A 71,599-nucleotide genomic window follows, 5' to 3' on the forward strand; every position below is an offset into this window, starting at 1 on the left:
TTGGGAAAAATATCTGTTCAGTTCCTCTATCCATTTTTTAATTGGGTTCTTTTTGTTGTTGTTGTGGAGTTGTTGTTTACATATTTTGAATATTAACCTTATCAGATACACGAGTTGCAGATATTTTCTCCCATTCTATACGTTGCTTTTTCCTTTTGTTGATAGTTTCCATGGCTGTGCAGAAGCTTTTTAATTTGATGTAGTCTCAACTGTTTACTTTTAATTTTGTTGCCTTCGCTTTTGATATCATATTCAAAAATCACTGCCAAGACCAATATCAAGGAGTTTACCCCCTATGTTTTCTTCTAGAAATTTTATGGTTTCAGATCTTTGAGCTTTGTTGTCTTGCTTTTTGATGAATGTAAAACCTAAAGGAATAAATACTGTGTACCTTCACTAAAACTGGCATAGACACAAAATTAGAGTTAGGGAGCTCTGTAATTCCCATCTCTCCAACAAGTTGTCTTTTAAGACGATTCAATCCCTGGGTAGGAGCCTAAAATAAAAGACAATTCCTGAGTAGGAGTCTAAAATAAAATTTTTATAGTAGACAACCTTCTGTGTTATGGTCATAGAAACATGAATTTATTTTTGTTTCCCTCATGTTGGAAAGAATAAAGAAGTTACTTAGCAATCCCTGTTTCCCCAATACCCTATTGCTATTTATGTGACATTGAAGATCAAAGTTACTTAAATGTTTCAGAGGAACTATTCCCCCCCTCCCATTTCCCCATTGGTAACTATAAGTATGTTTTCTGTGTCTGTGAGTCTGTTTCTGTTTTGTAAATAAGTTCATTTGTATCACTTTTTTAAGATTCCACATATAAGTGATATCATATGATATTTGTCTTTCTCTGACTTACTTCACTTAGTATGATAATTTCTAGGTCCGTCCATGTTGCTGCAAATGGCATTGTTTCATTCTTTTTTATGGCTGAGTAATATTCCATTGTATATATGTACCACATCTTTATCCATTCATCTGTTGGTGGACATTTAGGCTGCTTCCATGTCTTGGCTATTGTAAATAGTGCTGCAATGAACATTGGAGTGCATATGTATCTTTCCAAATTATGGTTTTTTGTGGTTATATGCCCAGGAGTGGGATTGCTGGACAAAGGAACTTTTAAAAGTAGAGTGCCCACTATGCTCAAAGCATTTATTTAGTATATATATATATATATATACGTGTATACATTTTATATATGTATATATAATGCGGGGGTAACAAAAATGTGTCAAATATTATTCTTACCTTCAAGAATTTATTGTGGGAGGGGTAAATAAACATAGTACATGGAAGTAAGTGGTCCCTTGATACCCTTTACAGTGTTATGAAAGTTCAAGGAGAGGAAAGATCTTATTTGTTTAGGTGGATCATAAAAGGTTTCATGATACAGTGCCATCAAAATTGATCTTAAATTTTGGGTAGAATTTTGACTGATGAGGATAAAAAGAAAAGGATATATAAGCTGGGAGAATCACATCAAAGATAGAAAAGAAGGGAATAGCAGATGGTCTGATTTGTCTGGAAATTAGAGATAATAATGGGAAGGTAGTGTGGGTTCTTCTTTTTGGGAGATTAAATGCCAGTTTGTTGGGGGGTAGGCCACCTGGAACCAAAGAGGCTACTGTTGATCAAAGGAGCACCGTGACTGGAGCTCAGAAATATTCATCTAGCTATGAGAGGATGTCAGGACCTCAGGACCAATGCTGGTCCACCGAAGAGTTTCTAACTACCTGAGTAGAAAATCTTGGAGAATGTCATGATTTGCATAAAATTTAATTTATTTAAGTTAAAAGGCTTTCCTATATTCTGAAATGAGCCCTCTCTATCTTACTATTTTAAAAATAGTCTATAGATAATATATGATAAATGCATATGTTCATTGCAGCATTATTTACATAGACATGGAAACAAACTAATTGTCAATGGATGAATGGATAAATAAAATGTGATATATATTTTTATATGAATGTTATTCAGCCATAAAAAATTTTTTTAAAATAATGTTATTTGGCCAAATTAAAAGTTTGCAATCATATGTTGGTCCCTAAAACACTTTTTTTTTTTTTTTTTTGCAATGTTATTGGCCAGAAAACTAGAAGCCTGGGAGCTACTGTTACATAGGGACAATTAGAGCTGGTTGAGTACTCTTGGATAGAGTGGAGAAAGTGTGCTGAAGGAGGAAAGATATTTGGGAAATAAAACTTAGAAGATGAAGCAACCATTTGACTACGTGAGTCAACAGAGGACAATTCGAAGGGTGCCCTTGATAAAAACAGGAGAGTGGGGAGCATGATGGTATTTTGGTAGAGGCAGAGTAGGCAGAGGTTGACAGGGAAGATCATTTTAGTTGTGGAAATGTTCTGTGGATGTTCCTGTAGGAAACTGTTGAAAAATGTCCCTTGCGCAACTGAAATCAGTCTGGAGCTTGGGAGGGAGGTTCATTTATTGTTGAGAAAAGATATTTATTTTATACCTACTATGACAAGCACTAAATTTGGGGGGAAAAGATATATTTGCATGTCATTTATATAGACTCCCTTACAACGATCTTTTCATTAGGTACTTGTTACTTAATACAGTCATCCCTCGGTATCAATGGGGGATTGGTTCCAAGACCCACTGTGGATACAAAAATCTGTGGATGCTCAAGGCCCATAGTCAGCCCTCTGTAACTTTCAGTCTGCATCCATTGATTCAACCAACGTGGTATTGTATTCTACTGTATTTATTTTTTTGAATCCACATATTAGTGGACCCGCACAGTCCAAACCCATGTTGTTCAAGAGTCAACAGTATAACTCTTTTATTTCTGTTTAATGGTGCTTTAGAACCTCTAATTCAAAGATATATTGCAAATACAATGATAAATATTTAAAATTTACAATTGATCTACAAAATCATAAATGAATCAAAAACTAAGACTGAAAAAAGTTTTATTAGTGTATTGGTTAGCCTAGGCTGCAGTAACAAATAAACAAACATGTAACGGTACAGTATCTAAAAGTTTCTATCTTGGTCACACTGTCTCCTGATGAGCAAGTGAATAGGTTGGTAGAACAGCTCTCCATAGAGGCCCAGGCAGATGGGGGTTCCACCTTCGTGAACAACACATGGCATCTAAGGTCACTCTGTCACTTCCATCTCAGTCAGCATGCATTCAAGATTTCAGCCCTCCAAGTGGCAAACATTACTTCTACTCACACTCCCCTGGCTAGAACTCAGTCATATGGCCCAACTTAATGACAAGGGCAGCTGGAAAGCATAGTCAAGCTTTGTGTCTGGGAAGAAGAGGAAATGGATTTTGTCGACTAATCAGCTGTCTGCCACGGTTTGTATTAAATCGTCTGAGAAAGAGTTAAATTCTAATAAGTAAAACACTTGATCGTGAAGAGCATTTTGTATGTCAATGAACAGAATCTTGAGCACTGCATCTCTGGAGAGAAGTTACTGCCATTTATAAGGAACTTCTATTCATGTAACCGTTAAACCATGCTTTAATAGTTGTAAAAATAAAACAGCTGAATTCCTATAATGTTGTGCAGAGTCCTTGCAAGGGTATCATTTGCTTTTTTCAGCTGAAAAGCAGTCTAAGCTAAGTGACCTGAAATGATGGGGGGCAAGACGCAAAAGGACAGCGTCCCAAGATTAATATGTTTTCTATAAGCAGATCCTTTCCGACCTTCCATTTTGTTCCCAGGAATATGAACCTCTTTGATGTGTTTGTGGTTTTTGCATTTCTTTCACCATCAGCATTTTTTCTTCAAAATTGTCCTTAAAGTGACTGCATCCTATTGTGAACCCTTAGTCTATGACCACTTGCCTACTTCCAATAATTTTTTACTGCAAATCTCATACCCCTCAGCTTAGTTCTGCACCTGAGCCTGAAAATACGCTCACAGCAGCAGATAGAAACCCATCAGCAGTAATATATCACTACTCAAGATCTTATACCACAAGATATCCAGAGATCTTTGCATTTATTCATGACAAATGACTTGTAGGTTATTCTCATCTTTAGCATAACCCTTAGGACTAAATTCCTTGTAATGTAAAATCAATTATCTCTACTGGGCATCCTTCTTCTCAAAGTCTTAGAGTTATTACCAGCTCGGATTTGTTAAGTATTTCATTGACATCAACAATAGTACATTGTTTCTTCTGGCCTGGGGTCTGGAGAGGGAAGCATTTGAAAGGAAATCAAAGAGTTCAGATATTAGCTCTGTTTTAGGTTGATCCTAGATAGGTGATGCAGTCTTGTCTTAGTATGTTTGGGTTCCTACAACAAAATACCACAGGTTGGGTGGCTTACAAATTAAAAGAAACATTTATTTCTCACAGTTCTGGAGGCTGGGAGTCCGAGGTCAGGTGCCAGCATGGTTGGGTGAAGGCTGTCTTCCAGGTTGTAGATTTCTCACTGTGTCCTCACATGGCAGAAAGGCTAGGGAGCTCTGTGGGGCCTCTTTAATAAGGGCACAAATCTCAATCATGAGGGATAAAGATTTAGTCAACTCCTGAAGGAGAAGGCCCCGCCTCCTAAACCCAACACTTTGGGGATTAGGATTTCAACAAATGAACTGTAGGGGGAGGTACACAAACATTCAGACTATAGCAAGTCTCTTCCTCGTAAACAGCAGTGAGCAGGGGAGGAGCTCAGACAAGGCTAATTTGGATCATTAGGAAACCTTCAGAGTATGGTTTAATCAGAACACTTTAGTGGATTTTGCTTTTGGTCACCTAGCATCTGAATACTCTTTGGGCAGAATCCTAAAATAGATGGGAGGCAGGGTCACACACCCCACTGTAGGAGCTAAAGGGGTCAGATAATCTTTTCCCCTGACAGCTGGGGCATCTGCAAATATTCCTGCCAAGGGCTCTGAAGCTTGAGGGAGTGACACAAAAATGAAGGCTCCTGAAAGATCATTCGCGGCAATGGAGGGGTGCAGAGTCCACAGCCTAGAGATGACTTCCAAGGTATGGGGGTCTTCTGTAGACTATACCTGGAGTACCATCTTGGCTGCTCCAGGCTGCCCAGCTTCCCACTTCCTGCTCTTTTCCTGTACCTTGTTCTTTGGTTTGTGACAGGATTATAAGAAATTGCCTACTGTTTGTATCGGTCAGGGAAAGTTTCCATTGTCTGCAACTAAGAAATCCTACTAGCACAAGCATCCCCCAAATCTGTTATACCTGTATTTTCCATTAAAATAACTTTTTCTTATTGCAAAAATTATTTATCACCTGAAAAACTTAGAAAATATAGACAAAAACAAAAAACAGTGTAACCTCATCACCCACAGAGAACCTTTGTAAAAAAAATTTTTTAACATTTTCTGGTGCATACTCTCCTAGACTTTTTTCCTGGGTATATGAATATATTCTTTGTTTCTTTCTTTAGCTGTTATAAAAAGTGCTACCACATTGTGATCAACGTGCTTGCTATTTACCTGCTATTCTGCCTCATCTATAGCTTTGCTTCTGCTCATGAACGTGAATATAGACATAATGAGTTGGTCCAGCCTAGTGAAAAGTATTTGTCACCCTTACTCAAGTTGCCTTTGAATAAACATACGTGTAGATGATATAATTCTCTTATACAATAAGGCATACAAAATTATTTCAGAGGACAGTGTTCCTTTGCTGGCTAAGAGTCGTCATATGACTCATTTGGTCAAGTGCACTGGGTGTAATTTTTATATTCAAGTTGCTAGAATTCAGAATTTTCAGAGGAAGTTCAGGTTATAGGTATACTCTCCTGAGGACCTAATATTTCCACTAGAAATAATTTTTAAATTACTAATTTCTCAGAATGCATTAAATTCATCTCTAAGAAGAATTACATATAAGTAATAATATGTACAAATAATAACTGCCATTACAAAGTAGGTAATCTGAGAGGACAGTTTTACCAGGCATACTTAAACTTATAAACACTAGTTGCAGATAGTAAATATATTAAAAGCTCTTAGAAAATCTGTTCTCTACCTCTTCCATCTTAATAGACTTTAGTACTCTTTTCTTCATAGAGGTAAACTTCAACCCCAGATAGATTAAAATGAATTCGTAGATTCTAAATTAATTGTATTTCTATTTTTTCAACCTAGGTTGTCCTCAAGTCAGTCTTATTCTGTGGCTCCTTATCCCATTATTTGTCTTTAAGGCATCTATTTTTTTTCCTTTAGAGCCATAATTACTACTAAAAATAAGAGATTATAGCTATGGCTTTCTTCCTGGTGAGTGGTATACAAACTTTCCTCTTATTGCTACCCCCAAATTACCCTTAATAAATATATTTAAGAAACAAACTCACAATACTTCTAGTGAGTTTCTAACACGTGTGTAGATGATAGGTATTTTTCTATCTATAAGCTATCTTTAAGCTCCTTTTATGATTTTTACTATTAATTTTTAAAATCACATATGACTATTTTCATTATATATTTCATAATGACAGTGCTTTTTCTCCATGACCAATGCATTGATAAGGTAACTATTCAATAATTTGAAAGATAAAAGCATCCAATGCTTTATTAAGCAAAAGAATTAAGAATGGTTAACTTTTTAAATCCTGGACCTCAACATGCCTTTGCTATTCAAATCAAAATGCAGTAGTCTTCACATTTGTTACCATGAATTTCAAAAGAACAATCTACAGTTTTAAAAAACAAGAGGAAAAAAAGAATAATCTACATTTCTAAAAGCTATTTATATAGAAAGACAAAAGAGAACATAATTAAGCTGGAGTCTTTCCATATCTTTGTCTTTTGGGGTCCAGGCAGCAGAACCATGATGTAGGTGAAAAAGTACTATGGCCAGGTTCCAGTGTATGTGATTCAAGCTGAAGAACAAAAAGCTGAACTTGTGAATACATTAACTTGACTCATAAAAGGATGCTAACCAGAGGGTCTCCATCTTTAGAGACCAAACAAGGGCAAATGAGTTAAAATGGCAGCAACATCAATGTGAGTTATTTATAAAACAGTGTTTTCCAAAATGTATCAAGAGGCTAAGGACACCCATTGCTTATACCTCTTAAAGAATAAGATGGGCTGCTCATTTGTTTGGAATGGTTCTTGAAGGAAAATATTATGTAAGGCAGGAAGATCTCTCTCCTTACTTGAAGGCCATTTCTCCCTAGGGGCTCAAACCTTTGAACTGCATCTCATTTATTCTTCTCAGTGTGAATCAAATCCAGTTCTGCAAGTTACAGACTCGACATCTTTCATAACCTAACTCCCATTGTAGAATCTCTCAGGAGTTAGGAACTCACCCTCTTCCCACTCCACCTCAAAATTCAGCCCATATTCCTTGATATGGGGCTTCTTTTCTTACTATATGTCTGATATTCAGAGCCATTCAAGGGCATTTATTTCCTATAATATGCAATGAAGTGCAATTTAAGAAACAACTCTGTAGAATAGGGACTGTAAGGGCAGTGTTTGTTGTTGTTGTTTGTTTGGATGTTTGGTTAAGTAGCCTGGGGCAAATGGCTCAGCTTTGGCTGAGCTATATTCCTATTTCCTTTTGATAATAACAAAAATCAAAATCACTAAAATTTTCTGAGAAATAAACTACAAAGAAATCTATTTGTGAAAGTGAGAGAAAAATCTCTCCTTTCAAAGTATGTTGGAAAGATGGGAAGTTAAGTATTCAATTGGCTAAATACAGTTTTTGAATATTTCAGCTTCTGTAATGACTGACATCCAGTGAAGCCTTCTTTCGATTTTCTAAAACCAGTACAAAAGCTGTTATCTAAAAACAACCGTTAAGTTTAACATTTTGAGTAGTAATCAAGTCATGACTTTTTCCATTCTAATTTGTTCCTGTACATTTTTTAACGGGCGGTTTGGGCTTCCAAGTCATCCTCTCCAGTCTTTGTGAGATAAAATGAGCTATTTGCTTCCCTTTAGCAGAGCTGGATGGGGGCTATATCTGCATTTGATTGGTTGGCTTTTAAAGGATTACTTCTCTGTAAAGGTACCGTGCCATATCACATTGCTAGCGGCGTGGACTTAGTTGTGGTTAAAATTTTTAATTGAAGATGAGCATTTACCACCAGAGAGAACATAAACTTCAGGACTCCTGTGCTATATAGATTCTAGACATCATATTGGCTAAATGTGATTGATGAAGAGCTCTGTTTTGAAACAACCTTAAACACCATATCCAGAAGTAACAGCTGACTCTGGTAAAGAGAGGAACTTTGGGGTCCCTGTATGTTTTATAACGAAGCCTATTTTAAAAAGAATAAGCTCCACAAATTGACCTCAATAAGATTAACAAAACTGAGGAAGACTGATGTCAGCTAAGGCAAGTCAAATAAATTACCCCATACTATTTATATGCAGATGAAATAAAACAATGGCTTTCCATTTTTATTTTGCATTTCACAGCTACTCAGAGTATACATGATCACTTTTCCAATTCCACTTAATATTTTGTCTGAAAGAATTTACTGAGTAAAATGCTTAGTTGCAGGATTTCACATTTGCCATCCATCGGGTTACAATATTAAAGTTACTACAGTTTCTTCCCCAGTGTAAGCATTCTCTATGTGCCTTTTATTTACACTGTCACTTTTTATTTCCTCCTAAACTCTGTATGCTCAAGAATGAAACTGTATTGGTGTTATGTAACAATATTTCAAACTTGCAACATACATATTGGTTTATCTCCCTTGAACCCATGTCCCTGAAAAATAAACACAATGTATGCAAAAGAACTACCTTGGAGTGCATGAGGAAGAGTGTAGACGTGTAGAAATAAAAGAATCGAAAAACAGTTGTGTGGAGATGTATCTGTCCTGTTGACAACAATCCCCGTGATTTGTTAACAGACACAGGCAGCCAACGCAGTACACAACACTGTCCTAGAACTGGCCATAAGTTGTTAACCAAGTGGGAATTAAGGCTTTAAGGTCTCTTACAACTAATGTGATTCAAAAAACCGAAAGCAAGCAAACCGTAAAACTTGGAGAAAGTGCTCCAAATAGAGCCTCTTTGGCAGCCCAGATTGAACCAAATGACTCAGGTGGACAATTAAAATAAACTGTGCGCCGTTTTCTTTCACTAGGTCTATAAAGCCCATAAATTATGTTCGGTCCAGAAAACCAGGAGTTACTAGCACCTTCCCTTTCCATTTTTTAAAATATTCAAAGTATTCAGCATCAATTCTTAGTCCATGGTCTTCACTCATTTATTGATTAAACAAAACCTCGGGTGCCTCTTGGTGATCACTCCTTCCAAGCTGACATGCAAACTGAAATGCCTCTCCATGGAGAGGGTCGAGACCGCAAGGCAAGTCATCCAGAAGTGGACGCATCTTGCTTTTTATTTACTTATGTATTCAAGGGGCTGCGATGGCCACGTCTGGACTACGACGAGGCGGGAGGCGAAGGGGCGCGCGGGCTGTCAGCCGCAGCCCGGGGGTGGGAACCCGCAGAGGAGATGGGGGGCACCAGCCACGCTCCACTAGCTCTGCCCGCTGGACCCAGAAAATGACCAGCCCCTCCCCCCACCGCACCCTTGACCCCTCCCCTCTTTCCAGGCCTTTCATCTGCCCGCCCGCCGGGCAGTCCGCGGCCCCCAGACCTCTCGCCGTCTGCCTCTTTCCACAACCCGGTCGTGCGGCGCGGTCAGGCCCGGGGCAACCCCACGAAGCCCTTGGCCCGGCGCGGACCCCGACCCCCTGCCCCTCCGGCCGCGCCCCTCCCTTTCGTATAACGCACCTGCGGCCCCGCCCCCGGCCAAACGCTGAGGCGGCGGCGGGCTGGCGAGGCCGGGCGGCTCGGCCCTCCAGGCACAGTCACCTTCCCTTCCCCCTACATTCCGCCCACCCCCCTTGCTCAGCCGCCGAGCTGCCGCCGCGCTCCTCAGCCGCCCCGAAATCTAAAGGGGTCCGTCTCCGGCACCACAACCAAATGGCTGAGCCTCCCTGGCCGGCTGCGCAGCCCGCCCATTGGTCCCTTCCCCCCCGCCTCCGCCACCATTCGCTGTTGCCCGGAGACCCTCGGCGGCGATTGGCTAAGGCTGCTGCCACTCTTCCGGGCTGCCAATCCCGCCTCCACGGTGATCAGGTTAGTGTGCGCCGCGGGTGCTGGGGGCTCGAGAACCGAGCGGAGCTGGTTGAGCCTTCAAAGTCCTAAAACGCGCGGCCGTGGGTTCGGGGTTTATTGATTGAATTCCGCCGGCGCGGGAGCCTCTGCAGAGAGAGAGCGCGAGAGATGGACATGGACAAACGGATTCATTTAGAGCTGCGGAACAGGACGCCCTCTGATGTGAGCATTTGCCAAAAATATCTCTGTCGGTCCATTCTCCTACTTTGTGTGTGTGTGTGTGTGTGTGTGTGTGCGCGTTGGGGGGAGGCACTTTTTTTTGAGGGGGGCGCCCAGGAGATGTGGGTTTGGGGGTCGGACTGCAAATGAATTGCAAGGTTGGGGGGTTGCAGTGCCATCCGAGCATGTTCTGGCTGCCGCCGCCGCTGCCCTTGGTGTGTGACTACCTGTGCGTGTGCTCCCGCGTGTGCGAGTGTGGGTGCGAGAGTGTGCACCCATCGGGGGCCGGCGGGCGCACGCGTTTGGGTCGGAGAGAATGAGGCAAAATAACCCTCTGAGCTCGCTGCTCCCGTGACTCCGTCTGAGGGAAAGATTAACAAGAGAGGAGGAGGAGAGGGGCTGCCTCCTGGATTTAACAACAAAAAAAGGGGGTTTTATATTTTATAAATGAATCCCCCCTTCCGCCCCCCTCCCGCGCCTTCCCCCTCCCTTTCTCTCTCGCTCGCTCGCTCGCTCGCACACACACAATAAGTTTTGGGCTTCGCGAGTCCGGTTTAGTTTCTGATAAATGTGGGCCGAGGCCCCTGGGGAGAGCGCGTGGGGAGGGGGCTGCAGTGGAGTTGGGAATGGCTCGAGTTTAAAGTGCGTCTTCATTTCTTTGCAGTGATGAGGCGAGAGACGGGGGAGCCATATTTGTAACTTTGTAGTGTTCGTGAACGCGCCCTTTCTCTCCCTCCCTCCCTTTCTCTGCCTCCCTTCCTCTCCTCCTCTTTCTCCCTCACTCTTTCCACCCCACCTTCGGGCCAGATGCTGATGTTTCTTCCTTTCCTTCCGAAGGGAGGATAAATTGGAAGACGGGGGGAGGGATTTTCGAACGTGCAAAGGCACAGATAATCCCCGCGCCTCCCCACCTCGCGCGATCGCTACTGCAAGTTACCCAAAGGCTATGTCCCGGTCCCCCCTCGCCCTTGCTCCTTCCGGCCTCCCTAAGATGCTAGGCTTTGAGCCCTGGCCGCCCCCCCCGGCCCCGACCCCCGGCCCGTCTTTCTCTAGGGTGGGCTCCTTGGCAGCCATTCGGCGCCCAGTTAATAAATGGGCCCGGGAAACTTTGTCAGGACGCGAGCTGCCCAGAGCTGGTGCCTGTGGTGGGTATTGGCTGGGTCCAGATTTATGCGGGCTTAGCAGACACGCAGCTCCGGGATGGGAGTTTGCCTTCCCGTCGCCGTTATTGATTGGGCAGTAGCGGGAGTACGGCCGGAGGAAACTTAAACCGATGGGAACTGGGAGGCTCGGGCAAAAGCCTACCCCCGAGGGGGGAAAGGTGAGGGTGGGTTACTCGAACGCCCGTTTTTGTCTCCCTCTCGCTTTCAAACACTGTTTTATGTGAGTTGGAGGCTCAGCGGAGGAGACTCCGGGTCTGGGGCGAAGACGCTGGCTGACTCCTCTCGTGGCCCCTCCGGGGACCAGCGGAGCGCGGGCGGGAGGACCCCTCTCCCCAGCCCCGTGGCCAGGGTTCCACAGAGTTGGGAGTTTGGGGTAGCACTGTGCGCTGACCTGTCGCCCCTCCAGCCCGTTAAAACCCGAATTCCTGGCACAGGCAGGCCTTGCTTCCTCTTTTCTCTACTTCCTCCCCCAAACCTGAGTGAGACTTTTGAAAACAAGATCCTTTTTGTGCCCCCCCCATCATAACGCAGCTGTGGACTGTAGACGTGCAATGCCTTATGGCGCGCAGGGCGGGGAGGGGGTGGCGGAGGGAGGGGAGGGGTTGCCCGCCGGAGGACACTGGAGTTTCCGCGAACAATTTGCCGGCGGTTTGCCTTTCTCTGGCCGGTTTCATCCCAGCTTGGACCCCGAGCCAGAGGATTGGGGGGCTGGGTGTGGTGATGGGGGAGGGGGCCGGAGCCGCGGGCTTCCCGCGTACTTTCCGGAAGCCCCCCGCGCGGAGGGGGAAGGGCGCCAAGTAGGGGGCCGGGGTCGCGGAGGGAGGGTGAGGAGGCGCGGTTCGCCCGGCCAACCCTATCGCTGCTGCTGGCCAAGTGGGAGCGAGATCGAAAGCGGGTCGAACCGGCTCTTTAAACTTCCCGAGTGTGTGCTGGGGGAGGGGAGCGCGCCGCGCCGAACTGGGAGCGATTTCTCACGCTTACGCCCCCTCGCCTTCGAGTCTCCCGGCCCACACGCCTGCCCCCTACCTTGAGGCGGGGTGGGGCGCGGGTGGGGGTGGAGGGGGCACTTTCTGTCCGTTTGCGGAGGAGGGGGAGAAAGCTAGCTAATGAGGGACAAAAGGGGTGAGGGAGGAGAAACTCGGTTTTTTAAACGTTCTTAAGACAAATAGCTCCCAGAGAGCGCCCCCTGCACCCCTCCCTGCCGTGCTCCCCCCAGGGCCCCCACACACCCACCTTCGGAGCCTCTCCCAACTCTGATCCGGGGGCTGGTGGCCACGCCGCGACGCCGAAATAGGACAAGCAGCCATGTTTCCCGGGTCTCGCGCGGCCCGCCCCTCCCCTCCCCTCCCCCATGGCGCGGCCGGCGCCGAGCGCGGGGCTCCTAATGCGGGCGCCGGGCTCCATGCGGCGCAGGGCGCGGGCCGGCGGCCGGGCGACCCGGCGGCCGGGCCTCGCGCGCGCAGGTCGGGGCGCGGGCGCGCCGGACTGGCCCTAGGGCGGGCCTTTTGGCTTCCCGAGCTGGTTTGGAGCTCGAGGTGTTTTATTTATTATTATTGTTTTTGTAACGGCCAGGCCTGCCGGAGGCCGAGCCCGAAAGGCGCCGAGGCGTTACTGGGGGGCAGGGGCGGCCGCCGGGGCCCTGCTCGCCTGTGGCACGACTGCCGGGCGCCGGGCTGCCATTTTGTCACCGTGGCTGTTGTCCCTGGGTGGGGGGGGGGGGCGCAGACTTGCGCCATCGCCCCGACGGCCCCGGACGTGGAGGCAGCAGGGGGAGCGGGCTCCGGGGACCCCCAGTTGTGCTCTGGGCCCCAATGGGGGTCCCCGCCCCTTGCCAACGGCCTGAGGCTCTGCTGGAGCGTTGCGGCGGCCGTTGCTCCGGGAGGGCGACGATCCTCCCGGCGAGTGCTCCCCCCACCCCCCAGCGCGCTCCCTGCCTCCCCCGCCCCTCTTCTCGCCAGTATTTCGTCCTTCCTCCTGCAGGCGTTTTAGACGTAGTTCAATGTGGCCCTAAAGACGAACGGATCGCCCTGGTGTTTGCTCTTTCTGCGGAACTGATAGGAGGGTGGGGGGAGAAATTAAACATGAGGTTTCTTTTGGTGGGGGGGCGCACGCGACTCTAGCGGCCCTGACTGAAGCCGAGGACAGCAGCCGCTTAGCCGGGAGGGAAGAGTTGATGCGTTGGGGAAACGCCCTCCGGGGCTGGGCTCTCCGGGAAGGTAGGTCGCGCTCGGTGTTTCAGGTGGGTGTTGCAGCGCCCTGCTGGCTGCTAGGGGAGGCCCCCTTGCTCTCTCTCTGCCCCTCCCCCTTTTATTTTTGCCCAGGGGAAGGCAGCCACAGTAGTAAATGTAACCCTAAACCGAAAAGATTAGGGAATAAGGCGTTGCTTTTTAAAAAGTAAATGATGTCTTTTTTTTTTCTAACTGCCTTTCTCTGGCTGTTGACTGTGAACCAGGCAAGGCATCGCGTCGCCGGCATCTGTCTGAGACTTTTTAAAAGCTGATATCCATGCTGGTTAAGCACCTCACAGGTTAAACTCTGGTAGACGTCTGCATGGAGACCAGCTTTCATGGCAGTGCCCGGCCAAGACTGCCCAGGAAGCCAGGTTTAACTTTGACCTTTGGAATACATCACATCATGTTTTCCAGACTGACTTACTGCCTAATTGGGTTCAAGTAGGCTGATATTAACTCCAGTTTATGCAAGCCTACCAGGGATCCAGAGGCAGAAAATTGAGCGTGAGTTCCATGTGGACATGGTCAGTTATGTTTTGGTACTGGATTGCTGCTGCTCATGGTAGTTTCGAGCCTGAGGGCTTCACGGGGGAGCTGGGTGGTAGAACCACACAGGCCTAAGTGTAAATTCCTCGTGTCACAGAGGTAAGATAAGTTAACCTGCCCTGCCCCTGTGATCTCAGGCCGGTTAACTTAACCTACCTCTTTGATCCTTGGTTTCCTCACCTGTAAAATGGGAATAATCCTATTTAATGAGTCAGTGACAAAACTGGCTGGATCTGGCCCTCAGGTGCTCAGTATGCGATAGTGTTATTCTCAGAGAGAGAGGGGGGTGTGATGCAGCACAACTTTGGGCATTTCTAGGGTTTAGAGAACAACAATAATAATGGCTGATGCTTGTATAGCACCCATGCTACGCCTGGTACAGTTTTAAGTGGATTACACATATCAGTTAATTTAGTCCCCACAGCAGCCCTAGGAGGCAGGTACTATTATAATCCTTATATTAACACAGGAAATCGAGGCATAAAGATGTTATCACAGCCAATCTGCATACTCAACCTCTATACTCCCTCCCCTGAAGTACCCTTACTTGTAAGAGACTGTGGGGAAGAGCTTTTTCTTCCTTGGCTTTGAAATATTGCCACCTTATGAGAGAGTTAGAAGACTGGACAGCCTCCTGGTTGAAGATACTGAGGTGGGTGGTCAGGATCAGAGGCTCTCTGGCTTGTCGGTTTTAAGGGGGAGGCCATACATACACTTCCCTAGTTTGGGTGAGCACATCACATCTGGTTAGAATCTGGCCTTTTAGGTGTTGGGGGACACATTTTGAGGAATGAGAAGATAAGCAGGAGCCACTCAGGCAGTGGTGTGTGTGGGATCGTGCGTGTAATGCATTTCCCACTTTTATTATCAGACAAAAAGCTGAACAGAATTGGCATGTCTTTGGTTTCCAGGACCTAGTTTACTAATAACACTTCATGGATCATCTCACTTAATCCCCCAACAACTCCTTAAGGATAGGCCAAGCAGGGTGACATCCTCTGTTGTGAGGGTGAATCATCCAGGCTGGGAGAGTAGGTCAAACAGCTGGTAAGCAGCAGAGTTGGGTTTTCCTCCCACTGTAAAACCGGAGGTCCTTAGTTAGACAGTAAGGACTTTGAAAATTGTATAGTCTGTTGGGTCCCAAACGTGGCCCATCACCAGAATCATCCCGGCGCATGTAGAATGCAGATTCCTGGCTCCACCCCTGGACATTGGTTTAGCACAGGCATTGCCAAATTTTGGGTGAACTGCCTGTTTTTGTATCACGAGCTAAGAATGATTTGTACATGTAAACACTGCAATCAGTTTGATGATGTGGAACACTGAATCCCAGTTAAGGGAAATGTTGTCTCCCTTTCCACCCTGCAAGGAATTATACTTGTCTCCTTGGACCTTTATTAGGAAAAAAATTGTGCTCATTATATGTTTTGAATTTTATCAATAAAAGAATTGTGGAAATTTGTTTTCTTTCATTATAAAAGTGCCTATGTAGTATTTTCAGTTTTGCCTTTAGGTAAAGTTTACTATCTTGCCCCTTACAGAAAAAGTTCGGTAATCCCTAGTTTAATAGATTGTGGAGAAAGACCTTGGGATCTCAGTTTTTAAATTTTTTTAATTATTAAATTTTTTATTAAGTTTGTAAGAAGACTTTCTTCTGGGTGGTACCTTAGGGGTCTTTCCAAGTCCTTTGACATGTGCCTTTTTTTGTTTGTTTTTGTTTTTGTTTTTGTGGTACACGGGCCTCTCACTGTTGTGGCCTCTCCCGTTGCGGAGCACAGGCTCCGGACGCGCAGGCTCAGCAGCCATGGCTCATGGGCCCAGCCGCTCCGCGGCATGTGGGATCTTCCCGGACCGGGGCACGAACCCGTGTCCCCTGCATCAGCAGGCGGACTCTCAACCACTGCGCCACCAGGGAAGCCCTGTGCCTTTTATCTAGTTGATGTCTGGTGGAAATCAGCCTCAATCCATGAACATCCATAAGAAGAGAAATCGTACTTGTTGCTGGTGTAAAATTGAGCATCCCTTCTATCCAGAAGTTATTCTGTGTAACCAACTGAAATTCTTCATCTTGCATATTCAGGCTATTTCAAAAGGTTTTTGCATACCTTGTAGTTAAATGGTTACCCTTAAGTTTTAGATGTCTTCTCAGAGCTAGAGAAAAGGAGGTTTGAACTGCAACGGTTTGAGCTTTGAGGTCTGGAAGGTGCAGCAGCTGTGTACCTGGTGGCTGACATCAGAACTTCAGAGCACAGATCACTGGAAAGCACAGATAATCCTAGAATCTCTCGTTTGGGCCTGCTGCTCTTCCACCGTGCATGTTGCCTGGGGAACGTACTAGCGGCAAAGTGGCTTTGAGTTCCAGAGCCCTTCTTTCTACCTCTCTAGCCTCTTGTGCCTGAGCTAATAAGCAGAAGGAATGGATAGAAAATTGGCCAGGCCACGGGAGGAGGCGATAAATCCAGGAGGGTGAATCCCAGTCCCCATAACTGTGGCCTGTACTTTAAGGACAGCAAACTGCAGACCTAGTTCCCTCTCTGGGCCGCTGCTGCACCACCAGCCTCTCAAGGTAATACAGGCACCTTGATTGAGCTTTGGGGGCTGGTCGTCTAGCGCTTCATTTTATATTAATTTTACCACATTGAAATAAAAAACCTCAGGGCTGTTGGGGATCTTTTATGGAGATTGTGTATGGATGCTCATCAGATGTCTCGTTAACCACGGTGCCTGCCCTCTACTCTGGTGTATCACTTAGGAAAGGAGCAGAGAGCTTGTTGCTGAGTGGTCATGAGCCCTGGTCGAATGAGCTTGGCTGAGTTGTTGAGCCTGAATTAGGACTTGGTGAAGAGGAGGCTCATTACTCTGGTGTCCAGAGGGGGTACTCCCTTACAGATGTTCGCTACCATGCCCTCCCAGGCAACACACACATTTTGACCTGTCCACCACCTCTAGCTAGTGCTCTAGTCTCCTAGGAAGTACCCTCTCCCAGTCCCCCATCACCACTTCCTTCCTCCCACAAGCAAAGTAGAGAAATGGTGACCTGAGTCTGAATCTTATATTACATTGTAATATAATTATATGACAAATGATAAATACCCAACAATGATGTTTTCATTAAAGAGATGGAGTCTGGCAGGGATGGAGACTTGTGAAGGCATCTGTTATTCCGAACTTCTCATTTAATAAAATGGGTTGAAGCTAGATGAACAAAGCTAACAAAGCCGTTGGCCTGGGCCCCCTTCCCAGACGTGGAAGCAGCCTCCCTGCATAGTAGAACCAGTTGTCCTGATGACATTTGTTAACACGAAGCCTATAAAACAAGATAAGATGTCTTTGTTCACTCGCACTGGGCCCCATCGAGTGCCTCCTGGGCCACACCCTGAAACCCCTGTGTTTTCACTCAAATTTATTTTGTTTCAGCTTCACAGATGCCCTGGTGCACACATCTGTTGCCGCCTTTTACCAAAACTTGCTCCAGGTGGCAGATCTAAAAGATGAGTTTACTTAACCCCACGATCACTTACTCTAATGTGGATTAAAGTCTGGGTTATCTTTCCCAGAGGGATTTGCGTTTGGAGATTCTGGTTTGGTGAGGAAATTACCAGAGAGCTATTAGAGACTTGGGTACTCTTCCCAGCCTTGCTATTAACTAACTTGGACAGTCGTTTGGCCTCTTTGGGCCTCTGTTTTCTCCACTCTAAAATGGGAGTGTTGAGTGAGATCAGTGACTTTCAAACTTTTTGTTCCTATACTAAGAAATATGTTTTAAAACACTACCCAGTATGTATTTATTGATACATACACAGGTTATCTGAAAAACTGACAGTACGCTCCCTTACTGGGAATAAAACACTTTTATATTCATTAAAAAGAAAATGCTGGCTTTGACCCATAAATTGATTTCATTACTTGTTAATGTTGGAAAGACATTAAAAGATGAATATTAATGCTCGTTCCTTCACACTCAAATGTTTTGTGGTTTGATTTGGAGGAATGCGGGAATGCCATTTGCAGCTTTGTGAAATCTCTCCGCCGAGGGTCAGTAGTGATTCCTCCTGCTTTGAAGCCATCTCATCTTGGGTCCTATGTTCTCAAGCTGCTCTCCTAGCCCTTTCCCAACCCAGACCTTCTCACAGCATTATGGAATTATGGAATCATTATCCTAAATTCCTGCCTAGATGGATGCCTTCCAAGTCTCCTGGTTGTGCCAGCAGCCCTCCGCCAAGCATGTTCCTCCACCCCCTTCTCTCTACCCTCACTGCCCCCCCCCCTTTGTCTTTGTAAAATGACAATGTAATAGTGCCTACCACACAGTCTGGCACAAAGTACAGGCTCGATAAACATTAGATGTCATTGTTATTATGGTCTGTTCCTAGACACCGCAGTTGGCATTCACTTAAAAAAAAAGTTTACATTATCAACAGACACATTATATCAAAAAGTAACATTTGTTTCAGTGGGGAAAGAGGTTAGAATCTAGAGATTCAAACTTGCCAGTTGTTTTTCCCCACAAGCAATTCAACAGTAAATGTGTTGTTTCTCCATCTAATGAGTGTAGCTCTAGCATCTAAACATCATGGAACAGCCCCAGCACTGGATTCTAAATAGGTAGTTTCTGCTGAGGATAATAACATGACTCTCCCTTTTCCTGGGCAACACCTGGTCACTACCTAAAGCGAGTAATTCAGACACTACTCCTCAAACTGCCCACCAACCCTCCACCCCCTCCCTCCCAGCCAATGACCTTCCCCTCACAGAGAAAATGGAAACTTCCTGGTTTCCTAAGAAATTCCTAGACCAAACCTGTACCCAGCTCAGCTGTCCTTTGGGTCTTACCTGTGCCTGCCTTTCAGTTACCTTTTTCCTCCTGGGCACCTAGCTACTCTCCTTTGGATCCTTCTCAAGCTTGGGGTGTTTCTCCCATCTTAAAGCAGACAGGAAATGTCCCTTGATCTCCTATCTCACTGTAGCAACTGGCCATCTCTCCCCTTTTACATTCAAACTTCCTGAATTGTCTAACCACCTTCTCCCTTCCCTCACTTCTCTCACACCTCAGCCTCCGCAGCTTCCTAAACAGCTCCCCAGATCCCAGCAGCCCTCACTGTCTTCTACATGACTCCTCAGCAGCAGTACTGTATCCCCACCCTTGACCTTCATGAGATACGTTCCCCATTACCTCCCCCTTTCTCCAGTATTTCCCCTGCGGCTGTGGCCACTCCTCAGTTTCCGCGGTTCTTTGGCCCTCCTCTCTGCAGCCGTGAAGTATCGGACTTAGTCAAGCCCAGGCCCTGAGCTCTCTCTTGTTCTGTATTCCCTCCCCACAAAATCTTGTTCTTCCTCACTGACAGCTGCAGGTACTTTGTGGTGCCTGGGGTCTGACGTTTACTGTTAACATCTCCGGCCTGACCTCTTGACTGAGCTCAGGACGCACCTAGTGTCTCCCCCCGAGTGTCCCCAGAGCACCCCACATTCAGCATGTCCAGTGGGAACCCATGGCCTCTGCAACCTCCTCCATCCTCCCCACATGCACACCTGTGATCTTTCCATCACAAATCCTGTCAGTTGCAAATATCATCCAGCCGATTTCCCCTGCACAAAGCCCCCTTGAAGCCATGCTTCAGACTTGTTAGAATGACCTTACAAAAATGCAAGTGTAATCGTGTCACCCTGTACTTAAAATACACCATTGTCCTTAGGATAAAGCCCAAAAGCCTTAATAAGACCAACAAGAGTCCTGCGTGGTCTGCCTCTTACTCTCATCTTTTCCCTCACCCCCCCTTTCCCACTGTGCTGGCCTCACTACCGTTTACACTCTCAAATCTACTCCACTCTGGAACTGCCACCATTACTTCCCTAGCATCTAATCATCTTTATGATCTCCTTCATCCGATATCCCTCCTCAGCTCTAGGTCTTCTTTTGTTCTAAAACTCTTATAGAAATTTCCTTCAAAGAGCTTCAGTTTGTAATTAGACATTCCTGCGTGTGTTTGAAATGGCATCTCTGTCCCCATGAAGCCGGTAGGCTGCATGATTGATGGGACCTGTTTGGGCTCAGCAGTGCACTTGGCACGTGCCAGGCATTGTAGAAGTATTGGTTGAGTGAAGGAGCCATGGTCCTTGTACGTTCTTGTCATTTTCATCACCCACGGTCTGGTGAGCCAAGCACGAAGCCACTGAAACAAAGCATCCGAAACACCACTATGGTTTGGTGTCCTCAGCTTTCCCAGGGTCAGTGTGAGCTCCTGCCTCTGGGTGGCTGATTCACACCTTCTCAGCCTAGTGGTCTTCACGTTTTTCTGGGTTTTATATCCCGTGTCGGTAAAAAATTTGAACCTGAGCCCTGGCCCCGGTGTGTCTCCCTTTAGTTAGGAATTATTCACATACATTGCCTATAAATATGTACATTGTAAAACCACCAAAAAATTAAAATTTAAGAGGTTAAGTTAAAAAATATTAAAAGTCCGAGGGTTTACTTCCTGCAGCCCCGTGGATTGTCTGGGGATGATCCACTTAGGAGACCACTCGTCCAGTCAGTTGCTTTTTTTTTTTTGAATTTTTGAATTTTATTTTACTTATTTTTTATACAGCAGGTCCTTATTAGTTATCTATTTTATACATATTAGTGTATATATGTCAATCCCAGTCTCCCACCACCACCACCACCACCGCCACTTCCCCCGCTTGGAATCCATACGTTTGTTCTCTACATCTGTGTCTCTGTTTCTGCCCTGCAAACTGGTTTGTCGGTACCATTTCTCTAGGTTCCACATATATGCGTTAATATACGATATTTGTTTTTCTCTTTCTGACTTTGCTCTGTATGACAGTCTCTAGATCCATCCACATCTCTACAAATGACCCAGTTTCGTTCCTTTTTATGGCTGAGTAATATTCCATTGTGTGTGTGTGTGTGTGTGTGTGTGTGTGTGTGTGTGTGTACATATATATATATGTATGTATGTATATATATATACATACCACATCTTCTTTATCCATTTGTCTGTCGTTGGGCATTTAGGTTGCTTCCGTGACCTGGCTCTTGTAAATAGTGCTGCAGTGAACATTGGGGTGCATGTGTCTTTTTGAATTATGGTTTTCTCTGGGTATATGCCCAATAGTGAGGTTGCTGGGTCATATGGTAATTCTGATTTTAGTTTTTTAAGGAACCTCCATACTGTTCTCCATAGTGGCCGTGTCAGTTTACATTCCCACCAACAGTGGAAGAGTGTTCCCTTTTCTCCACACTCTCTCCAGCATTTGTTGTTTGTAGATTTTCTGATGATGCCCATTCTAACTGGTATTAGGTGATACCTCATTGTAGTTTTGATTTGCAATTCTCTAATAATTAGTGATGTTGAGCATCTTTTCATGTGCTTCTTGGCCATGTGTATGTCTATTTAGGTCTTCTGCCCATTTTTGGATTGGGTTGTTTGTTTCTTTAATATTGAGCCAGTCAGTTGCTTATTTTATTTTTAATTTGGTTACGAAAGTTCACGGCATACAAGAAATGCCTGTGTCTTATTAAGTGCCGTTTCCTTATTAAGATCTTCCTCGCCCTGGTGTTAATGGGTAGGAGTGGAGAGCATTCTTAGCCCTTCTTTGATAAGCAGGGAAGATCCAGTGGTCTGCTTGAGCTCCCCAGCAAATCAAGCGTCTGTTGCCCCATGTCAGTTGGGTGCTGCCTGGTCAGGCTGTGTGCACAGACCCTCCTAAGTTCCCTCAGGTTGTCCCTTGGGGTCCAGTAAAGCCAACTCCTGGGCTGCTCCTGAAGATGCTTGGAATAGCCCAGAAGCACCTGAGATGAGAGGATTCCATCAGCCATAGACTTCAGCTGGTCATTGAAGTGGGGGGGAGGAGGCTTTCTCCTGCTTATCCCTCAGGCTGGAAATAAGTCAAAGGCAGGATCTGTGTGGGCCAGAGGGAAACCTGGAGGAGAGAAGCCTGCCGGTGTTCCCGTGTGTTTTTGTGGGGCACCATCAGCAAGGTTGTGCCAGGACTCTGCAGTCAGAAGTGCCCAGAAGGTCTGGATCGGTGGATTCTGCCGCCTCTTGCAGAAGGCGTGAGTGAATGAGAGAGATTCCTGAGTGAGTGGGGGCTGCGGGGAAGCACAGCCCTTATAGTAAATTTAAAGGGATTAATTGTAGATTTCTTCAGGGGCATGCATCATGAGGAGAGACCCGTCCCACGTAATGTAACCAGCTTTCCCCTGAGCCGTTGGCCTCCCCAACAGGCCCAAATGGTGTGGCTGTGGAGGGGAGGGTGAGGGGAGCTCACTTTCACTGACATGGGTTGTGTGCACAGCCTCCAGGATGATGCACGGGGCTTTAGGAACGCTCTGTAAGTATCCGTGTAGCAGGTAGAGTTCATTGAATCTAGTTACTTATGTCCTGGGCTGGGGGCAAGGGATATGAACATGGGGGAGCGGGTTACAGAAAGCTGGTACTTACTGCCCGTTTCTGTGGTGGAGCTGGGGAGGCATATATATATATATATATATATAAACAGCACATAGGCAGGAGGAAAGGTGTGTGGTTGGTAAGGCAGATTTCAAGCCCAGCTGTGTATCAGAACCACCAGGGGAGCATTTTGAGAAATTCCCAGGCTCTACCCAACTCCCGAGTCAGTCTCCCAGGGTGGTGCCCAGTCTGTGTATTTTTAGAATGCTCTAAAGGGGTTCTCTAAAGCAAAGTTGGAAGCCGCCACATTGAGGCGGGGTGCAGAACTTCACAGCGGGTAGGAAGAAGTAAGCTAAGCGGATGTAAGAGAGAGGAAAATGGAGCAAGGAAAACAGGAGATTGGAAAGGATGCAGGATTTAAGCTGCTGAGGTGCTGCGACCCGGTCCTTGGCCTGCTCACTGTCGCCCCGCCAGCCCCACCCGCCGTGGCCACACACATTTCACACGTGCCCAGATTCCTGCTCATCACACTTGTGAGTTTTCATTTACTTGTATCTCATGAGGCTGCTGAGTGCTAAGTGGGATTTATTGAGCAAGGCTGGACTTGGCCCATCCTTGATCTCCAGGGGACTGAGGCCAGTGGGCATTTTGTGAAAAGGAGGGGACCAAAGGGCCAAGCAGTCAGATGTACTGGGCTGTGCCAGGGACTGCTGAGCCCTGTGGGTGGAGGATATCTAGTAGGTTACGTTTTTAAGCCTCAGTTGCCTCATCTGTAAAATGGTGACTAACACTAACACCTGCTTCCCAGGGGCTGTTGTCAGGACTGAAAGAAATAAGGTTCATGCCAGGCATGTGTTGTGGACAGCCCCTGAAGATTAGTAGATTCTAACCAGCCTGGGCTTGATTGAGCTGCTGGAATGAGGGGGAGCCAGCCCGGATAAAGAAGGCCCTTGCTCAGTGTCTGAGCTTGTGTGTGGTGGGAATACTTCTTGGGAGAGCTGTCTTTGCCTGCCTCAGAAGGAGGCCTCACTTGGAGCTGCTCAAGCAGGTGGGTGAGGGCAGGACGGGTCCCAAGCAAGGGACAGAGCCCCCAGTTTCTTGTTGAGGTGGGGCTGGAGCTATGTCAGCCAAGCTGCAGACATCCCCTGCCCCAGGGCCTCCCTTCCCATCGTGGGGTGGGGGTTAGAGGCTCTCTACCAGGCATGCTCTGTGCCAACAGCCCCTCCTTCCTCTCAACTCCCCTCCTGGCTACAGAATTCTGGGTCTGCCCCGCTCAGGCCTTTATCTTTCATCCAAACAGCTCCTGAGAGGTCTCCTCCAGGAAGTCTTCCTTGACTCACTGGAGGAAGGGGAGCAAATTATGTCCATCCCAGGTGATGTTAAGATGTAAAGTCCCCAGGATTTCTAGGTCATGCAGCAGTGTTCTCCTCTGCACTAATTCTGGGATCACCTCCTTAGGGTGTGCGTGGTGGCCCCTCTCTCCTTGGATTAGTCAGTGTCCCTTTATTCCCCCCTGCTGGAGGGCAGCGCTGACGGTTTGCAGAGCCCAGCACAGCTCCCCTGTAGCTGGGTGCATCAGGAAGGCGCTGTGATGATGTCATGTGGCCTCCAGCCTCCCGCCTGGCTGCCAGTGGGAAGGATCTGTCTGTTCTGGCACAGGGGCCTGTTCCATATGGAGGGCCAGGAACAGGCCATTGCAGTCACTCGGGGCGTTCCTTGCACTGCTGCACGTCTCCCTTTCCCCATGGAGATTCAGGTATACCCCGGTGCAGCCCAGGGAGAGTGGGCAGGCGTGGACTTGAGTAAAGCTCCCCAGCTGTCTGGGAGGCCTGAAGAAGCCTCTGCAGAGGTTGGCCTGCTGCCATGATGAGTGGTTCTCCTGTGAGCCCCCATCCAGTTTGCAACTCCGTTGCCGACATGCCTTTGTGAGTCTCGGTTAAGAGAGCTGGTGTGTCTGTACGTTGAGGTGTGTGTGATCTGGGAGTCTGGGGAGGCTTCTAGGGTAGGGCCCTCCGGGGGCTGCTGTGTGGGGTGAGGTAGAGCAGCCAATCTGGGAGGAGAAATGGAATGCTGGCTTCTTAAAAGCGAGGGGGACTTGGTTCAGGGCAGACAGTTGGCCTCTGTAGACACTCAGGAATCTTCCCTCAGATCCCGTGGCCAGTGTGGTCATTGTCAGGAGTAGACACCCAGGAAGGTCAGATGTGAGAGTGAAAAGGCACCTCTGAACTTGACCTGTGGCCTTAGACTCCAGCGAGGTCTGAATCCCTGTTTGAGGTGCCCACTGTGCTGGAAACCAGACTCGTATTGGGCACATGGCTTGCCAGCCCCAGGAGGCTTATTATGTCCATAGATGTCCCTGATGATGAGCAGCGCTGGCCAGCTAGTGCCTGATGGTAGCCAGAGTTGTGAGGGTGATTTCTGAAGATAGAAAATACTGTGGAGGGTCATTCGTTTCCACATATTGATTGAATGCCCGCCCTGTGCCAGGTCCTTTCCTGAACATTCCGGATACAGCAGTGAACAGGACAAGGACGTTATCTGGGCTGCCCATGTGGGGCTTCCATTCCGTCGAGGGAGCCCATCAATAAGTTAAGCAAAGGCATGACTGCTGGTGTGATAGGTCCCACGAAGACAGATAAAGCTGTGTTAAAGGGGATAGGTGACCCAGGAAGGCTTCTCTGACACGGTGGCATTTGAGCAGAGGCTCAGGTAGCCTACACTGGTCTTGTGGCCCGCCCTGAGCCAGCAACTTAGAATGTCTGATTCGGAAGCACCTACGAATCGTCTTGCTGAGGAGCAAGCTGAGGCCCAGCGAGGTTAAGATGAGAATTCATGAGCCAATGACATGATACAAAAGAGTGACAAACTATAACTGGCCAGTACTCTCTGCTCTCAAGCTTATGCCTCTCCCCAGACCAGCTGACCCTCTGCCTTTTCGTCCCATGATGTCTTTTATCACCCCCTTGAGGCTCGCACTTTAAAAGATTGATGCTTCCAAATTGCGTTCGTTAACAATAGTAGATTTATCTTCTCATTTGTGGCTGGTGTGTTGGGGGTTGGGGAGCAGGAACACATCTGTAACTGCCAGTCAGCCCCCCAGGCACGGCCTGGCTGCCGGGAGCTGGTTACGCTCCGGTCTCGGCAGAGATGCGGCCCGGTTTGGGTAACGGCAGGCTCTTGCTTCTTTTCACGGTGGGATTTCTATCCATCCTTCTGAAATAGCAGAGTTTCTTGAAGGACCCCTGTTGGTACTCTTTGGATTCCATCTGGATCTTTCAGGCCCTCCCCACCTGGTTTGGGGGGCCAAGCGCCTTTGAGTGGGCAAGGGGGACCCTGCCAGAGCCTCTGATGAAGGATAGTAAGGCAGAACTCAGAGGCCCCGGAGCTTATTTTAGGGAGAGAAACCCACAGTTAAGTCAGATCACAAATCCAGCCATGACCCACCCTCTCCCAAGGACCGGGATGAGCCTTAATTGGCTGATAGTTTTCATCTAGAAGCAGGCGTCTTGCATGAATATGAAAGGAGCTTCTGGTGAAGTAAGACTTCATTAATCAGCCTGCTAGGAGCCTGGCTTCCCAGTATGATGGGGGCTGGGTAATTTGATGCCTCCTGTTCTGCTCTGAGCTTTTAAAGGAAAGGCACTAGATTTTCATCTCTTTGCTAAGTATTGAGAGAAAGTAGTATCTTTTGTATGTGTTTTGTTTGTTTTTAACTGTTGTGGTGTCTGGCACATGGGTACTCATTTGTTCTTATTTAATCTATACGGAAACACTACAAATGAATGGGATTATTCCCACTTTAGCAGATGAGGGAAGTGAGGCTCAGAAAGCTAGTGAACTAGCTCAAGGTCACAAAGTACTGAGGAGCTGTGCTGGGTGCAAAGCCAGGTCGTTGGCTTCAGAGCAATGCGTGGAACCTTGCATCTTAACTTTGACCTCTTGCCTCCTCTCAGCCACTTTTGGGGCTGCTGTTAATATGGAAAGACTCTACACTCCTGACTTCCATTTCTTTCTTTTCTCTGCTGCATTTGTTCCCCCAGGAAAGCAAAACAGATGATGCCAGAATTTCAGATTTTTTTAAGTGTATTATTGTGAAATAGAACACATTTAAAAGTAAACAAAACAAATGTGAGGTTCAGTGATTTTTCTCCTTCAGGTTTTTTTTTTTTTTCCTTTAAATGATTATTTTGCACTGTCAGGGAAATCCCAACAAAATCAACTTTATCCTTGCCTTTCTGTGCCAGGGTCTTTAATAAATATGTGTCTGGGTTTCCACTGACAGCTCAGATGTACTTCAGACATGAGGACTTGTGCACACAAATGAGAAATATACCCAGGATACCTCACAGTACGAAAGAGGGTTTGGAAGGTGGGAGAAGGCCAAATCATTCTCCAATAAAAGTGGGCTAAGACATAATTAGGGGCTTGGGTGCTGCCTCAGAAACTAATAGTGCATTCCAGCCTTCTGTAAGGAAAGTGTTGTGAACGGGCATGGCAGTGAGCGTCATGTGTTTTGCCTAGAACACCTTGCTGCCCTTGCCATCAGTAAGACCCCTTCTGGGACAGGAGTTAGGCTTATCCCTTGTTGAGTACCTGCTCCGAGCCTTGCTTCGTGTTAGGTACTTAGCAAGCATTACGTTTTGATCCTTTAGAACGCCCCCTACAGTGCAGGTCTGGCCACCCTGTTACCAGACAGGGAAACAAGCCCACAGAGGTCAGGTGGCCTTCAAGGCACACTGAACTTGCCCGTGTGCTGTAGCAGTCCCTTCTGCTTGTCTATCCCAGACTGAACACTCTGGGGGCAGAAGGCAAGGATACCTTTATCGTTGGAGCCTGGTGCAGTGCCTAGCATTTGGTAGGTTCTAAGTAGTATTATTGAACGGATGGAGGCGAGGTAACTTGTTCACACAGGTACAGTGGTGAGCCCATTAGATTCTAGAACTCCCAGTCTCTACGACTGCTGCCCTGCAGGTCAGAAGTGGTGTCTGATTCCAGCTCTTTGGTTAATAAGCTGGGTGAATGCAAAATGACATATGTGCCAGCTTATCTGTATTGCAACATTATAGCAAAAGATTGGAAGTAACTCAGATACTCATCAAATAAGGGACTGGTTAAGAAAAATGATGGCACATCCACACAATGGAACACAATGCAAATAAGAAACAAGGACAGTTTTTTGCATACTGTATATTACACAAACTTCATGAAAAAAGGCAAGGCAAAGATCAATGTATAATATGTTAATTTGGTATAAAAGAGAGAAAAATAAGATTCTTCTTTTTTTTGGCTGTGTGTTGGGTCTTCGCTGCTGTGCGCGGGCTTTCTCTAGTTGCAGTGAGCGAGGGCTACTCTTCCTTGCAATGCGCAGGCTTCTCATTGCGGTGGCTTCTCTTGTTGCAGAGCAGGGGCTCTAAGGCGTGTGGCCTTCAGTAGTTGTGGCACGCAGGCTCAGTAGTTGTGGCACATGGGCTTAGTTGCTCTGTGGCATCTTCCCAGACCAGGGCTCGAACCTGTGTCCCCTGCATTGGCAGGCGGATTCTTAACCACTGCGCCACCAGGGAAGCCCGAAAAATAAGATTCTGAATTTGTTTGTGTATGTATAAACAAACTCTGGAAGGATTTTTAATGGGTGGAATAGTTACTGGAGAGGACGAGAAGGAGAATTAACTGTATATGTTGAGAATGAAGTGGCTTTGGACTAGCTAGTCTATGTATCTGGGCTTCAGTCTCCCCATCTGTAGTGAGGTGATTGGATTAGATCAAGGCTTCATGTGGATGGCATGGTGTATATATTGTGTATCTCTGGTTTTCATGGGCTTTTCCAGGAGCTGCTGACCCTGTCCTAGGATGGTCTGCGGACCCTTCTTTCGTTGGTGGCCTGGACTTGGATCAGTTCAGGCTGCTGGAGAAAGACTGGGGTGATGCAGAGAGCCAGGAGCCTTCTGCAGAGGGGTCGGGCCCAGTTCCTGTCCCCATTCCTGGGACTTTATCCTCTGAACACCCTGCCCTGATGTGACTCAGTTGGTTCTTCCCCTAAATGAAGGATTACAGAGAAGAGAGACTGTTCCGGAGCATTCTGGCAAAGTGCTCCAGTTTAATAGGAAGAAAGAAAAATGGCAGCATGTTTTCCCAGGTTATTTTTAATGCTTTTCAGTTCAGCAAACATTTATTGTGAGCTAAGTGCAAGGCGGTATGGGGGAATCAGCTGCATAACACCTCCTCTCTGCTCTCTGGGGTGCCAAGTTTTGGGTACGAAACTTGCTCGTAGAATTCCTCCCTGTACCCTCCAGGACAGCACGGTTTACCTCATCCAGTCCCACAGAGACTTGTGGGATCGGTAGGGATTCTTCTCTCCATTTTACAGATGAGGAAATTAAGTCTCAGTGAAGTCTTGCCCAAAGCCACACAGTTCCTAAGTGGTAAAGGCTGGAACCAAACCACATTTTCTGACTACTTCTCATGCACCCAAACGCTCATAAGCAAAACCTTCTGCCATAGGCTATTCCCCAGGGGTGTAGCCGAGGGCCGTTTCTACTGGGAAACATTGGGTGAGCACAGTCCTGAGTAAAGCTCCTTTTTTCCTCTAAGGACAGGCAAGAGAAATCCCAGGCTTATGGTCAGGTCTTGGGCCTTACCCCCTTTGCTGTGGTCCAAACAATTCTGATTTCCACTGCTTGTGAAACCCATCACCCTGCCACCAGTTAGGTGCAGCATGTCCCATGGGTGTACACGAGTGCGTGTGACAGACAGCGCCTTCTCCCCACCCCTTTCTCACTCCACCACTTCCTTTCCTTCCCTTCCACAAATTCCGTTACCACCACCTCTCATCCTAGCTGTTCCCCCAAAAGGACCAAGCATGTTCCCTGCTCAGGGTCTTTGCCCTGGCTGTGCCCTCTGCCCTCTTCACTTGGCTTCAAGTCCCCACTGAAAGCTCAGCTTGGATCGGCCTTCCCTGGTACGCTTTGTAAAGTCCTCTCTCGTCGTGATCTCTTTTCTTTCCCCTTTTTCCCTTTGTAGCAATTATATAGGTTGTATATAGACATATACACTTATTGGCTTACTATCTCACTCCTCCACTAGATTGTAAACCCGTGGGCTAGGCACCCAGTTTTGGTCTCTGCTGTTTGGTCACTGCCTAGCACAGGTGCCCAGCATCTGACAGATACTCTGTTGATACTGTTGAATGAGTAAATCGGGCCTGTGGCCTAAACACATAACGCTTCTTTAAAGAGGAAAGAATCAATCATAGCGTTTTAAGAGGTGAAAAGACCCGAGGCTCATCTCTTATGCGGGACTTCATCATACAATATTATTAATTCATTTAATAATTGTTCAGTGCTGTTTATATGTACGGTTCTTTGCAGATGGTCACTGAGCAGTCTCCAGTGCGTATGCTTACTGGGACAGGGGGATCACTGATTTTCTTAGAACAGCCTATTCTTTCGTGGGACAGCTGTAAAGATTTGCTGTAAAGATTTAAGCACCCTCTTATGTTTTACGTTGGGCCAAAAACTACCTATTTGTAATTCCTGCACACTGATCTTAGCTCTTGGGCTGCTGGAGAGCACAGAATAAATGTACTTTTATTTGCATACGACTCTCCTTCAAATAGTTGGAGAGAGAGAGCTATCATGAGTCACCGCCACCTCTGGCCTAAACATTACTAGTTCCTTCCATTGTTCTGGTGTCACGGTTTTCAGAAGCCTTCCCACCCTTGTCACCCTCTTCAAGTTTGTTCTGCTTCAAGTGTTGGAGTTTCTGGTTTGGTCCCATCAGAGCAGAGTGTTTTGGGACGGCCTTGTCTGTGTTGGCCACCTTGGCAGGGACCTCCTTTATGAGCTTCTGATGAAGACTAAAATCTCTAGGCTCTTTTTTTTTTACATCGTCTCTATTTATCTAGCCCCTCGCTGACTCTTCAAGAATCATGAAGGCTTTTGTTTTGTCTTCGTTTTTAGCATTTTAAGATTAAAGCAGCTGTAAATCTGTGAACAGCAATGAATTCAACCTGTACTATATTTTAAAAAACGGTAAATATACGTAAAGCTCTTATCACCAAGATCTAGGTGAAGAGGGTGGAACTATGGAAGTAATGAAAAACCCACAGAGCCTTTAAATTTCTCCTTTCTGCCCTCTTTTTGACTGCCTGTGTCCTTTTCCCAGTGTCCATCTGTCCCCTCCGCCCTCCGTGTTCCATCCCTCCCCCTCCTCCTTCCAGCAGCCCCTCACCTCCGCTTCCTTCCTTGCTCTCCTTCCATTGCCTCCTGTTTTACCCCTTCTAGCTAGTAGCATATGGAACTAACAGTACTCCTTAGCATTTCCTGCACTTCCATCACCAATACTTTTACCATAAGCACTTAATTTCCAGACGAAGGCAGGCTGCACATGTCACATTTCTCTAAGGGAGGAAGAGATTAAATTCCTTCGTACGTGTGACCCTCCGCTAATTTGTTTTGCGGTCTTGGAGAGAAAAAACTTTCAGTCCCCAGCTTTAGGTTCTTTTGCATGATTGGTTCCCTTTTCTGCCCACATCAGCGGTTTCCGATTGGTGGTTGGACACGAGGGCTTCAGTGCCACGGTGTTTGCTCGGCTTCTGTCATTGCCAATGTGGCTGTCGTTTTGGTAGAGGTGGCAGGGAAGGAGGCCAAGGTCGAGGGTTTCTTCTCTGAGTCCGCTTAGCCCTCCCTGGCCTCTTCTGCCCTGCCAGCCCTCCTGGGGTACATGGAGAGGCAGGCAGGGGTCGGGGAGGAGGGCTGGGTTCAGGCCTGGGGCTCTTTTCCTAACAGCTGTTTTCTTTCTCCTACTCCGTTTCCTCTTGCTTCAAGGAGTTCACCATGGAGAGAGAGGCCTGTGTCTTTGGGGTGCGGGCCCTAAGAGGATTAAGAAATGGCCCAAGGTTTGGTTCCATAAAGGGCTAACTGTGTGACCTTGGGTGAGTCACGGTGTTGGTTTCCACCTGGCTTTGTTAGTTGCCTGAGGAGCTGGACTGGATCCAGTGGTTCCCTAGAGTTACGATGAGGGATCCTTTAGTTCTCTGAAGCACTTTTCTAAAGCCGACTGGAAATTTGGCAGGGGCCCATACGAGGGCTGTGGGAAGTGTCTCAGCCCAAGTCTGAAGGCATGGTGTCTTCTTAGATGGGCTGTGCTGTTCGCCTGGGCTGGGTAGGGGCTATGAACCGCTGGCCTGTGGATCTCTGTGTGGTGAAGCTGAGGAAATGAATTAACTTCTGTTTTGCAGACCGTTCTTCCACTTGGTCCCTGGAGAGTGGGTAGCTGTCACCACCCACACCAGACCCACAGCAGAGACCCTGGGCTGTGTCCTCTTTTCAGACCCTGCTGACTCGGGGACTCTGGTGGGATTTCCACAAGTGGTCCCAGCCCAGCTGGGCTCAAATCCCTGAAATTGATTTCAGGAACCCAAATTAGCCACATCAGTGCAGCTGGGACAGGGGGCCCAGGAAGCCATTTTTGTATCGTTTTGTTGATTTGCCCGCGAGTGGAGTTAATGGAGTGCTTTGCTTCCAAAAGTGAGTAAGGGGTCAGAGCCATTACCTTCCTCCGCTCCATCCTTTCCTCTTGAGTGACCTGGTCCAGTTTGACCACTTAGCCAGCCCCTCTGGGCAGGGCACCAGCAGGGGACACCAAGACCTCAGACCATAGCAAGGCTGTGTTTGGAGGGGAGACCACAGGACGAAAGACTGCCAGGCATCCTGTGACCGAACCATGGTTCTCTGAGGGCCCTGGTATAGGTGGACAGGGACGGTTTCCGGGGGTGGGATCCAGTTGTCTGTGGATTCAATGAGGTGATGCCTGGGGAAGCACTTCGTAAACTGTAACGTGGGGAAGAAATGCCAGGTGGTGTCACTGTGTGTGCTGCCAATCAGGGAGGCTGGCAGAGGGGTGAGGCAGGGACAGACTTGAAAAGAGGCACAGGGTTTTAGTCAGGGGACATTGATGGTCGGGGGGCTGGGAATTCTCCTCTGGATTTGGCACTTGACTCCCTTGGCCATTAGAGGCTTCTGGACAAGGAGTGATGGGCCATGACGTGGCATTATCAAAACAGCATTTTGGGAAGGTTGCCCAGGATGTACCCCCTCTGCTCTCTGGGCCTTCCTCTTCACTCTCCTCAGGGCTCTTCTGTCGCATGGGGCCAGTGCTCTGGCTCTTGGATCATCATGGATGGTGTGGTTTTTTATGAACCACAGGATTGCACAGCAGGCAGTAGGACCCCATGTGTTGAGATACCTGCTCCAAGCTGTCCTGTAAGGCGGCAGGCATCAGATGGGGCGCTGCTAGACTCCATCATTCGGAACCCAAAACCTTGAGCCCTGGGGGCTGTTTTTATGATCCCGGTGTGTTTTAAGAGACTACATGATTGATTTTCGCATTTCAGTAATTATCCGGGATAATTGCCCGGCGGCCCAGATTTCCTTTTTGGCATCCCTCAACGCGATGAATCCTGGGCTCCTCTGGCCCATAAAATCTCCCACCTCCTTTTGGGGAACAATGATTGAGTTTGGATGTGGGGCAGGACTAAAAGTGGGTGGACCCACAGAATTTTGAAACTAGAAGGGATCTCGTGTCTGTCTGTCCAGTGTGCGGATTCGGGGACTGTAGAAGCCCAGAGAGTGTAGATGTGACTCCCCCCCACTCTGGGGGCACATCTCAAGTTAGTGGCAAAGTGGGCCCAGAGTCCAGGTCATCAGACTGCCTGACGAGCATCCGTTGCACCAAACCTCCGTGCTTCTTGTCCCTCTTCCTTCCCGTGGTCACCATTCAAACACTGCCTGCTGGGACTGCACCTTCCCTGGGCTCTGCTTCCAACTCCTGCTTCTCACACCTTCCAGTACCCGCTGAAGGTAGCAAGGGACACAGCCAGTTAGAAGATGCAGCCTGCTAGATTTTCGCTTGATCATGTCATTCACCAGTTCCAAAACCCTCATCTCTCCCTGTCCCCACTGCACTGTCACCTCCAACACACACACACACACACACACACACACACACACACACACGCACACACGGTAAAGTCAGACCCAGCTTGACTCCTCCCCACTTCCTTTCCCGCAGACAGCATTCCGGGCCTATTTTCTCCGGCTCTGGGAATTGTTCACCTGCTGTTAAGTCAGGCAGGGCTAGGGCAGGGCTGAGCAATCAGGGAAGGCTTCCTGCAGGAGATGGAACTGACAAGTCCTTGAAGTGGAGTAGAATCTAGACTGGCTGGAAGAGAGGAGTGAGGTTCAAGGGGAGGAAAGCAAAGGCATAACATTTGCTTTCCAGCTCTGCCAGGCTTCACTAGCTAAGCAGGTCCATCTGATAAGCCCGAAGCCCAGCTCCTATACCAGTTGTGCCAGTCCTGGGGTTACTGCCCTGAGTGTTCTTCTGGCCGGAGAAGCATCTGCAGTGGCACCAGCTCCTCTTTGGCGAGGCAGAAACCAAGTCCTCCCCAGGCTTGGGGCAGGAGGTAGGAAGCAGGTTCCAGGCCGCGAGGGAGCCAGTCACAGGGTTTATGTTAATGTGGGCCCTCCCCCAGCCGGCGCTTAGCCTATTACCCAGGCCCTGCCGACAGCTTAATTACCGCCGCAGCGAGCCTCGGCCTGCCTTCCATGGTTCCCTAAAATAATAAGTATGGCGTCACCGACTTCCCGCGCCATGTGCTCCCACCCGTGCCTTCAGAGCTCTATTGTAGGAAACAAACAAAATCCAGAGACCCAGATGCTTTTTTCTTAGAGAGATTTTTTGTTTGTTTTTGTTTGTTTGTTTGTTTTAAAGTAAGGTGGGACTCTGCCCCTTAGTTAAGATTTTAAAAGATCTTTAAGAGGTATGGAGAGCTGAGTCTTAGCTACCACTGAGGCTGCAGAACAGCCTCCTATTAGCAGAAACACGAAAGCTACGTGGTTGATTCCCCGGTCTTCCACTGGGGACTGATTTCCGATCAGAGCAGCGGCGTGGTGTGGTGTGGTGTGGCAGGAGAATCACGCAGCTTGGGGTTCCTGGGCTCTTGGCCAACTCTGGACCTTGCTTCTTCCTCTAGAAAAAGAGAGCTAAACTAGACCAGCATTTTGCAAACTGTGGGTCACATTTTTTTTTTTTAATTATTTTTTAACGTAATAGAAAAGAGTAATTGTAACAGGGTAAGTTTTGTTTCAGTGTGTATGCCTATACACACACAAAAATATATGTGTGCTGAGCCAAGGTGTTAATGTATTTTTTATTGTGGGTTGTGGTCAGAAAGCCACTGACCTAGATGATCCTGAAGGCCTTTCTAAGCTTTCGAAATGTCCAACTTTTCCCCCAGAGCCTGACTTTTCCCCCATGGAACCCGACTGATTTTTGCATCTTTTGCCACGCTGACTGTTGAGCAGAACTAGAGATTTTAGGGACAGAACCACAAGTGTCTGTCACTGCTATCGATCACCTCTGAGAAGAAGCCCATTTCCCCTCAGCCTCGGTGTCTCAAACAGTTGGTCTTCGAGCTAGAAACGGGATCTGCAACAGGGGATGGCCCATTTAAAAGCTGACCTATTTAAAACCCATGAGCACCAAAAAAACACGGGGTCAATCTGATTTAAGTCTTCTGTTAGAAGCCTGGGACCTGAAAACTAAATTGGTCAGGGACTGACAAGGTTGAAACCAAAGCTACAAATATTTATTACATTCTTGTTTGGTGAAAGAAAAGATCAGGCTTCGAGTTTCGTGGGACAAACTAAACAAAACAAGGTGTAGGTATAAAATCCAGCAGGGGGTGTCTTCTGGGCACAGCATCTTAGCCGTCCAGAATGTGGAGAGGCTTCTGTTCCATGAGGAAGCCTTGAGGGCAGCAGGGGTGACTCAGAGCTGCGGGCCTGCCTTGATTCCCATTCTTGTGCCTTGACTCAATCCGCAGGCCGTGGATTGGGGAATAGGCAGGTGGCTTTTTCCAGGCTGGGGATGCTCTAAGTGCATTGTTTCATCTAATCCAACCCTAAGTGGTGGGCACTATTGTCATTGGAGGAAACGAGCTCAGGAGAGGTGAGATGATGAGCTTGCAGTGGGGCATTTGAACTCGAGCCAGGTGCGTCCGACTCCGGAGCCTGCCTTCTGCCCACCTGTCCACATTGCCTCAGGAAGTGCTGGAAAAATAAAAAGCAGCGCCCTCTCGAGCTTCCTTCTCTCTGGTTCTGGCCTTCAGAGGGCTCTGCTTTAGGCCCAAGCTGTCCATTTAAATCAGGGCCAACTTCATGGGCATGTGACCTGTGTGGTCACACAGGCTCCATGCTTAGAAGGTCCCTCCCTGCTCTTGGATTTAATGCGCTCCTGTCACTGTCTGGGAATTCTTAAAAAATTTTGAGCAAGGGGTCTCCCATTTTCATTTACACTGGGCCCTGCAAATTATCTGGCTGGCCCTGGCTTTGCTATAGTGCATCCCCTTTCTTGGTCTTTCTGGGTCCCCCCTGCCTGTCCTTAGTGTGCCCATCCTCTCGGGGTGGAGGCATGCGAAGCACGCACCCTGTTCCCAGCCTCGGGCCTGCTACGTGGCACAGTGGACTATAGTTGTTTACCAGGGGTCTGTCTCCTCCTAGCCCGCCACCACACCTCTTGCTGGCAGGGACCCCCAGCTGTGGCTCTCCGTCACCTCCGTGTCCCCTCAGCTGCTCAGATGGACAGTGTCACAGGAGCTTGCTGGGTGGAGAGAGGGGTTTCTTACGGGCAAGAGACCTGAGTGCAGACCCTTGGGTCGGGTCAAGAAGAGGGTGCACCGTTGACCTACCTCCTCTTGGGGCTTATGCTTACCTGGGGGGACACAAAACACACGAGAACACATTGTTGTTATTGTTTATAATAAGGGAGGGCTTGTTCAACGTGTATCGGACTGGTTGCACTGTGTCACGATGCTTCGTCTCCCTCTGTATGCCCCAGCACCTAGTGCTGTGGCTGGCACGATAAGCAGGAACATTTGTGAAGCAGTTGCGCCGGTGTCCGCTCCCTGCTGGGCTGATTACGGAGAAGGACGGTTCCTGACCTCTAGGAGGATCGGATGCTTAATACACGATTAAATGATTCATGCGGCAGCTGCCCTCGGTGCCCCGGGATGCTCAGAGCTGGGTGCAGAAGGCTTCCTGGGGAGGCGGGCTTAACTAGATCTGTAGGCAAGTGTCAGAGGTGGGCAGGGGGCGATGAGATTGGAGGAAGTGGGGAGACGTCGAGAGTGGAGGGCCTCCTTGGGTCAGTCTAGGACCTTGAATTTTTTTCCCAGAAGCAGCGGGAAGCCAGGAATGTTTTCTAGGCCAGAGTTTGCACTTTATAGGTTAAACAGATATCATCCTCCCCTTTCTTCGAGGCAGAGCCTGAGACCTCAGGGATCGAGTCAGAGGCGTTCAGCCCGCCAGGCCTTGGCCTCCGGGTGGGGGCCTATTCCCAGTAGTCCAGCATTCCCACTGTTACATGGACCCCATTTGGAAGCAGAAGCAGACTTAGAGTGACTTAGATGACCGTGACCAGGACTGCAGTGCCGGCAGTAGAGAGGAATGGTCAAATGTGAGAGATCTGTAAAGACAAGATTTCACAGTTTTGAAACAAGCAACGGGTTGTCCCTTAGAGTAACAATGTGTTCGTGTTTATCACAGACAGTTCAGCTCCCCTTGGTGAGAAATGACTGCTGCGTCCTTGCTTTGGGGACAAGTTTTTCAGGAAATGCCGGAGCCGTGCAGTCTGATTTCTTGGGAACCTTCAGTGCCTCCCCACTACTATCTCCGGGGGGGATGGGGGGTGGGCGCTGAGTATGAATATGCAGACACTTCTTGGGTGTTAACACTGGAGGAATGAAGCAAAGGATCCTGTGGAGGGTTTTGGGGGTGATTGAAAAGTTCCCGATACAAGCAGAGTAATTCCAGTTTTGGGTTCTGGAGAGAGTAACCGCATTCGGATATTTTTAAACGGCCAGTGGAGTTGGGAGAGAGTCTAAACCCAAAGTACAAATTTTCAGTTTAATTTTAACTTTGCACTTAGCTCACACCCATGGTTTGGCGGGGAGAATGGGCCTCACTTTTTTTTTTCTTTTTTAAGCAGAATACACCCTGGATGTAAAAGGGATGTTCTCTTCACATGGAAGGGTTTGCAGCAGCAGCAGCGAGCAGAGATGGGAGGAAGCGGGCTGGAGTTGCAGCAGGGTTTCAAAGTCAGTTTAAGGAAGGTTGGGGTGGGTTTGACGTTTTGAAACACGTTAGCCTGCCCTGGAGCTGTAAGAAAGCGTGGGCTTGTGTGGAAGCAGGTGGAACAGGGGGTGGACGGAATACCTTCCACAGGTCAGCTTCGGGGCTGGAGTTTTTGTTTTTTCCTGTTTGGTGCATTACAGACACTTCACAGGCTGCTTACTTGCCATACCCGATGTGACTCATCACCTCACAGAGAGGCAGTGGGTTTTCCCCGATGTGGTTTGGCCTCTCTGGTGTAAGCCTCAGCCCACCCCTCCCCTCTTTGATCTCTCCCCAAACTGTGCTGAAACCCCGCCAGGAAGGAAATGCAGAAACCATGGGGATCCCGGAGGCCCCACAGACCTGGAGCAGCCACCTGGACTTCCAGACACCACAGGCTTTCCCTCCCGAGTGACGGGAGGCAGCCTCTTTCTCCTTGGGGAAGAGCGGGGTCTCAGGCCCCCGGGCCCCTCTCCAGATCCTCCCCCACTGACTGCAGTGTCATTGGAACGGGGGCTGGGTTAAGTTTTGTGCTTTGGTTACCGAGGAAGTGTAACCAGGGTGGGACCGCTGGGAGTGGCCCCCACTCGCCGGTGGAACAGTTAGAAGAGGGGCCGAAGGGGGTGTAGGTGCCGTCAGGGTAGCTTGTAGGATCAGTTGGGGGTCTGCAAGAGCCTGTGCCCTGCACTTGGGAATAGCAGGGAAACCCTCCTTATCTTGCGGCAACACTGACCATCGGGGTCCATTAGATACCCTCCTGTGCCCATTCCTGGGGCTTTAGGATCTGTGGTTCAGATGTGGCTGTAAAATGGGAGAATACCCCAGGAACACCCCGTGGAGCGATTGTGAGGGTTAAATGAGACAGTGCCTTTGAAGAGTGTGCCTGCTGAGGGCTCTGGAAAGAGCCCATGATTGTTGTTAATAAAAGCATTAGTAGTGGTGGCTTGCATATTGTCCCCGAGAGGAATGGCCACCAGTCTGGGCATGGTGCTGGGAGCTGGGGCTGGAACCTTGGGTCTGTCTGTAGAATTCCCAGGCAGCATTGTGCCTCTCCGGGACAGAGGCTGACTTCCAGGAGGAATTCCCTTGACTCCACAGCACCATCTCCCCCCGTTACTGAGGCCTCCTCCTTGGCTGATGGCCGTAAGAGGAGAAGCCCTTGACCCACCTAGAAAAACCACATGTCTGAAATCTTTGAGGGTGGACTGGAAACCCTTCTCATACTTGTCTTTCTTTGGTGGAGCTTAAACAATTCCCAGGGCCTTCCAAGGAAAGGAGTGACTGAAGGAGCCACTCCAGTGGCTGTGTGACCCCAGCAGTAACTGCAAACGAAGGGGAGGTGACTCTCCCTCCCCCCGGGAAAGTTGATCTCCCTCCACTGCTCCCCTAAGGCCTGGTTTCCTGGCTCTACACTGATCTCCTGCCCTAGGGCAGAAGGCCTCATGGGATTTATTCCCAGGCACACTTGCAGTGACCTTGAAAAAGGTGGCTTGACCTGGACATCCCCTCCCCTGGGGACTGAGAGAGTGGGAAAGAACTTAACTTCCCCCATCCCAGATCCAAGGGAAAGGTGGGCCCTGGCGCTGGTGCTTGAGCCGAGAGCTTGCTGGCTCTGGGTGAGAGCTGCCTCGCCTGGCTTTGCCCCTCCTGGCAAATTGCTGCAGTCCTAGACTGAGCAGGCTCTCTCTCTCCACCAGGGAAGAAGAAGGCAGGGCAACTATAGGGTGCTGTGGCCCAGACGTGCCCCGAGCGCTCCTGGTCTGACCACTGGCAAGGGTGGACTGAGGAGGGGCACAGCAGCCTGCTGTGGGTTCTGTTCCCCCGGGTTGGCCCAGGGACGCCCGAGTAGGAGGACCACTGAGACAGATGGTCATCCTGGGCCGTGCAGGAAGAAGCTGGGCAAATGGGCCTGCTGAGAGGCAGGGAGCAGCCCTGGACAGGGACTGCTTAGAATAGGCCTGTCTGCTTATCTAGGAGGAGAAAAGCCTGCTCCCTGCCTCTCAGCAGGAAATGACAATGCAGGGCTGCTATGGAGAAGGACGGGCCTGTACCGAGTGACCCATAGGTGAGAAATCCGAACCTGTGGGTGGAAGTCCCAGGGAGGCATCATATCCAGGTGACGTCAGTACATGTTTCCTGGAGGCTGCAGGGAGGGGGCACGTGGAGATGCTGTGTCAAGCACCAGGTGCAGCCAGGAGGGATCACCTTTAAGGTGCCTGCCAGCCCTGGAAGGCCAGGGAGCAGCCCTCTGTCAGCTCAGGACAGGAGTGGATAACTCTGGGCATCTCTCTGGAGGGCCAGGCAGCCTGGCGTCCCTTGCTGACTCCCCTGGGTCATTTCAGGCCTGAGACCTGAGGACTCTTCCTCAGCCTGTCTCCCTGCCATCTGCGCTGGAACCTGCAGCCAGGTCTGCCTTTTAACAACCCAGTGAGGCGGTAGCTCTTTATCAGCTCTTTCTATCTCATTTGAAATAAGGATTTAGGGCCCAAATTTTGAGTAAGAAGAGAAGAGAGGGGAATCTAAGAACTCTAATAGGGCAAAACCACCTCCAGGGAGTTGGCGGGGGCAGGCAGGGCCACAGAGGTGCCTCCAGAGACTAGCTTTTGGGCTTTGCCAACCTCAGCATTTCTACGTGGGTCCATCCTGGGTTTGTGGATATCCATTCTCTCCTTCCACATCTACTCCCAGGACCCTGAAGAGCAAAGTCGAGAGCCATGATACTCCATATGGTAATTTACATGTGTCTCTTTACACGTATATTGATTAAAACTAAATAAAATTTGGGACTCTCTGGCAGTCCAGTGGTTAAGACTCTGCGCTTCCACTGGTTTGACCCCTGGTTGGGGAACTAAGATCCCACGTGCTGTGCGGTGTGGCCAAAAAAAGAAACCAACTAAATAAAATGTAAAACTTAGTTTCTCAGCCTCACCTCGGCGGCCACATGTGGCTAGTGGCTCTTCTCTTAGTGGGGTTTCCATCGTCACAGGAAGTTCTGTTGGTTCTGGTGGACAGCGCTGGTCTAGAGGATGGAGAGTTGGAGGGGTCCCTGGTCTGTGACCCTTACAGTGGGGCCAAGTGGTGAATGCCAGGCCGGATGGGCAGGCTCTGACCGTGGTGGCAGGGGCAGGTACGAGTGCAAGCAGACGGGGACGTCCTGGGAGCCGTCCACGGACACATGGAGGTGAAAGGCCCGTGGGGGGCTGAGGAGGCGAAGTCGTAGGTGGCTGGCCTCAGTAAGACGGTCAGGCGGGGCCGTGGTGGGCGCTGGGAGAGGGGCTCTGATGGAATGGCAAGGCCGAGAGGTTGCCAACAGTGTTATGGCTGGTACAGTGGGGAGCTGGGGGCTGAGGTGTGGCGGTAGGGTTGGAACGAGACACCGCCCCCAGCCTTGCCGACAGCAGCTGGGCTTACTGCGTTTGTCTTCTCCAGTCCAGCCAAGGCTCCTGTCCAGAGGGGCCCCCTGGTTCTGCAGCTCCGTTCACCGCAGCGCTCCCCTAGATCCCCCCAGCATTGGTAAAGGCAGAAAGATCAGGGTGGGCGCCGGTGCTGCGATGCTTCCTGGCCTGCCTCCTGCCCTCCCCCTACCCCGGCCTCAGTCCCGATTCCTCTCCCAGTTGGTTCACGCCCTCCTTCCCTTTCCAGGTGAAAGAGCTTGTCCTGGACAACTGTCGGTCAAATGAAGGCAAAATCGAAGGCCTCACAGATGAATTTGAAGAACTGGAGTTCTTGAGTACAATCAACGTAGGCCTCACCTCAGTCGCAAACTTACCAAAGTTAAACAAACTTAAGAAGGTAAATAGAGCGGAGGAGCGTGTGTGCTTGGGAGGCCGGGCTGGGGAGGAGGAAAGGGTCATTGTTCCACGTTGAGGGAGCGTAACTGAAGGGGGGAGGCCAGGTGCGAGCCCCAGCACGCCTGCCAGGTCCTTAGCCAACTCCCTTCCTGTGCTGTCTGCGGGGAGCCGGCCGCCTGAGCCCAGAGCCTTCATTTTAAAAGCCGTTTCTGCTTTTTCTCTCCCTGCCTCTTTAGCTTGAACTAAGCGATAACAGAATCTCAGGGGGCCTGGAAGTATTGGCAGAAAAGTGTCCGAACCTCACGCATCTAAATTTAAGTGGCAACAAAATTAAAGACCTCAGCACAATAGAGCCACTGGTGAGTCAGTCACTGGGGTCCTCCCCTCTCCACTGGGGTGGGAGGGATTGATATCAGGGAATACTACTTTTGCATTTGTATAACATGCTTTTTTGTTTTTACTCTAATCGTGTGCCATGAGATAGAGTCAGGGCTCCTACTTCTGGTCCGTCCGTAGAGAAACTGAGGCCTAGAGAAGTTAAAGAGCTTGACCAGGGTCGCACAGTTGGAATGGGCATCAGGGTGAAGGATGCTGTAGGACCCAGGTCTCAATTTCTGGTCTAGTGCTTTTCTTCTTATAGTTTCTGCTCAGCTTTGGAAACCCGAGCTGTCATTTCTTTAGGCTTAGAGCATGGCTTGTGCCCTTCACTGGGGAGAGAGGAGCCATCCGGGAATTAAGCTGACCCTGGAGGTGGTCACCTGCTTTCTCCTTGGGTCACTGGCCAGAGGCTAGCACCTCTGAACCGTGGAAGGTGGATTGGTCCTGACACAGGCCCCCTGGGATGACAGAGAGCCGTGTGGCACGGGAGCCCCATGCAGGCCTTCCCCTGTGGGGCGTAGAGAAGAGGGACCCTGGTCACCAGTCCTGGGTGTGATGGTGACCAGGGACTCAGAGGTCTGGGCCGCATTTCCTCCTCCGCTGGTCCACATAGAGCTGAGCACACCCCAAACCTCACGGTTCACTAGCCAGAAAGGGGCAGGTCATGGTCCATGTTAGAATAACAGTTTCTACATTACCCAGATCTGAATGACTGTATTCCCTTGACTTCAAGGAAGTCAACTGTAAGATGTATCACTGATTCATGATAGCTTTTTTGAAATGTAGAAATAACTACCGCATTAAATTAACACTTACTGTAAATATATACGTAAGAATTACTTCCTAAGCCATGCACCTTAGGTTCAGGGAAAGGCCATGGGGATATTTGGCCAAGTGTGCCACGTCTCCCTTTTCTGGGTATATAGAGTGGCAGTTGGGACATCTCTCAGTGTGTGTTCTTGTCCAAAACGCGTTCCTTGCCCTTCGTGGATGCTTGAAGGGCAGCTTGATGGGCCAGCGTGGCAGAACGGGAAGCTGGCATTTCTCCTTCCAACTCAGACTTTACCTGCTCATCTGTGGCCTGGGGTCAACTACTAGACTATGCTTCCCATTGAACTTTCTTTCAGGTCTTCCACCAATTTCCTTGGGGAGAGCAAAGCTATTTTGACCTACCTGGAAGCCTTGATTTCATAATTTCATTTTAAAAGGAGAATATCTTTGAAGTTCTGTATATGTGTGTTTTAGTTTTGATTTGGGTACCATTATAGATCACACACACACACACCCTCTCTCTATTCCCTTGCCCAGGCCACACATGGTTTTGTACCTTCTTCCCTGATTATCAGTGTGATTAAGGTGTTTTACTCACTTCTGAGGGTGGGGGAACTGCCTTTGGTTGGGAGATGCTGGCCTCACCCACCCAGTCCGCAGCTCGGACTCCTTCCCTGCCCTTGACCCTCTGCTGAGAATGACCGGGTCTCAGTCACGAGATCTCAAGAGAGCAGCCTCATTCCTGACATTGACCCTGAGGGACAGTAGCCTTAATCGGCAGTTATGCCTGGCCCCACTGGAACAGGGACTTGGCCCGGGGTGGGGTTCCTGCGCCTTGAAGACGTGTGAGGTAGGAAGTCAGGAGGCAGCTGTTTCTTGCTAGATGTATGACCGTTTTGCTTCCTGGGCCTCCGATTCCAGCCACCAAGTGGGTATAATACGGGCCTAGAACCCATCGATACGTAAAGCTTTGATAAAGCCAATTGTGTTAAGTACTGTGGACAAAATCTGGATGCTTCACTGGTTTTTCTCTTGTCCTTTTTGACAGGCAAAGAGTAAGAGCCCAGGTCTGAAGTTGGGCTGCCTGATCAAATCCCAATTCTCTGCCCTCTACTTCCTTGTCTGTAAAACGGACGAATAATTATTTCTGCCTTATCGGGGTCATGAGGATAAATTGAGTTAATCCATAAAGTGCTATGTTAATTGCCATTATTATTATTATTCATAGAAGGAGGTCGTTTGTTAGTTCCTGTGGCCTTTTCAGTTCCTCTCTGGCTCCTTAGTCACAGGGGCAGGCAGCCAAGCTCCTGGCTTATGCACCAAGAGAGCCCCGGGTTAATTTCAGGTGCGTCACTGCTACGGCAAGAGCTGTAATTGCAGAATAAAAGCGTTGGCATCGGATGAGGCTTCAAAGATCCTCAAGTCCAACTTCCCACCTTCCACGTGAATGAACATGAGGCCCCCCGACCAGGGCTGAGACGGCCGGGCAGGGCCAAACCAGAGTGTGTTCATCACCCGTGAGCCTGGAGCTCTGCACGCCGTCTCACCTCACCCCCGTCCGTCTCCCCACCCCGCCTCCCATGCCGCTCACTGTCAGCTTTGTTGTTTGCTTGCAGAAAAAGTTAGAAAACCTCAAGAGCTTAGACCTTTTCAATTGCGAGGTGACCAACCTGAACGACTACCGAGAAAACGTGTTCAAGCTCCTTCCTCAGCTCACGTATCTCGATGGCTACGATCGGGACGACAAGGAGGCCCCCGACTCGGACGCCGAGGGCTACGTGGAGGGCCTGGAGGATGACGAGGAGGATGAGGATGGTGAGTGGCGCCAGGGAGAGGCCAGGCCGGGCTTTATGGGGGGGCGGGCTGGGTGTCAGGGGGCCCCCACCGGCCCCCGAGGGCTATCGACCTCTTTCTAGAGCTGTGGAGGGGAGTGGGCTGTCTGCTCTGTTTACTGTTGTCCCTGGTCTGTCTCATTGATCGACGCCCCTAAAATAACAGGGCCTGAGTCCCAGAGAAGCGTCCTGAGGTTCTCCAACTGCATAATAACTCCGTAAAAACCATCTGAGTCTTCCTTCAATTTTCTTCCCTTTTCCAAAGTCCCCCTGAAAACGAGATCCTACAGTGTCTCTCTGTAGTGTGGTGCTGGACCCAAGATACTCTTCCAGGGAGGGGATGAGCGGATGGAGGAAGGTGGGGTGTGGCCTGAGGGTCCCCTCTCTCCATCTAGGGTCCGGTAGTGGAGATGAGGTCACGGCTGGAGAGGTCGTGGGGCCCCCAGCTGACTGCCGCCCGCGGGACCACATGGTAGGACCTGGGGGATGAGGACTCAGGAGCCCCAGGGGCCCAGGAAGCAGAGGAGGCTGCAGGCAGCACGTTGGGCTCCCTGGTGGTGTGGTGAGCAGTCAGGGACCACAGGAAGGAAAGAAGGAAAAGGAAGGAGAGCCTCGCATCTCCTTCCCACACTGCCAGCTCAGTGCGGCTTCCCTGCAGGTCTTTGTGGCCAGAGTAAAGCTGAGGGTTGAGACCTTACCTGAATAGTTCAGACGTAAGAGTGCTTTTCCCTCGTTAGGTGGGAGTGTTTTACAAGGGATTCAGACGCCCTGTTTGCCTTAGTTTGTTCCATCTTGCGATGGGACAGAAAGGTCCCAGGACTGGCGCCCTGAGACCAGGCTTCTAGGCCCAGATCTGCCGCTAACTCCAGGTGTGACCTTGAACAACTCACTTCTCCCCCTCTGGGACTCAGTCTCCTCACCTTTAGGGCAGCGCGTTTGGCTAGACGCTCTTTGTGAATGAATTGACTTCTCAGCTGTCCCAGGCCTGTAACTTGGTTCTCTGATCCGGCATTTTCTCTCCCATCTCAGCCTCCACGAGAGATCTTCTGTTTTCGTAACGCTTGGGAGGAGGGCTTACTTTAGGATGCGTTCAGTCACGTTAGAGCGTCCAGGCTGTGGGCCTGGACGGGCGTGGGAGAGTCGTGGGCCCCACACCTCTGGCGCCAGGCCTGGGCCTGTGCTGTGGGAGGGAAGGGCCAGCTCACCACCAGTTTGTTCTTGTCCCCATTCCCACTGCACAGAGGAAGAGTACGATGAAGATGCTCAGGTAGTGGAAGATGAGGAGGACGAGGAGGAGGAGGAGGAAGGTGAAGAGGAGGATGTGAGTGGAGAGGAAGAGGTGAGAGGTTGGGCTGGGCAGGGAACCGTCTCTCAGAGCCCCCCTCACTTACCCTGCTGCCTCTGAGTCAGTCCCACTAACTGCCTCAGTGATCCGCCTCGGCAGCCGGGAGCCCTGGCTGGGAATTGAACCCACTTCAGGGCCTGTTACTGGGTTGGTCTGGGAGAGGCAAGCCTTGCAGCTGGCCCTGGAAAAGAAAGAGGGAGGGGATTCATCTGCTGGGGCAAGCCTGGCACTTGTTTCCATATGAAAATTAGTTCCTGTAGAATCCACATCCCCTTTTTCTACCTCTTGGCATTAGGATGTTAATCCAGATATTCAGTGAGCACTTACCGTGTGCTAGGGAAAATCAAAGACTGCCTTGAACTGGTGGGTAAGGGGATAAGACACTGCTGGATTCCACGTCAGAGGGCGACACGGGTCCCCGTACACGGCGGATGGCGCCACTATCCACACGCTGTCACGGCGGATGGCGCCACTATCCACACGCTGTCGGGCATCGTTTCTTAACAGGGTCTGGGATGTGTCTGTGACGGGGTGGATCCCAGCTTCTGCCACTTGCTAGCTGGGTGTCCCTGGACAAGTTCCTTGACCTTCTGAACCTATTTCCTCATCTGTACAATAGGTGTCATTTTACAGCTGGGTTGTAAATAGGGATCAACTCACTGGCTTAAGAGGATAACTTGTAAGTAAAATGTTTAAGGACAAGGGAGTGTTTGCCCACTTACTGTTTTAGGCTTTCACACCCTTCTCCAAGGTCCTGGCTCTGTGTTCTGGGTTTTGTGTTTGGATGTTCTGAGTCTTTCTATAGCAGAGTCATTTTCCCTGGCTTTTCAGATTTCTAAATCAACTCTTGCTAATTGCAAAACTTAGACCGAGAGAGAGGTTTAAAATGATGACAGCATGGACAAGGTACCTGCCTTCTCCCCCAGTTCCCTGTCTCTCTCCATCAAGGGCACAGACACCTGTCTGCCACACAGACCTGCTCAGGCGGGATCTCCCAGCCAGCCCCCCACAAGCTGGGGAGAGGCAGGTCGGGGTTAGTGAGAAAACTGGTGAGATAGGCTTGGTTCCCGTCAAGTTGTGCTGCTGGGTGTCTCTTCTACCCAGGTGTAGGCTGCTAGGCTCACCTCTGAAGAATATTGTGTATTTTAAAAATAGAGACCTAGCAAAATAGGCCCCCCTAGGACAGGGCAGTAAGTCATGCTGGCTAATGGATTTTTCGTCTTGCTCTTCCTGTCAGGAGCCGCCAACATGTAGAGGTTGTTTTTGGTTTGGGGTTGGTTTTTTGTTGTGGTGGTTGTTTTTAGTAATCTCATTGACTATCTGCAAATTTCCAGCTTCCAGTAAAGGAGAGCTCACACACACACACACACACACACACACACACACACACACACACACACACAGTCTTAGCAAACAGACTGATTAAGGAACTATTTGGTGACATTATGAAAGGATATTTCCCTTGACAAAAAGAAGTCTATTGCCAAGTTCTTGTTAAACAATGGGCTGCCTGGTACTTTAGGAACGGTGTTCATGCAGAGATTCAACTAGCCTGGATCTACCGGACCAGCGTGAAGCGTGGTCCTGTGTTGAGGGTGAATTCACACCCCTTGCTGAATCTCACGGAGCTGGGAGTGATGTCCTGGGCAGGGGGTGAGAATTGTATTTTTCCTCCCTCCAAGTGACCCAAGTTTGCAAGACGGTGAAGGGGCTGCACTCACCCACAGACTGGGGTCTTCTCTTGAAGCCAAAACTAGAGTGAGGACAGATGAGAGCTCGGCCTACTTCACACGATGGAGAGTCGGCTGGGAAACTTGTTCCCCTAGGAGGGCACACTGCGGAGCTGCCTGAGTTATAGGGACTTCAGGTCAGGAATTCTTAACGGGGGATAGAATCCACCCCCCTCTGCTGACATTGTTTGCAGATATCGTGTGTAATGTGGGTATTTTCTAGGGAAGGGGTTCAAAACTTTCTACAGATTCTTAAAGGGGGGGGTCCTTGATGCAAAAGAACTTCTGCTTTAGGTTCACCGGTGCGAAGCAGGTCCGTGGGAGCTCTGAGGGGCTGGGGGCGGCCCCTACCTTTCTGAGCTCGGTGTCAGGGAAAGTGGCATCCTCCACGTGTCCCACGGTCGGGGCGTTCCTAATGTCCGGTGTCCATCTTCTCTCCTAGGAGGATGAGGAAGGTTATAACGATGGGGAAGTAGACGATGAGGAAGATGAAGAGGAGCTTGGTGGTACGGCAGCGTTTTTACTCTCCGCGGGTAGCAGGCTGGCCCCCTCAGTTGACAGTAGATGGTCTGGGTCCTGAGGACCTGGCCTTGGTTTGCCAGGGTTGGCAAAGCGTCCTAGACATACGGTCCCCTGCTTTCCCAGCGGGGGGGGGGGGGGGGGGGGGGGGGGGGGGCGGGGGGTTGAGTAGGAGGCGGGATCCGTGTTTAATCTGAATGCCTTTTCCTTACTCTTCCAGAAGAAGAAAGGGGTCAGAAGCGAAAACGAGAACCTGAAGATGAGGGAGAAGACGATGACTAAGTGGAATAACCTATTTTGAAAAATTCCTATTGTGATTTGACTGTTTTTACCCGTACCCCCCCAAATCCCGCTCCCCGAAACTTATTTTTTTCTGATTGTAACGTTGCTGTGGGAACGAGAGGGGAAAAGTGTACTGGGGGTTGTGGGGGGAGGGAGGGGGGAGGGGGTGGAATAAAATACTATTTTTACTGCCACTCTTTATTTTTTTCCCCTACTTTTTCTTTGTGTCTGTTCTGTCCCTGATAAATTTGCGATAGCTGAGTACACACACAAGTGAGCGTTTGTTCCTTACCCTCAAAGAGGACGGTTTGGAGATCTCTGACATTTCCTGGTATTTCCCGAGTCTCTTGAGTTGGTTGGAAGGCCATGGCTGGCCTCAGTTTGGTTTCTCAAAGCCCAGGAGGGGCTGAGCACCAGCCGCATCTTACCTCTTGTTCTGGTTCTCGTGGTTTCCGCATTTCTTGGGCCTGCTAGAGGCAGCCAGCGCCCTGGTTTGTAAATAGCAACCTAAAGGCGTATTTTGGCACTGGTCGGGGGATCTTCCCCGTCCCCCGTCCCCTTTCCCTCTTCACAGATGGTGGTGGGCTCCGCTGTCCGAAGAAGACTCTGGTGTCACTCCTGTGATGAGCCAGAGAGCTGAGAGCAGCAGGCTTCTGAGTTAGGAGTAAAATGGATTTGGTAATTCTAATTAAAAGAGAAGAAGCAAACCCTCAAACTTCAACCTCTTTCAAAGATTCAAAACAAAACTGTCCTATCTTGTTCTGTAAAATATTAGAACGCTTTGTTTTACAAAATGACAAGAGAATTCTTCTACGTGTCCTTCTGTGCTTAGACCATTTTTACGAACCTAAGCACAGGAGACGCTGCTGCATGTCGGCTGGGTTTTTTTTTCATACACCCGAGCACGGAAAAACTAACGCAAAATTGTATTTTCTTACCTAGTGGAAATCTGAAATGACTGCAAATTCCTAGCGAATGTACAGGTTTGCTTTCCTGTCCCTCTTCTGGATTGCTTTTGAAGTGACGTGTGATTCCTTAGCCCGTGTTTCATCTGTATAAAAGAACATCTGCACCGGTTTTCCTCCCCCTCAGAAGAGCCAAACTTTGAGTTTTATGTCTGTTTGTCATTGATAAATTTCAATAAATCTTTTTATACAATTTTTTTGGGGGTGGCTTCTTTGAGTCCAACAGGTCACTGATCTAGGATGAATTCCAGATAACCTGCTAGCTGATGGGGGTGCAGGGGTGAGCTTCACATTGGTTACCTGACAAAATCGTCTTTCTTACAGGATATATAACCTGATACACTAAGTTTGGATACTTTGGGTCTCAACTTGAGACTCAGTGGTGTGCTGTCTTCATTAAAAACTTCATTTGGGTGGGGAAGTGGGGGTGGTGATGTAAAGAGAGAAAGATATAAAAAGAGTTAAATTAAAAAACACTCACCAGGAAGGCCAGCCTTGGGACCTTACTTTGAATATCTTCCATCGTTTTGTTGTTCAGACTAAAAAGAATACAGGAAAACCTGAGGAATGTACAAAACAAATCTGTTCCTTTTTTCACTTAACGTTAATTATAATTTCTCTACCTCTAAAGAGTCTTCACAAGCATGTATCTGAAATGGCTATGTAGTAGTCCATTAACTATTCTGATTTGCTTAATTCTAACCAAACGGTAAGATGTTTGGGTTATTTCCAACTTACCACTAGACATTCTGTTATACTTTGCAGAGTCACTACACCAAAAGGTGACATTTATAAGGCTCATGTGCCAGGTTCCATGTTTTCCAGAAGCGTTATACCAATATACCGTGGTAACTTATACCCATATATTCATTCTCAGCCGTATGGCCTTGAACCCGACAGCAAGCCCTAGACCCTGTGTAATCCCAGCAGAATGAAGTGTTCTCAGGAGAGACTGACCCACCCCACTCCCTGGGTGGTACCATGACACCTACTGCCCTCTTCTTTGGAGCAGACAGACATCCTCTGGCTCCAGGTGTAGGCTTGGGAGGTGGCCTTGAGGCCAGGTCCCATGCTAGGCATCAGGACTATGAGGACGAACTGGCCAGCCATGCTCTGACCCTCCCAGAGCTGGTGAAGGAACAGGGCAGTGGAGTGAAATCCAGAGGCACTCAAGCCTGGACTCAGGTTTTCTGGCCCTGACTCCACGGGGACTTTAAGGATTGGTTAACTTCACATAGATATGGAAATAAATGCTATAAAATGTAAGGTAAAATGGATGATGAGGGATGGGTTCATAATGATGGGACCAAGGGAGGAAAACCCTGTCTATGTCAGTCATATCAAGCAGTTACATCAGCACCTGAGATGCGGTCTTGTGCCCATTTTACTGATGAGGAAAACCTAGGTCCAGTGACTTGGAGGTAAGAAGAGGGGGAGGCAGGGTTAAACCTGTTTGGGCTATTTCCATTTCATCGAACTTAGTCACGAATGGCAAGGGGGAGGGGGAAGCTCATCCAGAGGAGGAGAGGCAGTAAGAGCTGACCTTTATTGAGTTCTTGTTGTGTGCCAGGTATCATGCTTTACGTGCAGCATCTCATCCATTTGAGATGAATCCTCACAACCTCCTTAGGTGGGTGCCATTGCCCTTGTTATACAGGTGGCTCACAATGTGATTGGCCCAAGGTCCTGCAGCCGGAAAAGAGCAGCATCAGTAATAAACTAGGGGGGTGTGGTTCCAGCACCAGCCCTCTTGCCTTCTACTAGAGTGCCTCCTGTCGACTCTTCCCCCAGCTGCAACCACCTGTGTGGGCCAGCTGTGTTGAAGCAGTTCCTCACCCCCTGCCCAGCACAGCCCCGGTGACAGGTTTCCCCACCGGGTCTAGCAAATGCCATAGGATGGACCCCTGAAATGGAAGGGCCCTTAGAAGCCACCTAGTCATCAACCAGCCCTCTCATGTGATGAAAGAGGAAACCAAAACCCAGGGAGCGTAAGTGACGCGCCCAAGGTCACCCCGCAAGGCAGTGCCAGAGCCCGGCTGGAGCCCAGGACTCCCATTCCTGGGCTTCTGGAGCACCACCACATCTCTCGCAGCTGCACCGTGTGGCTGCAGGGAAGCCAGCTGTCACGAGATGCAGAAGGCACAGAGTGTAGTGTCTTCCAGAACACAACCAAGCCTTGCGGGGACAGGGTGTAGTGAATGCATGGCACATCTCTCTGTCTCATGTGGCTTTGGAGTGCATCCTATGTTTTTAACTATTCACAGTGGGTAGTATCTGAGATTGACAATCCCTGAAAAGGGTGTGCATTTCTTGGTAATGCGATGATTCTTGATCATGAGTTCCTACTCTGTGTCATGTGCTATATCCATCGCCTCCCTCATCCTCGTACAGATTTCACAGATGTAACCAAGGCTCAGAGAGATGAGACAACTAGCCTCAAACCTATGTCTTTCTGATGCAAGAGACCTTGTTCTCATCCACTGTGTTGAAAGAGCCAGGCAGAGGAGGGAAGAGGGAGGGGATGAGCACTTCAGTTTGTCTCATTTGCTGACTTGAAAAGGCTGTTTTTATCCTGATTCAGAAACTCATTGTTCCTGGTTGGAAGGATTCCCAGTGGATCCCTAATAAAGCGGCTTTGGATAATGGCTGACCTGAGTCCCTGGACCAGCCCTTGGACAGGCCCCTCTGGCCGGCTGGACCCAGGGGTGAGCGGGGCCAAGGAGAGGGCTAGAGATGGTGGGACAGATGACGGCAGGTCTGAGGCTGAATCGGCCTGAGGCCCTCAAGATAGCCACGAATATGCCAGCAAGGGGAGAGACTGGAGAAAGATTCAAACCTGATGGGGCATCTGTAGACTGCTAACTGTCTCTGACTTTAGGAGCTGATGAAGGAGACATCAGTGTAGTTGCCGGCCAAGCATCAGTTGCTCTTGGTCTGGCAACAACACTACAAGGGACCGCTGGAAGGACTCACATGGATATGGACCACTCCCATTCCTGAAGCTCAGAGGGGGCTTACCCACTGCTCAGGTGACAGTGTCCTGGCCAGTCAGCATATTCCAAACTTTGACTATAGTGACTGGTACAAGGAGGAGCCTGGAACCCAAACTGGTTAAATGAGGCTTGGTCCCTGGGATTTGGAAAATGAGAAACCTCCTACTGGGGGTATGGGGCTGGGAGGATGGAGGCACATCCCTTGGAGAGAACCTCTAGATGTTTCCATCTCAGCCTGAGAGAGTCCTGACTAACACAGTGAAGTGAGGACATCAGCATACATTTAGAACTTATTGTTTGCTGGGCATTGTACATTATTTTGCTCCTTTCTCATAATGTCCTATCTGGTAGTCATTATTATCCCCATTTCGAAGACTGAGCACATATATAAGTACTTGATAAATATTAGCTGCTTAGTGACAGGCACACAACAAACACTTTATAAAAATCAGCCTAGTGTTTCCCAAATTTCCCTGATAAGAATCCCTGGGGCTTGTCAGACTGCCAGGTCTCACCCCTGGGAGTTCTGGTTCAGTGGCTCTGAGGCGGTGCCCAGGAATCTGTGTTTTAACAAGTGCCCAGAGGATTCTCATCATCGAGGACATCTGGGAAATGCATTCAACTCAATCCCCACCACAGCCTACTGAGGAAGGTATTACAGCCATTTTTATTTAAAGTTGAGGAAAGTGAGGCTCAAGAGAGGTTTATAACCTGCCCAAGCTGACACAGGTGGTGAGTGACAGAGCTGGGGTTTGAACCTGGGTCTACGTGACGTTCACACTCCTTGGGGAAAAGGGATGATAATGACTGCCTGTGTATCTCACAGATTGTGAGATGACGCAAAAGGTGGAAAGAACATGGCAAAGTGGAAAGTGAAAACCACTACGGAGAGAGAGAAATGGCTGTTTATGAAAAAGAAGCCCAAGCAACTCAAATATTTCCTCTAACCAGGGAAAAACAGAAGTCCTAAAAGCCACTTGGTAATTAAGATAATCTACGTGGAAGTTTTTTTCCCTCCCTTTAAAATTCACATGTCATAAGATTCACTCTTTGTATCAACCACCACAGTCATGCTAGATCTTAGTTTGTAGAATATCTTAGTTGTAAAAAGAAATGGATTTGCACTCTGGGGGGTATCCTAAGTCTCGCTGATGGCCTTTTGAAGGTGTTACAAGTTTTGGCCAAGGCTCAGAAGACCTAGACTCTCATCTTTGCTCTGAGACTAACAGCTGGGTAATTGCAGACAGGTCACCTTTACATCCTGTGAGAAGAGTGATGCAGACTGCATGACTCTGACAGCCTCAGTCGATAGTTTGTTACATTCTTTCCCTCCCCGCCCTGAGGCTCTAGTTAGGGCTTTGTTGAACGTGCAGTTTAGGAAAGGCATTCCCTGGTACAAACTTCGAGGTGACAGAAGGGTTAATGTGGGAGAAACAGCCTTCCTGCCGAGGCAGGAGCTCTCTGATGACTTTCTAAGGTCCCAACGAGTAGACAGCCCAGTCTGTACCCACCCACAATTGCCTGGGTCATCCAGCTGGGCCAATAAGGAAGCAGAGAGAAAACTAATCCGAACTGAGTGCTCACTGGGTGCCCAGAGCGCGACGTGGGTGCTCTCATTTCATCCTTGTTGTAGAATCTCCCTTGAGGTATTTATTATTCTCCCCACTTTCCAGATGAATACGCTGAGGTTCAGAGACATGACATCATCTGCTAAACATCATACAGCCCAGGAAGGCATGAGCTGGTATCAGAACCCATAGCTTCCTGGCCCGAAATACGGAAGTGTTTCCTCAATTCTCAGGTCCTGTGAAGCCTACAATGAAGTGCAGGGAGATTCATCTCCTCCAGATCTTGGTGGACTAATTTCATACCTTTTCTCAAGAATCTAGCTGTCAGGCCTAGCACACTCCTCCCACTCATCTCTGCAGTTCTCCAGACTTCTACATCTGACAAAATCAGCCTCGCCATGGTCCCTGGGAACAGATGTCTTACGACAAAAATGATCTGAACCTCAGGAACAAGGAGGATGGATCGCTACCTCTGGAGAGAGGGACCCTAGATGTTTTGAAGGATCAACAGCAGCTCCTTCTAATGCTTGAAAAATGGAAGAGACAGCAAGGCTGGTGGTACCCTCCTGGGCTAGAGCTGGGAGGCCTGTGTGACTGGGGACGAGCCACCTCCCTGGAGTGTGTACCTCCCAGAAGTGTAAGGAGATACAGAGATAATAGAACTGGTCCAGTGGAGAGGGAGGCATCAATGATGTAGAAGAGACAGAATCTGGGAGAAAATCAGAGGCCTGGGATCCTGTAACAGAAGCTTAGCCTTTGGTAGAGGAGAGGACACTTCTTCCTTTGTGACAGGAAAGAAGGGAGAGAAAGGTTATGGGTGCAGGTGGGTGGATAGCTTTGGTGTAGGGACGAAGGTAGAGTTCCATCGGCTTTTGAAGGACATACGAGCCAAGGTCACCAGTGGGGTATGGAGTCAGAGAGGGGCAGGAAGGGAGTAGTTGTTTGAAGAGAGACAAGAAGGTATGAGACGTTGTTCTGGAGGCTAGGTAAACCACCACCCCTGGGAAGCCTGGTGGGGGGGGCGGGGTGAACGCCTGTTTACCTGCAACAGATGACCCCGACTTTAAAGGAGGACCTGTCAGCATGGCTCAGCTGCTAGAGTGCAGGCATCAAGGTGGCAGACAGTTGTGTTTAACTAGCCGGACGATTGTAATGCACACAGCGTGAGGCAAAGAAGACAGGGTGTTTAGAAAGTTGTAAGAGTGGACCGTGTGTCCTAAATTGGCTAAAGAGGGAAGTGAGTCATGACTGAGAGTGAGTGAGAAAGCAGGAGACGGTCGGTAGATTGGAGAATGGCTGGAGCTGAAGGATTGTTGGGATGGGAGCACCAAGGTAGGTGAGTGGCAAGAAGAAGAGGCAGTGGTCAGAGAGTGGAGGTGTCCAAGGTGGTGCACTTATTGGTGAGAAGGTCAAAGAAATGACCATGTAGGTAGGATGGAGAAGCATGTCTTCATTGGAGGTGTGGAAGTGAGGAGTCTGCAGAACGGAGAGCCCAAGGTATTAGATGGCTCTTTTTTTAACTGTTAGCTTTTTTTATTTGTTTTTTGTTTTTTCTGCCACACCACGAGGCATGCGGGATCTTAATTCCCTGACCAGGGATCAAACCTGTGCCCCCTGCAGTGGAAGCGCAGACTTCTAACCACTGGGCCACCAGGGAGGTTATTGAAGTTGCCAAGAATGACAACAGGAACAATAATAGGAAAAAAGATAATAAACCAACTGCTAGAGCCCTCACTAATGAGGAGGCAGATGACAGCAACAAAGAGGTAGACGTGGCTCTAAAAGAGGCAGGAGGAGAAATGGAAGCAGTGATGGGGAACGAGAATAATTCTCCAGTTCCATGAGGAGGGGGCCAGCCTCCCCTGTGGCCTCCTCATGAGAAGACTGCAGGGGAAGTGGCGTCATTAAGTTTCAGTTAGGATAAGAGACGAGGTCCATCAGCTGCTTACTGATGGACCATCCATGCTTCCAGAAAGATTGAGGAGGTGAAGAGTGTGGGAAACAGCCCTTGCTCTCCCTAACACAACTTCCACGTACTTTCAGGTTGGTGGGGGGGCAGGGCTAAGGCAGGAGAGAAGGCTGGGTCTTTTCCATTCTGGTGCTTGTGGGAGTCCACAGAGGAGCTGGCTGTCTTGTGTTGTGTGTTGTCTCAGATTCTTTGGAGCTCGCTGGCTTCTCCTCTCAGGGGCTGCCAACTCCCTGTGACCCCACACCCCTGACATCTCTGTTCTAGCCGGATAGAGGTGGTGATCTCTGCCTGTTGACTTAGCCCCACCCACCCTGGCAAGATGCTGGCTGATTGAGCATCCAGATATGCATCCATTGGCCAAATGTCTAAGCCAGATGTCCCCTCTTACTTGCACACCTTTGGCCAGTGTTCCAACTTTATCAGTGGGATTCAGATGGTAGGGAGGAAAGCAGGAAACACCACCATGGCCTGCCCCTCTGGGTCCTAGCCCCTCCCAGAGTATACAACAGGCATATCGGAGAATTGCAGCAAAGGCTCCTTTGTCACTCAGATATAATGGCAGCTCTGGGGCCTCAGTCATTCAGTAGATTCTGCTGCTCTCTGCACACCCCACGTTCCCCTCCCCAGGCAAAAATAAGCTGCCTGAGCTGCTTAGTCATGGGCAGTAGGGAACCTCACTTATTGGTCAGGTTCTGGCCTGGACACCAACCCCTGCTTCATTCGTCTGGCTGTGGGGGCTCCAGCTGTAATTTATAAGCCCTAAGGACTGTGTAGAAAGAGCTGCCTGGGCACAGAGAGTCCCATACAGGATTCATTGAAAGAGGAACACACCAAGACACACCGTAATCAAAATGAGAAAAATTAAAGACAAAGAGAGAATACTAAAAACAGCAAGGGAAAAGCAACAAATAACATACAAGGGAACTCCCATAAGGCTATCAGCTGATTTTTCAGCAGAAACTCTGCAGGCCAAAAGAGAATGCCATGATATATTTAAAATAACGAAAGAACAAAGCCTACAACCAAGAATACTCTACCCAGCAAGGCTCTCAGTCAGATTTGATGGAGAAATCATAAGCTTTACAGACAAGCAGAAACTAAAAGAATTCAGCACCACCAAGCCAGGTTTCCAACAAATGTTGAAGGAACTTCTCTAGGCAGAAAAGAAAAGGCCACATTAGAAACAAGAAGATTACAAAATAGAAAAGCTTACCAGTAAAGACAAACATACAGTAAAGGTAGGAAATCATTCAAAACAAAGCTAGCAGGGAGATTAAAAGACAAAAGTAGTAAAATCATTTGTATCCACAATAAGCAGTTAAGGGATACACAAAACAGTGAGTTGTAAAATATGATATCAAAAACAGTAATCAGGGCTTCCCTGGTGGTGCAGTGGTTGAGAGTCCGCCTGCCGATGCAGGGGACACGGGTTCGTGCCCCGGTCCGGGAAGATCCCACATGCCGCGGAGCGGCTGGGCAGGTGAGCCATGGCCGCTGAGTCTGCGCATCCGGAGCCTGTGCTCCGCAACGGGAGAGGCCACAACAGTAAGAGGCCCACGTACCGCAACAACAACAACAACAACAACAACAACAACAACAAAAACAGTAATCATGAGGGGGAAGGTAGTACAAAAGCAGGGTATTTAAAATGTATTTGAAATTAAAAGGTCAGCAACTTAAAACAATCATGTATATATAGAGACTACTACACAGAAACCTCATGGTAACTGCAAACCAAAAACCTATAATAGATAGACACACAGAAAAGAAAAAGGAAGCCACACTAAAGAAGCTCATCAAATCATACGAGAGGAGAACAAAAGAAAAAGGAAAAAAAAAAAAGGCCTACAAAAACAAATCAAAAACAATTAACAAAATGGCAATAAGAACATATATATTGATAATTACCTTAAATTTAGTCCATAAATGGACTAAATGCTCCAACCAAAAGACACAGACTGGTTAAATGGATACAAAACAAAGACTCATATATATGCTGCCTACAAGAGACTCACTTCAGATCTAGAGATACATACGGGCTGAAAGTGAGGGGATGGAAAAAGGTATTTTACAAAAATGGAAATCAAAAGAAAGCCAGAGTAGCAATACTTGTATCAGACAAAATGGACTTTAAAATAAAGACTGTTACAAGAGACAAAGGACACTACATAATGATCCCAGGATCAATCCAAAAAGAAGATATAACAATTGTAAATATATATGCTCCCAACATAGGAGCACCTCAATATATAAGGCAAATATTAACAGACACAAGAGGAGAAACGCACTAATAGTAGGGGTCTTTAAAACCCCACTTACATCAAGGGACAGCTCAATGGACAGATCATCCACACAGAAAATCAATAAGGAAACATAGGCCTTAAATGACACATTAGACCAAATGGACTTAATTGATTTTTATAGAGCATTCTATCTGAAAGCAGCAGAATACACATTCTTTTCAAGTGCACATGAAACATTCTCCAAGATAGAGAACATGCTGGGTCACAAAACAAGGCTTGGTAAATTTAAGAAAACTGAAATCATATCAAGCATCTTTTCCAACCACAACAATATGAGGCTAGAAATCAACTGCAAGAAAAAACTGCAGAAAGCACAAATACGTGGAGGCTAAACAATATGCTACTAAACAACCAATGCATCACTGAAGAAATCAGAAAGGAAATCAAGAAAATATCTAAAGACAAATGAAAATGAAAACATGATGATCTAAAACCTATGGGACACAGCAAAAGCAGTTCTAAGAGAAAAGTTTACCTCAGGAAAAAAAGAAAAATCTCAAATAAACAACCTAACCCTACACCCTAAGCAACTAGAGAAAGAACAAACAAAGCCCAAAGTTAGTAGAAGGAAAGAAATCATAAAGATCAGACCAGAAATAAATGAAATAGACACTAAAAAAAAAAATAGAAAAGATAAATGAAATAAGGTAGTTCTTTGAAAGGATAAACAAAATTGATAAACCTAGCCAAACTCACCAAGAAAAAAAAGGGAGAGGGCCCAAATCAAAATAAATCAGAAATGAAAAAGGAGAAGTTACAACCAACACCACAGAAATACAAAGATCATACGAGACTACTATGAACAACTATATGCCAATAAAATGGACAACCTAGAAGAAATGGACAATTTTTTAGAAAGGAACAATCTTCTAAGACTGAACCAGGAAGAAATAGAAAATATGAACAGACCAATTACCATACTGAAATTGAATCAGAAATTTTAAAATTCCAAACAAACAAAGGTCCAGGACCAGATGGCTTTACGGGTAAATTCTAATGAATATTTAGAGAAGAGTTAGTGCCTTAATAGAGTTAATATCCTTCTGAAACTATTCCAAAAATTGCAGAGGAAAGAACATTTCTGAACTCATTCAATCAGGCCACCATTACCCTGATACCAAAACCAGACAACAGTATCACACACAAAAAAGAAAATTACAGGCCAGTATCACTGATGAACATAGATGCAGAAGTCCTCAACCAAATACTAGCAAACCAAATCCAACAATATATTTAAAGGATCATACACCATGATCAAGTGGGATTTATCCCAGGGATGCAAGGAGTTTTCACTATCCACAAATCGATCAATGTGATACTCCACATTAACAAACTGAAGAATAAAAAACATATGATCCTCTCAATAAATGTAGAAAAAGCTTTTGATAAAATTCAACATCCATTTATGATAAAAATTCTTCAAAAAGTGGGCAGAGAGGGACTTCCCTGGTGGCACAGTGGTTAAGAATCTGCCTGCCAATGCAGGGGACACAGGTTTGATCCTTGGTCCAGTAAGATCCCACATGCCCCGGAGCAACAAACCCCATGCGACACAACTACTGAAGCCCATGCACCCTAGAGCCCGCGAGTCACAACTACTGTGCCTGCATGCTGCAACTACTGAAGCCCATGCGCCTAGAACCTGTGCTCCGCAACAAGAGAAGCCACTGCAATCAGAAGCCCATGCACTGCAACGAAGAGTAGCTCCTGCTCGCTGCAACTAGAGAAAGTCCACACGCAGCAACAAAGACTAAATGCAGCCAAAAAAAAAGTGGGCTTAGAGAGAACGTACCTCAACATAATAAAGGCCATATATGACAAACCCACAGCTAACATCGTACTTAGTGGTGAAAAGCTGAAAGCATCTCCTCTAAGATCAGGAACAAGACAAGGATGCTCACTCTCACCACTTTTGTTCAACATAGTTTTCTAAGTCCTAGACACAGCAATCAGAGAAGAAAAAGAAATAGAAGGAATCCAAATTGGTAAAGAAGAAGTAAAACTGCCACTGTTGGCAGATGACATGATCCTATACATAGAAAATCCTAGAGATGCTGCCAGAAAACTACTAGAGCTCATCAATGAATTCCGTAAAATTACAATACAAAATAAATATACAGAAATCTGTTGCATTTCTATACACCAACAATGAAATATCAAAAAGAGAAATTAAGGAAACAATCCCATTTACCATCACATCAAAAAGAATAAAATACCTAGAAATAAACCTACCTAAGGAGGCAAAAGACCTGTACTCTGAAAACTATAAGATGCTGATGAAAGAAACTGAAGATGACAAAAACAGATGGAAAGATATACCATATTCTTGGATTGGAAGAAACAATCTTCTTAAAATGACCATATGCAAGGCAATCTACAGATTTAATGCAATCCCTGTCAAATCACCAATGGCATTTTTCACAGAACTAGAACAAAAAAATGTTTTAATTTGCATGGAAACTAAAAGACCCCAAATAGCCAAAAGAATCATGAGAAAGAAGAATGGAGTTGGAGGAATCACATTCCCTGACTTAAGTCTATACTACAAAGCTATAGTAATCAAAACACAAAAACAGACACATAGATCAAGGGAACAGGGTAGAAAGCCCAGAAATAAACTCATGCACTGGACTTCCGTGGTGGTGCAGTGGTTAAGCATCTGCCAGCCAATGCAGGGGACACGAGCCCTGGTCTGGGAAGATCCCATGTGCCACAGAGCAACTAAGCCTGTGTGCCACAACTACTGAGCCTGTGCTCTAGAGCCCGTGAGCCACAACTACTGAGCCCACATGCTGCAACCAAGCCAGACACAAAAGAGTACATACTGTATGACTCTGCTTACATAAAATTTAATAATAAGCAAAACTAATCTATAGTTAAAGAAGTCAAATACTGATTTGCCTCTGGGAGCATGAGACTGGGGATTGATTGGAAAGGGCATGAGGGAACTATCAGGGTGATGGAATCATTCTACATCTTGATTAGAGTGTGGGTGACACATGCATACACATTTGTCAAAATGCATCAAACACAAGATTGGTGCATTTCACTGGGTGTAAATTTTAACTAAAAAAAAATTAGAACTGTAAATAAATATTGAATTTTAGCTAAGGATATGACTGCTGAAGTATTTAGGAGTGAAAGGCACTGATTTCTGAAACTTATTTTTAAACACCTAAAAGGATAAGGTGGATTGATGGACATGTGATCAAGTAAATAAGCAAAATGTAAATTATAGAATCTAAATGGCAAATATGTGAGTGGTTAATGTACAATTTTTTCATGTTGTCTGTATGTATGAAAAATTTCAGGATGAAATAATGAAGTAGAAGATAACATGCGACACAGCCTCTCAGGCTCCTAACATCCCCTCCCGCTCTTACAGTAGGTTCCAATAATATTTAATTGCGTCTTGTGGCGTTCAGACTTAAAACTCATCTGTAAGCTACCAGGTCCCTTGATTCAGCCAAGTCCCTCTGTGCTCCTTCCTCTCTGAGATAAAGCACCAGGCAGAAGGGGACGGGGGATTGGACTGGAAGGACCCCTGAAAGCGGTGGCCTCACCTAGAAAAGAGGTTGGGACCTGAACTATCACAGACGCCCCAGGACCCTTACAGCAGAATCGAGGGAGACAGTTAGGAAGTGGTACCTGCTGCCTCAAGTGTTGTGGTTCCCTAAGCTAAACCTGGTCACCTCTTTTGAGCAAAGAGCCCTGGGATATGAAGAAAAGGAGACAACAGTCATACACTCAGCCGTGTGGACGAAAGGCTCTTGGTGCTGCAGCCAGGACTCACTGCTGTGCCTCTGAGGTGGGCCAGCTAACTTCAGGACACCGGTCCACAAGAGACCTCCCAGCTCGACATAATATCACACGGCGAAAATCTCCCAGAGATCTCCATGTCAACAACAGCACCCAGCTTCACTCAACGACCAGCAAGCTACAGAGCTGGACATCCTGTGCCAAACAACTAGCAAGACAGGAACACAACTCCACCCATTAGCAGAGAGGCTGCCTAAAATCATAATAAGTCCACAGAGACCCCAAAACACACCACCAGATGTGGCCTGCCCACCAGAAAGACAACATCCAGCCTCATCCACCAGAACACAGGCACTAGTCCCCTCCACCAGGAAGCCTACACAACCCACTGAACCAACCTTAGCCACTGGGGACAGACACCAAAAACAATGGGAACTACCAACCAGCAGCCTGCAAAAAGGAGACCCCAAACACAGTAAGATTAGCAAAATAAGAAGACAGAAAAACACACCCTAGGTAAAGGAGCAAGATAAAAACCCACCAGACCTAACAAATGAAGAGGAAATAGGCAGTCTACCTGAAAAAGAATTCAGAATAATGATAGTAAAGATGATCCAAAATCGTGGAAATAGAATAGACAAAATGCAAAAAACATTAAACAAGGACCTAGAAGAACTAAAGATGAAACAAACAATGATGAACAACACAATAAATGAAATTAAAAATATTCTAGATGGGAACAATAGCAGAATACCTGAGGCAGAAGAACGGATAAGTGACCTGGAAGATAAAATAGTGGAAATAACTACTGCAGAGCAGAATAAAGAAAAAAGAATGAAAAGAACTGAGGACAGTCTCAGAGACCTCTGGAACAACATTAAACGCACCAACATTCGAATTATAGGGGTTCCAGAAGAAGAAGAGAAAAAGAAAGGGACTGAGAAAATATTTGAAGAGATTATAGTTGAAAACTTCCCTAATATGGGAAAGGAAATAGTTAATCAAGTCCAGGAAGCAGAGAGAGTCCCATGCAGATAAATCCAAGGAGAAATACATCAAGACACATATTAATCAAACTGTCAAAAATTAAATACAAAGAAAACATATTAAAAGCAGCAAGGGAAAACAACAAATAACACACAAGGGAATCCCCATAAGGTTAACAGCTGATCTTTCAGCAGAAACGCTGCAAGACAGAAGGGAGTGGCAGGACATATTTAAAGTGATGAAGGAGAAAAACCTGCAACCAAGATTACTCTACCCAGCAAGGATCTCATTCAGATTTGATGGAGAAATTAAAACCTTTACAAACAAGCAAAAGCTGAGAGAGTTCAGCACCACCAAACCACCTCTACAACAACTGCTAAAGGAACTTCTCTAGGCAAGAAACACAAGAGAAGGAAAAGACCTATGATAACAAACCCAAAACAATTTAAAAAATGGTAATAGGAACATACATATCGATAATTACCTTAAATGTAAATGGACTAAATGCTCCCACCAAAAGACACAGATTGGCTGAATGGATACAAAAACAAGACCCATATATTTGCTGTCTACAAGAGACCCACTTCAGACCTAGAGACACATACAGACTGAAAGTAAGGGGATGGAAAAAGATATTTCATGCAAATGGAAACCAAAAGAAAGCTGGAGTAGCAATTCTCATATCAGACAAAATAGACTTTAAAATAAAGAATATTAGAAGAGACCAAGACAGACACTACACAATGATCAAGGGATTGATCCAAGAAAGATAAAACAATTGTAAATATTTATGCACCCAACATAGGAGCAGCTCAATACATAAGGCAAATACTAACAGCCATAAAAGGGGAAATCGACAGTAACGCAATCATAGTAGGGGACTTTAACACCCCACTTTCACCAATGGACAGATCATCCAAAATGAAAATAAATAAGGAAACACAAGCTTTAAATGATACATTAAACAAGATGGACTTAATTGATATTTATAGGACATTTCATCCAAAAACAACAGAATACACATTTTTCTCAAGTGCTCATGGAACATTCTCCAGGATAGATCATATCTTGGGTCACAAATCAAGTCTTGGTAAATTTAAGAAAATTGAAATCATATCAAGTATCCTTTCCGACCATAATGCTATGAGACTAGATATCAATTACAGGAAAAGATCTGTAAAAACTACAAACTTATGGAGGACAAAAAATACACTACTTAATAACGAAGTGGTCACTGAAGAAATCAAAGAGGAAATTAAAAAAACACCTAGAAACAAATGACAATGGAGACACGATGACCCAAAATCTATGGGATGCAGCAAAAGCAGTTCTAAGAGGGAAGTTTATAGCAAGACAATCCTACCTTAAGAAATAGGAAACATCTTGAATAAACAAACTAACCTTGCATCTAAAGCAATTAGAAAAAGAAGAACCAAAAAACCGCAAAGTTAGCAGAAGGAAAGAAATCATAAAAATCAGATCAGAAAGAAATGAAAAAGAAATGAAGGAAATGATAGCAAAGATCAATAAAACTAAAAGCTGGTTCTTTGAGAAGATAAAAAAAAATTGATAAACCATTAGCCAGACTCATCAAGAAAAAAAGGGAGAAGACTCAAATCAACAGAATTAGAAATGAAAAAGGAGAAGTAACAACTGACACTGCAGAAATACAAAAGATCATGAGAGATTACTTAAAAGCAACTCTATGCCAATAAAATGGACAACGTGGAAGAAATGGACAAATTCTTAGAAATGCACAACCTGCCAAGACTGGATCAGGAAGAAATAGAAAATATGAACAGACCAATCACAAGCACTGAAATTGAAACTGTGATTAAAAATCTTCCAACAAACAAAAGCCCAGGACCAGATGGCTTCACAGGCGAATTCTATCAAACATTTAGAGAAGAGCTAACACCTATCCTTCTCAAATTCTTCCAAAATATAGCAGAGGGAAGAACACTCCCAAACTCATTCTACGAGGCCACCATCACCCTGATACCAAAACCAGACAAGGATGTCACAAAGAAAGAAAACTACAGGCCAATATCACTGATGAACTTAAATGCAAAAATCCTCAACAAAATACTAGAAAACAGAATCCGACAGCACATGAAACGGATCATACACCAGGATCAAGTGGGGTTTATTGCAGAAATGCAAGGAGTCTTCAATATATGCAAATCAATCAACGTGATACACCATATTAACAAACTGAAGGAGAAAAACCATATGATCATCTCAATAGATGCAGAGAAAGCTTTCGACAAAATTCAACACCCGTTTATGATAAAAACCCTGCAGAAAGTAGGCATAGAGGGAACTTACCTCAACATAATAAAGGCCATATATGACAAACCCACAGCCAACATCGTCCTCAATGGTGAAAAACTGAAAGCATTTCCACTAAGATCAGGAACAAGACAAGGTTGCCCACTCTCACCACTCTTATTCAACACAGTTTTGGAAGTTTTAGCCACAGCAATCAGAGAAGAAAAGGAAATAAAAGGAATCCAAATCAGAAAAGAAGAAGTAAAGCTGTCACTGTTTGCAGATGACATGATACTATACATAGAGAATCCTAAAGATGCTACCGGAAACTACTAGAGCTAATCAATGAATTTGGAAAAGTAGCAGGATACAAAATTAATGCACAGAAATCTCTGGTATTCCTATACACTAATGATGAAAAATCTGAAAGTGAAATCAAGACAACATTCCCATTTACCATTGCAACAAAAAGAATAAAATATCTAGGAATAAACCTACCTAAGGAGACAAAAGACCTGTATGCAGAAAATTATAAGACACTGATGAAAGAAATTAAAGATGATACAAACAGATGCAGAGATATACCATGTTCTTGGATTGGAAGAATCAACATTGTGAAAATGACTCTACTACCCAAAGCAATCTACCGATTCAATGCAATCCCTATCAAACTACCACTGGCATTTTTCACAGAACTAGAACAAAAAACTTCACAATTTGTATGGAAACACAAAAGACCCCGAATAGCCAAAGCAATCTTGAGAACGAGAAACGGAGCTGGAGGAATCAGGCTGCCAGACTTCAGACTATACTACAAAGCTACAGTAATCAAGACAGTATGGTACTGGCACAAAAACAGAAAGATAGATCAATGGAACAGGATAGAAAGCCCAGAGATAAACCCACGCACATATGGTCACCTTATCTTTGATAAAGGAGGCAGGAATATACAGTGGAGAAAGGACAGCCTCTTCAATAAGTAGTGCTGGGAAAACTGGACTGGTACATGTAAAAGTATGAAATTAGATCACTCCCTAACACCATACACAAAAATAAGTTCAAAATGGATTGAAGACCTAAATGTAAGGCCAGAATCTATCAAACTCTTAGAGGAAAACATAGGCAGAACACTCTATGACATAAATCACAGCAAGATCCTTTTTGACCCACCTCCTAGAGAAATGGAAATAAAAACAAAAATAAACAAATGGGATCTAATGAAACTTCAAAGCTTTTGCACAGCAAAGGAAATCATAAACAAGACCAAAAGACAACCCTCAGAATAGGAGAAATTATTTGCAAATGAAGCAACTGACAAAGGATTAATCTCCAAATTTATAAGCAGCTCTTGCAGCTTAATAACAAAAAAACAAACAACCCAATCCAAAAATGGGCAGAAGACCTAAATAGACATTTCTCCAGAGAAGATAAACAGACTGCCAACAAACACATGAAAGAATGCTCAACATCATTAATCATTAGAGAAATGCAAATCAAAACTACAATGAGATACCATCTCATACCAGTCAGAATGGCCATCATCAAAAAATCTAGAAAGGATAAATGCTGGAGAGGGTGTGGAGAAAAGGGAACCCTCTTGCACTGTTGGTGGGAATGTAAATTGATACAGCCACTGTGGAGAACAGTATGGAGGTTCCTTAAAAATCTACAAAGAGAACTAGCAAATGACCCAGCAATCCCACTACTGGGCATATACCCTGAGAAAACCATAATTCAAAAAGAGTCATGTACCAAAGTGTTCATTGCAGCTCTATTTACCATAGCCCGGAGATGGAAACAACCTACGTGTCCATCATCGGATGAATGGATAAAGAAGACGTGGCACGTATATACAATGGAATATTACTCAGCCTTAAAAAGAAACGAAATTGAGCTATTTGTAATGAGGTGGATAGACCTAGAGTCTGTCATACAGAGTGAAGTAAGTCAGGAAGACAGATACAAATACTGTATGCTAACACATATATATGGAATTTAAGGGGAAAAAATGTCATGAAGAATCTAGGGGTAAGACAGGAATAAAGACACAGTCCTACTAGAGAATGGACTTGAGGATATGGGGAGGGGGAAGAGTAAGCGGTGACAAAGCGAGAGAGAGAGGCATGGACATATATACACTACCAAACGTAAGGTAGATAGCTAGTGGGAAGCAGCTGCATAGCACAGGGAGATCAGCTCGGTGCTTTGTGACCGCCTGGAGGGGTGGGATAGGGAGGGTGGGAGGGAAGGAGACGCAAGAGGGAAGAGATATGGGAACATATGTATATATATAACTGATTCATTTTGTTGTAAAGCAGAATCTAGCACACCATTGTAAATCAATTATACTCCAATAAAGATGTTAAAAAGAAAAAAGAAGGTAACATGCAAAAACAAAGATATTGTAGAATTTAGATTATGGAGGACTTTTTAAAATCACCTAAAACATTAAATTGTGTTTTATATTCAATTTAAATACTTCAACATCATTTTTGCATTACCAAAGTAAAAAAAAAAGATTATTTTAGAAATTTTGGAATATGCAGAAAAGTAGAAACAAAATTTTTTAAATCTGTAAACCCATGACCCATAGAGAATCACTTAGTAACATATTAGTTTATTTTTTTACTTAATATATCTTGAACATTTTCTTGTCATTAAATGTTCTTAAAAGCATGATTTTTAGATCTTATATTCCATTGTATGTATATACTATATATAAATTATAAAAATCATTCCCTATTGTTAAGCACTGGCTTGTTTCCAAGTTTTTCTGCTGCTGCAAACAAAGTTGGGTGAACATTTCTCTGTGTACATTTTTGACCACATTTTGATTTTTCTTAGGATGGATTCCTTGAAGTTGGGTTACTAGGTCAAAAGTTAGACACATTTTTTACATTTAACACTAGCAAATTTACATACTCCAAGGAGTGTACAAGAGTCTTTTTTTTCATGCAACATAGTCACCTTTGGATATGTATTTTTTTTTAATTCAGTTTTTTTGTCAATTTCATAGATGGAAGATCATATCTTATTATAGTTTTAATTTGTATTCCTTTCTACCAAACATTTCTTTTTCCAAATTCTAATAGTGATTTGTATATCTTTTGTGAATTATCTATCCACATCTATTTCCCTATCATTCTGGGGGATTTTTACTATTTTAATTATTGATTAACTAAAACTTAAAAAAAATTTATATTAAAGCTTTTTGTAAAATGAGTTTATTATCCCATGACTTATGTGCTTGCTACAAATATTTTCCCCAATTTATTGCTTCCTTTTTTTAACTGAAATTTTTAGTTTGAGTTACTTGTAGATTCACATGTAGTTGTCAGAAATAATGCAGAGAAATTCTGCACACTCTTCACCCAGTTCCCCCAATGGTAAGATCTTGCAAAATTATAATAGTAAAATATCATAACCAGGATATTAACATTAATACGGTCAATAAGCAGAACACTTCTATCACCACAAAGATCCTTCATGTTGCCTTTTTTATAGTCATGCTTTCCTCCTGACCCCAGACCCTCCTTAACCCCTGACAAGCATGATTGTGTTCTCCATTTCTATAATTTCATCTTTTAGGAATTCTGTATAAGTGGGATCATACAATATGTAAATGTTTGGGATTGTCTAATTTCACTCAGCATAATTCTCTGTAGACTCATCCCAGTTGTTGTATCAATAGCTCCCTCCTTTTCATTGCTGAGTAGTATTTCATGATACAGATGTACCAGAGCTTAACCATTCCACCCATTCTAGGACATGTGGGTAGTTTCTAGTTTTTGGCTATTATGATAAAACTGTATAAGAATTCCTGTATAGGTTTCTATGTAAACATAAGTCTTCATTTCTCTGGGATAAATACCCAGGAGTGCAATAACTAGATTGTAGGGAAATTGCATGTTTAGTTTTCAAAGAAACTCTCTCTTTTCTAGAGAGGCCATTCCATTTTACATTCCCACCAGTAATATGTAAATGATCCAGTTTCTCCTCATCCTTGCCAGCATTGGTGTTGTCACAGTGTTTTTTTTTTTAATTTTAGAAATTCTGCTGGTTGTATAGTGGTAGCTTATGGTGGATTTAATTTGCATTTCCCTAATGGTTAATGATGTTAAACATCTTTCCAGGGACTTCCCTGGTGGTCCAGCAGTAAAGACTCTGCACTCCCAATGCAGGGGGCCCAGGTTCGATCCCTGGTTGGGGAACTAAGATCCCACATACCACAACTAAGCCCGCCTGTCACAACTACTGAGTCTGCACACCACAACGAAGAGCTCACGTGCCGCAATGGAGACCCAGCACAGCCACAATTAAAAAAAATTTGTTTTCCATGTGCCTATCTGCCATCACTACATCCTTTTTTTGGTGAAATGTCACTTCATGTATTTTGTCTATTTTCTTGTTAGGTTCTGTCTTCTTATTTCCTTTTTCTTTTCCTTTCTTTCTTCTTCCTTTTTTTTTAAACTGTTGAATTTTGAGAGTTCTTTATGCATACTAGTTACTAGTCTTTTGTCACATATGTGGTTTGCAAATACTTTCTGCCCCTCTTAACATCCTCTTTTCATCCTCTTAACATGGTCTTTTGCAGAGCGCAAGTTTTTAATTTTAATGAAGTCCAGTTAATCCTTTTATGGATGATGCCTTTGGTGTCAAGACTAAGAACTCTGTGTTTAGCAGTATATGTGGAAGATTTTCTCCTATGTTTTTACCTAAAAGTTTTATAGTTTTACATTTTACTTTTAAGTCCATGATCCATTTTGAGTTAATTTTTATATAAGGTGTGAGGCTAAGGTTGAGGGTTTGTTTGTTTTTAAATGCCCAATTACTCCAGCACCATATTTTGAGAAGTCTGTCTTTCTTCCATTGAATTGCTTTTGCACCTTTGTAAAAAAATCAATTAGGCATATATGTGGAGATCTATTTCTATCTATCTATCTATCTATTTCTGGATACTCTATTCTATTGATCTAGTGTTTATCCTTCTGCCAATAGCACACAGTCTTGATTACTGTAGCTACTTAATAAATCTTGAAATTAAGTAGATGAATTACTTCCATTTTTTCTTATTTAAAATTGTTTTAGTTATTCTAGCTTCTTTGCCTTTCCATATAAATCTTATAAAAACCTTGCCCATGTCTACAAAAAAATCTTTGTGTGATCTTGATAGAAACTGCATTAAACTTATATATCACTTTAGAGATGAGTGGCATCCTTACTGTGCTGAACCTTCCAATCCATTCATGCAATGTCTCTCCATTTATTTAGATCTTCTTTGATTTCTTTCATTAGTGTTTTGAGTTTTCAGCACACAAGCCCTCTCATGTTTTGTTAGATTTATGCTTAAGTATTTCATTTTTTGAACAATTTAAAATGGTATTTTATTTTAATTTCAGTGTTCACATGGTCATTACTAGAATATAGAAATATAATTGATTTTGTTATGTGGATCTTGTATCCTGAAAACTTGCTGAACTCACTTATTAGTTTTAGAAGGGTATTTTGGGTAGATTCTTTGGAATTTTAGGCAGACAATCATATCACTTGCAAATAGTGCCATTTTTGTTTCTTTCCTAAAATCTTTTTTTTTTTTTTTGCAGTACGTGGGCCTCTCACCGCTTCGGCCCCTCCCATCACAGAGCACAGGCTCCAGACGCGCAGGCCCAGTGGCCATGGCCCATGGGGCCAGCCGCTCCGCGGCATGCAGGATCCTCCCGGACCAGGGCACGAACCCGTGTCCCCTGCATTGGCAGGCGGACTCTCAACCACTGCACCACCAGGGAAGCCCCCTAAAATCTTTATTCCTTTAATTTCCTTTTCCTGCCTTAATGCTCTGACTAGAACTTCCTGCAGTATGTTGATGAAAGTGGAAATACTTGCCTTGTTCCTGAAATTTGGGAGAAAGAATTTGGTCTTTCTCCAGTAAGTAAAATGTTAGCTGTAGATTTTTTTCTATCAAATTGAGGAAGTTCCCTTCTGTTCCTTTTTTTCTAAGAGTCTTTATCAAGAATGCATGTTGAATTCTGTCAAATGCTTTTTCTGAAATGACTGATATGACTGAGTGATTTTTCTCCTTTAGACTGTTAAAGTGGATTACAGTAATTGATTTTCAAATGTTGAATCAACCTTGCATCCTGGGAATAATCTCCACTTTGTTATAGTGTGTAGTTCTTTTTGTATAGTGCTGAATTCTATTTTCTAATATTTTGTTAAGGATTTTGCATGTATATTCATGATGAATATTGGTTTGTAGTTTTCTTTTTTGTACTATTTTTATTTGATTTTGGTATCAGGGGAATACTAGTTTCATAAAGTGAATTGGTAAGTATTCTCTCTTATTTTCTGGAAGAGAT

At 46.4% G+C, this 71,599-nt stretch overlaps 1 protein-coding gene across 2 annotated transcripts; it reads left to right on the forward strand.

The window, feature by feature from the left end:
• Nucleotides 1–10,077: 10,077 nt before the first annotated feature.
• On the forward strand, nt 10,078–49,588 carry ANP32A (acidic nuclear phosphoprotein 32 family member A). Of its 2 annotated transcripts, XM_032622354.1 has the most exons (7): nt 10,078–10,280; nt 41,423–41,572; nt 41,808–41,930; nt 44,337–44,535; nt 45,794–45,891; nt 48,070–48,133; nt 48,367–49,588. In XM_032622354.1, exons 1-7 carry the CDS (start codon nt 10,227–10,229, stop codon nt 48,426–48,428), a joined length of 750 nt encoding a protein of 249 aa, XP_032478245.1. In that variant the 5' UTR covers nt 10,078–10,226; the 3' UTR covers nt 48,429–49,588. The 2 variants fall into 2 exon arrangements, 1 of the variants encoding a protein (XP_032478245.1); XR_004348415.1 differs by lacking the exon at nt 45,794–45,891 and having other exon boundaries at nt 10,079–10,280; nt 48,367–49,586.
• Nucleotides 49,589–71,599: the final 22,011 nt, after the last annotated feature.

The sequence above is a fragment of the Phocoena sinus genome, chromosome 2 (assembly GCF_008692025.1).
Source record: "Phocoena sinus isolate mPhoSin1 chromosome 2, mPhoSin1.pri, whole genome shotgun sequence".
Classification (NCBI taxonomy): Eukaryota; Metazoa; Chordata; class Mammalia; order Artiodactyla; family Phocoenidae; genus Phocoena; species Phocoena sinus.

Coding starts and splice junctions, on each gene's coding strand:
- ANP32A (XM_032622354.1), top strand. CDS start 10,227: ATGGACATGGACAAACGGATTCATTTAGAGCTGCGGAACAGGACGCCC. Junction 41,573..41,807: donor AGTTAAACAAACTTAAGAAG/GTAAATAGAGCG, acceptor CTGCCTCTTTAG/CTTGAACTAAGCGATAACAG. Junction 45,892..48,069: donor ATGTGAGTGGAGAGGAAGAG/GTGAGAGGTTGG, acceptor CTTCTCTCCTAG/GAGGATGAGGAAGGTTATAA.